The following is a 72,089-nucleotide window of genomic DNA, read 5'->3' as shown; positions in this document are numbered from 1 at the left end:
CATGTCGGCCTGCATTGCTGATAACCAAATAAATACTCCATCATATCAGTGTCAGTGTCGGTGCTAGTGAAGTGTCTATCGGTACACAACTGAACCAAAACATGAAGCCGAAATAAGATACCATGTTGCCATCAATGACAACATAGTGAAACCAAGAAATTGAGTGTAAATTGCCAACAAAAAGGACCATTGTGAGAAAACTTTTTAATGCATACCAAGCCATTGGTTCGAAATCACGCACTAAAGATGCTTATGTTACTCATTGTGTCCTCACATCAACCATAATGGGAAAGGAAATGAAAAAATCTCGTTTAATAAGAAAAACAAGCAAGTCATTAAGGATAAGTAAAACCACATTACACCATGCCTTAGATAGGCGAGAGAAAATTGAGGATCCTAACAATAATTCTCTTTGGGCATTCTTAGTTAGACTCCCACGCAAGGACAAGGTTGTTGTTGATGCACTAAGAACGCTAATTGAGAAATTTTGGGATTACAACACAAGGGTTTCACCCAACCAAAGAGATGTTGCTAGAAGGTGAATTAGAATTAGAAATTGTGAGCCACATCCAAAACACTATTTAGATATGACTCAAACACAATTTTATGAAAGGTTTCTTCAAAGCTTTCCATAGATTAAAATTAGTCAAAGATTTTTTGAGATGACAAAACCATTTTATGTTAAGATTAATCATGCAAGTACTACATGTTAATTTTTCATGCATTATGATATTTATCGCTATATGTAGCGTCATAAAATTGTGACCCTTGCAATTTTTTATGACATTTGGGTCTTCACATTGGCGATTGAATTCCCAAGCCTAATCGAAGACTCGAGACTCGCTCAATCCCCAAAAAACTGCACTTTCTACACTCTGCACTTCCTAAACCCTTCTTTTTGTCCTGGATAAGGGTAGGATAGGGGTGTAGTGCCCCTGTCCCTGCCCTATTTTGGGGCCCCCTCTATCCTATCTTTGCATTGAGCTTTGCAATTGAAGCAGGAAAACTTTCCCTATGTGAGCCTATGACAAAAAAATAGTCTATTAACCCTAAATGACGAATATATAATATGCATTCCTCTCTCCTATTTATATAAGATAAGTTCAATAAGAATACGTGACATGGAAATTGTGATCCTAAGAGAAATCAAGCATTCAAGCATTCCTTTTAAGCATTGAGCATTCTCAAGTCTCCTTTCAAGGCTAGGTGTTGCATTCAAGTCAAGGATTCAACCATTGAAGAGGAGATCTCTCTCGACATTCAATTCTACATATCCTTCAAAAAAATCCATCTACATTTCAATTGTACCCTCTCTAGAGGTGAATTTCATTTTAGTCATTTACTTTCATTACTTGTGTGAGATTTTGCCAAGATCAAGAGCTCAATGAAAAGTACAAAATAGAGAGACAAAATATAGGACAAGAATAAACTATATTCTCATCAATAGATAAATGATCAATAGTTGTTACATGCAATGAATATGAGCCTTCTTATATAGGCGAGGCTATATGGATATGTGAGAACACAAATATGACATGTGGCTCAATAAGAAACAAGGGTAGGTAGGAAATAGGTGTGGTAGGTAGGAGAAACAATATAATATTATACATGAGGTGGATCACCCACCGAAGGTGGAATGTAACAACAAGACCACAAAAGTTGGAAATTCTCCTACACACACTATCCCAATATGGCACAAATACCCAAGTGTCTTATACCCAAACTACTATGAAATGCATTATCCTAAGTAAACTTAAGTAAAGTGTAATTGTATCCATGATGAATAAATAATTACACCAACACACCCCCCCCCCCCCCCCCCCCCCCGCTTAAGTGCAACTTAGGGGAATGCACTTAAGTCTACAATGCAACTAAGAAAAGTAAGATGGGTCCCGGCTATGAGGCCATGTTAGGTACCCATGTACAAATGCATGCAAACCAATGCAATCTCTCATAAAGTGGGGAAAGAGAGAAAAAACCAATGGGAAAAAACCCTCCCCCAAAAAGAGAGATGAAAACTATATACAAAGAACTCTCATAGAAGTATATGAAGGACAAAACCCCATGTGAGGAAAAAGTCCCCCCCATATGAGAGAAGAAGAGAAGCTAGGTATCCCCCCCTCAATGTAGAATCTACACCAATGGTAGAAGCTCGAGAATGAATGAAGAAACTTCTCCATGAACGCTGAACAAAGTTCCTCCCCTTGGGAAGAAACAAAACCATAGGTGTATCCATGAATTCTCCCCAATCATGAAGGGAAGATGTAGGAGAAAAAGTCATGATGAATGAAGTCTCTAAAAACTGCTCAAGTGTCCCCATGTCAATGATGAAAGATACCCCCTCCAAAGGTGGTGAACTGCTCCACACTGCTGAAAAAGGCACTCCAAGATCTAGTGGAGATGAATGTAGAACAAGTCCCAAAGACTCACATGTCTCCTCTAGGGATAAAGATACCTCCTCCAACTGTTGTACATAAGAATCCACAATCATTTCAACCTCAAAAGAATGATCATGTAGAGAATGAACAAGAGGGTCAAAGTGTTCCCTCGCAACAATCAAAGAAGGATCATCTTCATCAAAGAGAAGATGAATATAATCAATGATGTCTCCCAAATCTATAATGTAGGACTCCAAAAACAAACCTACAATGTCTGTCAAGTAGGCATCCCAATGAACTGAAGCTGGAAGACAAGGAATTTTCTACTGCACTGAATCACAAGAAGGCAAAACTATCGCACTATCTGCATCATCAAGTGCAATAGGTGATGTGATATCAATAGGAGGAGATGAAATGCAAGGCTCAAGAATGGGGTCACATGTGAGAATCCCCAAGGTCAAGTACCCAAAGTTCTCCTCAAAATTTGAATCATCATATGTAGAATCACCATGTGAAGAATCATCATATGTGAAATCATCCTCATCAACAAAATCTAAAAAGGAGTATAAACGAGATGCATGATCAACCACCCCAGTCGCAATAATATCTTGAGTCTCCAAGTCTCTAATGAAAACTAACTCAGGTGTGAACTCCATAATTCTCTTTGTTGCCCCATGTGTGATTTGATAGATAGAAAGAAGATTGTTTGTCAAATGGGCTACACACAACACATCATTGAAGGAGTTATCCCCAATGGCAATAGATCCTTTCCCAATCACATCCATGTATGTATGATTTCCCATCAAAATATGTGGCATGTGGCAATGTTCAAATGAAGAGAACAAAGACTTTGAAGATGCCATATGATGAGAAGCTCCTAAATCTAGAAGCCATCTCCCTGAATCATGACTTGTAGTAACACAAAGAGATTTTCCTTCTCTTATCCCAAAAGAGTGAGTCTTCCCACTTGTTGAAGCCATGAATGCTTTCCCTTTCCCTTTTGAATATGAGGAAGTGGAAGTTGATGAATCCTCCTTCTTGTAGGAATTAGGCAAATCAATGTTGTGCTTTTTGAGGATGTGTGTGAACTCATCAATCTTCTTAGAATGGCAACAATGCTCCTCATGACCAACCTTTTTACAATAGGCACAAGTAGGTCTCTCCTTCTTTGGTGAATTGTCCTTAGGCTTTGATTTCCATTTCTTCTTGTTTGAGTTGTCCTTTCCTTGATTTCCTTTGTTCCCTTGATTTGCCACTAATGCTTGAGACTTAGAAGTCTTAAGAATGCCCATGCTTATCAACTTAGTTTGTTCCATCATCAACATTTTGGCGAAAGCATCAAATGTAGGCATTGTGTAGCTTGAACCCATTGTCATCCTATGGGTTTGGAAACTAGAAACAAATGTTGCATATTCTTGTGGAAGCTTGCCCATCAAATTAAAGATCAATTGAGTATCCTTCTTATCAATGCCACAATCTTTGAGTTGTGCCCTCAACTCTTTTGCCTTAGTGACATAATCTTGTATTGTATCAAATTTTTTGGGATCTAACATGTGAGATCACTATCAATCTGATATCCCCTAATTTCATCAACTTGACCATACAAGTCTTGAAACTTTTGCCAAGCATCCTTGATTAAGGTACATTTCTCAATATGAAAGATGAGATCCTTTAATACATACGTTCTTAAGGTACCAATTTCCATGATATTCTTAGTGAGCCAATCCAAGTGAGCAACAAGATCAGCCTTAGGATTAGTGGGAGCAACAATAGTTCCATCAATGTAATGAGTTAGTACTTTTTCCATAAGTTTACTCCATGCATCAATTTTCCAAGTAGCATAATTATGAGAAGTTAAGAGAAGAAACTTAGGAGAACCCATAGCAGCAAAAATGAAGAAACACAAGAGCACAAAAGAACAAGAGACATCCCCCAAATTCACTCAATCAAAGTACCCCCCCCCCCCCCCCCCCACAACAAAAAAAATGATGATTTTGGCACTTTATATGTAGTGCATGTACAATAGGCAACTTGAAAAAAATGGAAAGGTGGACTTTTGATTTTGTTTTACAACTGCCCCAATAGGCTGAGAACTATAATGCAAAAGACCAAAAAGATAGATCTATGCAATACAAGTGCCAAATTGGCCAAAAAAGACCATATGCTTAAAGTACAATTTCTACTCAAAATCATTGAAAAATGATAGTTGATTATGAAATTAGATGAAAAATTATGCACTTTCAAAAAAAATGGCACCTGAAAAGGAGTTCATATGAGCCCAAACGGAGTCCCATAAGTTGTAGAAATGGGGATTAGACAAGTACAGTCGCCAAAAACTAATATTTCTGAAAAACATGTCCATCAAAAGAAGAAAATAATGCCACCACGAGAAAGTACATGAAAATTTAGCCCATTTCAAAAAACATTGCACCAAAAAAGGAGAAAAAATGAGCAAGACATGGCCATTTGAAGTTGGACTGCAAAATCAAAGAGCTCAATAAGAGGGGGCTAATAAATTTTTGAAAACTGATGATGTTAGCAAAACATTGTCTTAAATTTGACGGCCTTCTAGCTGTCATGAAAACTTCGCCTCCCTGTCTGCTCAATGGTCATATTGTACAAACTGATGACGTGGACAAAACAAATGCTGCCACATGTCATACAGAAGATGATGTGTCAAACAGGGTGGTGTACAAAAAAGATGACATGGCGATGATATGTTTTGTACAGTCGGATACATGGGGCTGACATGGCATGCACAGTTGGTAGGATTACGGGTTTTGATGACTGTGTAAACTGTGGCAGAGAATTGTAAATCGTGGGCCAGTGGCTGCCTGCCACGTGGCAGACACAGTTACCGCCAAGGGAAATCGGTGGTGCCAAAGCGATAGTGGTAGATGTGGTTACCACCAAGAGAAACTGATGATGTAGAAGAAATGGGAGGCGACATCGGTGACAGGCAGGTCACACACAGATCGAAGAAAACATGTGCTCGGGCAGGTGAACGACCATCAGGAAACAGAGGTCCCCAGTGGAAGCGCACGATGAGAGGATGTCGCCGGATGGTGATGGTGACGGTGCAAATTGTGGGAGCTGACATTGAGGGGTTGCCAGGAAAAGCAATCAGGAAGTCGAGGAAGTAGCCAGGAGGGGCACCGACAAACGGAAGCAGTTCGGTGTTGGAAGTGGCACATGTCGCCGGAAACAGAGAGTGCACGGTGCCTGGGAGTTTGGCTGGCGGGAGTTGGGGTGGAGGGCAACGTGTGGCGTAGGGTATAGACCCTATGATAATACTATGAGTGCCCTGCAATTCCTACGTAGGCATGGAAAAGTACGATATGGGGTGGGGTACGAAACCCCCCCCCCCCCACAAATACTTTTTTTATTTATTTTTTAATAAAACATTTTTCAAATCAATAATAAAAATTGCAAAAAATAATAAATAAGAAATTTTTAAGGTCGCAGAAAAAATATTTTTTTTGAAAAATCCGTACCGTACTGCCCTAATAGTGCAATTTTTTTCCTCCAAGCCCCAAATTTGACTTTCACCCAATAGAGATGAATTTATAGTCAAAATTCATGGAAACGACCACTCAGACACAATGGTGAGGTCGGATCTGGTCTAGGATGAATCTAGAAGATGCTACTCCTTAGATCTACATCTTGACGTCCTTCAAAATCTCTCCAAAGACCAATCAATGACACTCTAATGGCTTTGAGACCATGTGAGATTTTGCCAAGATCAAGAGCTCAATGAAAAGTAAAAAATAGAGAGACAAATATAGGACAAGAATAAACTATATTCTCATCAATAGATAAATGATCAATAGTTGTTACATAGTTGTTACATACAATGAATATGAGCCTGCTTATATATGCAAGGCTATATGGATATGTGAGCACACAAACATGACATGTGGCTCAATAAGAAACAAGGGTAGGTAGGAAATAGGTGTGGTAGGTAGGAGAAACAATATAATATTCCACATGAGGTGGATCACCCACCGAAGGTGGAATGTAACAACAAGACCACAAAAGTTGGAAATTCTCCTACACACACTATCCCAATGTGGCACAAATACCCAAGTGTCCCATACCCAAACTACTATGAAATGCATTATCCTAAGTAAACTTAAGTAAAGTGTAATTGTATCCATGATGAATAAATAATTACACCTACAACTTGCAAGTACTTTTCATCATTTGGTTAATTCCAAAACTGGGGTTTGACCTGAAGGTAAACCCCCAATCCCAACAACATTTTCTCTCTTTTCCGTGTGTAGGTTGTAGGTGCACAACTATATTTGCAGATTTGGACTTCATTTTCATAGGTGGAAAAACCCTTTTCGTTGTGTAGATTTTTCGGAGGACCGTGTGCACTTTCAACATGGACCCGACAACTTTCGCCCAAATTTGCAGGGGAGCTTCATCTCAACATTTTACTACTAATTCCAGGTGCACAACTTCATCCCGCATTTCTATCTCAAGTTATTTTCATTTCTTTGTCATATTTACACTTGGTCTTAAATTGCATAATTCAACCTATTGCATTCTAAAGGAGGGTTACTTTTACTTTCCAAATCCATTGTCAATTCATTTAGTATTCAATCTCTGCCTATTGAGATTGGATCTAGTGAATTCCCCCCCTCCTTTAAATGTAATGTGCGTGAAAAGGTTAAGGAGGATCTTTTGTGAAACTTTCACTCCTCTTGAGGAGAGAAAAGCTTTCCTCTTGATTTCTTCATCACCCCTTTTCATCACCATTACATTTTGGTGAACCCAACGTCTTACATTCTTAACATTTCAAATCATAGCATATTTTTCACTGATAAGTTTAATTTTCTAACTTACAAAACTTAGTGGTTAATTCCAATCAAAACCCTAGTTTTCAAAAAGTTTGAATTGAACTTGTGTCTTGTAAAAATTTCATTGCTTGTCAAATTCAATTTCATCGTTGTCTTGTTCAATTTGCAAATTCAAATTTACAAAATTAAGTGGGTAGTTGTCAAAACCCTAATTTTCAAAAATCAACTTGAACTTGTGCAAAAATTGAATTCACATTTAATTTTCAGATTTAAGACTATTTTCAGATTTGTCTGCTTGTTTAAAATTCAAAATTTCAATTTCCCTCCCTTTTCCAAAATTCAAAATTTTAAAATTCAATGGTTAGGTCATAAAACCCTAATTTTCAAAATTAATTGGATTTTGTGCAAATTTAAATCAATTTCAATGAATTTCAATTTTCTAAACATTATTCAAGATGGCCTTATCCATTAGGTTTGACCTTTTTCAAAACCCTAATAGGGTCCTATTTTTACATTCAAACCTCAATTTCACCTATCTAAACTTCGTAAAATCAATCAATTTTTTGGGGTTAGCTTTAAAATCATCATAACTTTAATCCCTGAAAAATTTCCGAAAATGTTTGGAGGACTGTGTGCACTTTCAACACGGTCCCTGGCTTTTTTCTTGAAATTTTGGGAGACTGTTATGACTGTATTTAATTGCTTAAATCCAGAAAATTGGCTAATTTTCTTGAATTTTTCTCTCTCTAAAATAAAAAAATACTTCCCAATTTCAACATCACAATTTTAAAAGAAAAATTTAAAATTAAGTGGTTAATTATAATCTGCCCTGATTTTAAAAATTCAAATTTAACAAATTTAAATTAAGTGGTATTCAATTGGCCCTAATTTTAAATCTCAATTTCTTAAATTGTTTTGGAAATTGTGCTATTTTTCCTTTCAACAAATTTCAAATTGTGTAATCATAAATTCCTTGAATTTTGCATTATTCAATTTTGCAAACTTTGTTCTTAAAATTCAAATTTTCCCTCTAGTGCATGAGTTTTATTGCTATTAGTCATACCTACACTATACCCGTTAGATGAAGCATTAGAATTAAGGCTTCCCAAGGTTTAATTACCGAGGAGATGGAGCCTAATTTGGGTGACTTCTTTAATGAGGATAATGCTAATTCTTCCCATCCTAACAAAATCCCTATTTACTCAATTGATGATTCTAATGATGAAGAAGAAGCTTTGACTAGAGTATCTATAGATCAACTTTCAAAATTGGATAATCAATTTGGTAATTTTCAATAATGGATGTCCCAAGAATACTCTAATAGTGAATCTATTCCATTAATTGAAGGTCTAAAGTGCATGATTCAAAGTGATAAGAATGAAATTGATATATTGCATGGCATTGCTCATATTGTTGATTCTAATGTCATGCCTATAAAGAGTTGTGCTAAGAACTAAGGTTATTCACAACCTTCTACACAAATCAATCATTCTATTCCTTTGACTACACCAATGGCAAGTATTCCTACTTTCACCTCAAACATCATGGCTACATCAACTCAAAATGTCATACCTACAACCATTAGTCATGGGGGAAATCCCTCTTCTTCACTCAATCCTTCATCCTTACCTATGCCTTCAATAAGTATGCCCCTTGTCTCTCACCCAATAAATGTGATGCAAGGGGGTAATTCCTCTAGTCATTCTATTCCTCCTTTTACTATCCCATTTCCTACTCAATCATCTCCTATGCCTACTTACCATAGTGTTCCTCCACCTTATTCTCAATCAATGCCTTCTTTCAACAACATCACACCACCTTCTCAATCAAACATGTCTAACATAAATTATTCAACTGAAGCAACCATTAATAATCTTGCTCAAATTGTGTCATCATTGCAACAACAAATTGCTTCTATGAGTTAGTCTAAGTTTAGTGTGCTCACATTTTATGTTGCGAGCCCACTTTCTCTTGATATTGTTAGGGTCATCCCTCCTAAACATGTTGAATTGCCTCAATTAGAACTTTATAATGGAAAAGGTGATCCTTTAACACATGTCAAGACATTTCAAACTTTGTGTATTGACTTTGCTTATGATCAAAGATTGCTTGCAAAATTGTTTACTAGAACATTAAGAGATAAGGCTTTACAATAGTATTTCTCTTTTCCTTCTTATTCTATTACTTATTTTCAACAATTTCAAAACAACATAGGTCCTAAAATCACTTTGACTAATTTAATGCATTGTAAACAAGGTGTTAAAGAAGAGGTGACTGATTTCATTGGTAGATATAAGCATTTGTGTTCTCAAATTTCTTTTCAAGTGCCTCATAATGATATTCAAAGAATTTTCATTTCTAATTTGCAAAAAGATATTAGAGACAAACTTCTCCTTTTTGAGTTTAGTTCCTTTCTACAGTTGTGTGCAACACTTCACAATTATCAACTGACTGTGACTCAACTGGAGCAATCCACTCCTATGGCTCTGAGTGATAAGGGTGACAGTGCTCAACAACTGTTTACAAAGTTCAAACCAAGCAAAGGATTCATCAAATTCAATGACAACATCAACAACAATAATGTGAATGCTACAATAGGCGTGCCTCGTATTTCTAAATTTTTCAAAAGAGAAAGACAATTTACTCCTTTGAATGAATCTTTGCATAGCATTATGTCTCAGTTGTTACAAAGAAATGTTATCAAACTTCCTCCAATAAAACCAATTGACCCTTCTAAGGCAGCCTCACCTTACTTTGATAATAATTCTTTCTTTCAATTTCATCGTCAACCGGGTCATGATACTGAGAAATGTTTTGCATTAAAAAGTGAGATTTAGGATTTGATTGATAATAATACTATATTTGTGAAAGGTGTGAATGATAAAGGAAACAAATTAGTAGCTCCTCCTAATCAAAATCTTAAAATTTTTACTAATCATTTACCTTCTCATACCTCTAATGTGATTGAGACTGAACATACCTATTTCTTTCCTTCTGATGTGACTACTATAGTTCAAAATTTGGTGAATATGGTAGAGAAACAAAGAAAAACTAAGGACTTATGTATCATTTGACCCTAGTGAGGCCATTAGAGAACTTGATGGGCCTTTATACATAGTTGCAAAGATTCAGGATATGCCTTACCGTGGTGTGCTTATAGATCCCTCTTGCATGGTTAATATCATCACTGAGGAGTATCTTTTCACTTTACGTTTGCATAGACCAATTTATGATGATACTAATGTGGTCGTTAAGATATTCGATGGATTCTCTTGTCCTACCATTGGTTCTATCACACTTCCTATGGAGGTTCACACTAAAAATATGGATGTCAACTTTGTTATCATTCCTTCTTCCAATAAATTCCTTGTGAAGTTGGGCTATCCTTGGCTATCTTCCATGAAGGCTATTGCTTCTCCAATCCATAAGTGTTTGAAATTTCCCCATAATGGAGAAATAATAACTATTAACCATAGCTTATTTCGACTAGCTTAAAGAAGCCCTGGTGTTCCTATTGATTTCTTTTGGCCTAAACAATTTCAATATCTTCCATCAAGAAGTGATGCTCTCTTTCAATCTTATCAAAATTGGAAGAAAGATATGATCCTATCCTTGAGCCAACCTATAACTCCAACAATTGATATTCTCATCCTTCTTGAAGATGAGGTTCTTCCCTTGACATATAGAACTAATCTTCCTCCTAGGGAATATTCCCAACCTATTCCTATGGATGAAACTATGCCTTCTCCTAAGAAGAACAACAATATTTCTCCTAAGGTTAGACCCATACCTCCTCATCATGATGGACTTTGTCTCCTTCCTATACCAAACATTCCTCCTTTATATGGTGCAGTTCCACCTCCTTTCTCTTATAGAGAGAAGAGACCTACCTCTCCTCTTGTTCAACCTAAAAGACCTCAATCTAAACCTCCAACTACTAGAGATGAGAATATTCCTCCTTCAACAAATATTCCTCCTCCTTCTCAGTCTTCCACTAAGACTCAACAGAATCATTGTGTTAGAGAACGCCAATGAAAACGTCATGCTCGAGCTCGTGAAGTTGTTCCTCAAAATATTCAATCTCCAAAAACTCCAACAGTTGACATGATTCATTTTTCTCCTAAACAAGAAGTTGAAACTACATCTCCAAATCGTAAGTTGCAAAAAATATGTGATCTATTCGTGTTCGTACTCCTCTTTCTATAAATATTAATGAAGAAATAGGTGAAAATGTTATTCATGGTCGCAAAATAACTCCTAATGATTCTGATAGTGACTATGAATATGTTGATGTGAACAAACATTTATCTGTAATATTTTCAAAATCCTTAATCCTAGCTCCTAGAATCAAACAAAGTGACTTAGCACATGAGCATAGTCCTTGTTTGGATCTTGTGATAGCTCCATCTATTGTGCTCAATGTCGCTCCTCTGGCGTGTTTCCCACCTTACCAAAATAGTGATCAGCAAGATCGGGAGGTGGATGACGTGCTAGATTGGATTCATTAGCACTATAGATTCTCTACCTCTCTCTTTGTTTTCTTTCTCTTTATGATAATTCTTCTATGTTCCCTAGTAATGTCTACTTGAGGATGATGCAAAGCATTGAGATCTCTTTTGGTCTCTTTCATGTTGACTCAAAAGATACCTTCTATTCCCTTTCTTCCAAGGTAGTTTCCTTTCTTTAGGCAATGATGACTATTCTATGCACATATGCATATGATATACATGAGTTATCATACAACATACTAACCCCGAGGAAAGAAAAACTACCTCGTCTTTTGTGTTTTGTGTTCATTATCCTTGGGTTTATTCCTTGATTGGGGGGCTAAATCCTTGCAATAACATGCTCTCTCTTTCTATCCTAAGCGTATCCTACGTTAAAGAAATCTCTCCCGATAAGGCGTGCATGATCGCTTTAACATGAGGGATACACTCCGCTCATATTTTCGTTCTTGATACTCAAAGTTACTTAGTGAACTTGGCTTTACTTTATAATTTTTGGTATCCTTGTTGTTCATGACTCATAGTGAGAGGACATTTGCTACTTGCAGTCATGGTTCTCTCTCTTGATCTTCCCTTTTACTTTGTCAATCGATGTCGTAAGATCCTTAGTCCACTAGGGGCTCGGTGTATCTTGCCTCCTTGATGTGGTGAAAGTCTTTCAATCTTATTTCCTTGTACTTTACCGAAAGTATTGGCATACGCTTATACTCCCGCTAAAGTGGGGGCTAAATGCAGCATCATAAAATTGTGACCCTTGCAATTTTTAACCACATTTGGGTCTTCACATTGGCGATTGAATCCCCAAGCCTGATCAGAGACCCAAGACTTGCTCAATCCCAAAAAAACTACAGTTTCCACACTCTACACTGCTTAAACCCTGCTTTATGTCCTGGATAAGGGCAGGACAAGGGTGTGGTGCCCCTATCCCTGCCCTATTTTGGGCCCCCCTCTGTCCTATCTTTGCATTGAGCTTTGCAATTGAAGCGGGAAAACTTTCCATATGTCGGACTATGATGAAAAAATGGTTTATTAACCCTAATTGATGAATATATAATATGCATTCCTCTCTCTTATTTGTATAAGATAAGTTCAATAAGCATACATGATGTGGAAATTGTGATCCTAAGCGAAATCAAGCATTCAAGCATTGAGCATTCTAAAGTCTCCTTTCAAGGCTAGGTGTTGCATTCAAGTCAAGGATTCAACCATTGAAGAGGATATCTCTCTTGACATTCAATTTTACATATCCTTCAAACAAATTCATCTACATTTCAATTGTACCCTCTCTAGAGGTGAATTGCATTTCAGTCATTTACTTTCATTACTTGCAAGTACTTTTCATCATTTGGTTAATTCCAAAACTGGGGTTTGACCTAAAGGCAAACCCCCCATCCCAACAACATTTTCTCTCTTTTTTGTGTGTAGGTTGTAGGTGCGCAACTGTATTTGCAGATTTGGACTTCATTTTCATATTCAGAAAAACCCTTTTCGTCGCACGGATTTTTTGAAGGACCATGTGCACTTTCAACATGGTCCCAATAACTTTCACCCAAATTTGCAGGGGAGCTTCGTCTTGATATTTTACTACTAATTCCAGGTGCACAGCTTCATCCCGCATTTCTATCTCAAGTTATAGTCATTTCTTTGTCATATTTACACTTGGTCTTAAATTGCATAATTCAACCTATTGCATTCTAAAGGAGGGTTACTTTTACTTTCCAAATCCATTGTCAATTCATTTAGTATTCAATCTTTGCCTATTGAGATTAGATCTAGTGAATTCTCCCCCCTCCTTTAAATGTAATGTGCTTGAAAAGGTTAAGGATGATCTTTTGTGAAACTTTCACTCCTTCTCTTAAGGAGAGAAAAGCTTTCCTCTTGATTTCTTCATCACCCATTTTCATCACCATTACACTATATATGTTGTACTTTGCACACTAACGATGTTTTGCAGGAATGTGGTCTACAAGCACCTCCTAAGTCACCGACATAATTTATTTCAAGTGTACTATGTAGACACGATGACGGGTGCATTTACTATAATATTATGTGTTTGAGAGGTTTTTGTCCTACATGTGGTGGTTTGTAATAGTTGCATAAATGTCTACATATGGAGTTAAAGATGGAAAAAAATAAAAGAGGTGTGAGTTAGTGAAAAGGGATATATGCGTAGCTGATTTTATGAAGGTGTTTCAAGAGATACTAGTGTATGAGTACATAGGTCACACACATAGAGCTAGGTGGTTAGATGAGAAATTAAAGTTGTGTAAGGACACTAGCCCCCTCAGCACTATTGTCTCTTTTATTGATTTTGCTAAGATTCATACACTAAAGCCGCAAAATGAAGTACAATCTATGTATTACCTATCTACACAAGTTACAATTTTTGTACACATAGCATTGATGCATGCACATGATAGCACCAAGGCGGACAAAAAGGTTATAAGAGTATATCACTTCTATATTAGCGATGATTGTACTCATTCCTCAGAGTTTGTGCAAGGATTATTTACAGTCTTCTATGATAGTTTAAGGGAAAGAGATATAAGATACAACCAACACTTAATATGGTCAGACAATTGCACAACACAATTCAAGAATGCAAGGATGTTCTACTGGTTGACTAGGATGCATGTGACAAGTGGTGTGCAACATTTTTGGAATTTCACTGAGGTAGAGCATGGAAAGGGAGAGTATTATGATGTGGGAGCATGTGTGAAAAAATCTCTTACCGTAGAGGAATTGAAGTACGAAGGTGGTGCAATGTTAATAGATGTAGAAACAATTGTGCAATGGTGTAACTCTACACTGGGACTAGGTATTGTAGGTAAGTCTATGGTTGCTAGATATTTTTGGTTAATACATGAATCTAACATTGAAATCTATCTAGACTGTTGTACACTTACAGGATCAAGTGACATACATTCATTTAGAAGTTCAAATCCAACATCACTAGTTATTTATACTAGGCAAATTGCATGCTTTTGCTCTTCATCTATGCATTTTGTGTTAGATGAATGTGAATCAACAGAGTGGGTTGACGAATGGTCTTGTATGCATTTGCAAAGCCTAGATACATATCAACTTCCTAGAGCACTACAAATGAACCAGATTGAAGCATCAGTCGACTTTGACCATTTATCAGACATAGTTGAACCAGGTAAAGGGTTGCAATTTGTTGCTTGGGTAAAATCAATTTAAGCTCAATTTATTAGTATTAACTTATGTTGATTTTGGTATTAACTTATGTTGATTTTGGTATTAACTTATATCATTCTATTAAATACAAGTCATGTATATGTAGTTATTGCGGATGATAACAACAAAGAAGGAACAAATTACTTTTTGTGTCGTTGTATTGAGACCAAAAAGAAATTGAATTCTACAATGGTTGATGGAGAGAGTATTGAGTACCCAATATGATCCGTTGTTGTGACAGGGACATGGCTTAGAAGGTACCGTTGTTGTGTTGAGTTGTATTGAGACCTCTTAAACTCATTTATTTATCAGTCATTGTATTGATTTTGGCATTAACTTATCCTTCTATAAAATATAGGTACCCTATCAAAAATTCTAATGCCTGGTTGTTTGAGGACTTTGAGACACATAGAGATATTCTTCATTACTCAAACCTTCTTCTTGCAACAAATATTCATTTGATTAAATATCGTGGTAGACATCTTAACAAGGATTTGTAGAAAGTTCATGAATCTAATAGGCAATACTTGAGACACTAAGGGCTAGAGCTGATCTAGAAGGTTCACTTGATTGATTTTGGGCCATCTAGAAGAATAATTCTATAATATGGTAGGATTATTTTGACAATTTTGTATATATCTTTTGCGAAATGTTGTAACTTTGCTTTTTTGGATTTTCTCTACATGCATATGATCTATAATATGCATATGAGTTGTAATGTGCATATGTAGATGCCAAATTTTGTATATAAAAACATCAATGAGTTGTAATGTGCAAATCTAGATGCTAAATTTTGTATAAAAAAACAACAATGAGTTGTAATGTGCATATCTAGATGCTAAATTTTGTATAAAAAAATAAAAATGAGTTGTAATTTGCATATTTAGATGCAAAATTTTGTATATATAAAGAGTAATGAGCTTTATCATTTATATTAGATGCCAAATTTTATATATAAAAGTGCCCATGGGGAGCCCAAATTTGTACCATTTGATTATAAATACATTTGTAATAAATTTGTACCATTTGATTATAAATACATTTGTAATATTTGTCATGTTTAGTCTTCGGTTGCTCTTAATATCAAAATTGTAAAAAATTGTAAAAAGTTGTCAAAGTGTGCTTAAGGTGTCTAAGTGGTCTATTTTGATGTCAAATGTGATGTAATGTTATTTTACACCTATTTGGACCAATTTTGTTGGATTAAAGTTCATAAGGTTGTCTAAAGTGAAAATTGACATTGTTGCACAGCAATTGTCAACAAAAAGTTGTCAAAAGTTGCACAAAAGGTGATAAGGCTAGTTTTCATTTAAAGGTCTTATAAGGTCATATTAGACCATTTTTTATCCTTGGTTAAATTTGTAAGATTTTAGGCTAAGATTTACGTGACGTCAAAGTTTGACCATTTTTTCCACTTTGAGCACTCAAGGGAAAGCATTGCTACGAGGTGGCTCAAAACAATCGAACGACTTGGGGAGCAAAACAAGGGAACACCTAGCATAAAACAGGCCACCCGAACGCGCTCACACTGATGATTTTCTCCCATGACGAGCAGAATGAAATATGCACTATGTTGCCACCTTTCATTGACAGTTTTTTATGCGACAGAAAAAATATCACCATAAGAAAATGAAATCGAGAGAGAGGCTTTTTTAGGTAGTGACTATACGACCCCGTAGGTTTGAACAACTTGTCCATAAGTGCCACAGTCTCTGAGTTACCTAACATCAAAGTTTGACCATTTTTTACACTTTGAGTGCTCAAGGGAAAGCATCACTACGAGGTGGCTCAAAACGATCAGACGCCTTGGGGAGCAAGACAAGGGCACACCTAGCGTAAAATCGGCCACCCGGACACACTCGCACTGATGGTTCATTCCCACGATGATCAGAATGAAAGATGCACTATGTTGCCACCTTTCACTGACGGTTTTTGATGCGACAAAAAAATTCTCACCACAAGAAAATGGAATCAAGTTGTCTGAAACTAAGAGAGGCTTTTTTAAGCAGTGACTACACGACCCCTTAGGCTCAAATGACTCATCCATAAGTGCCACAATACCGTTGTCAATACTTGGGTACATGTACATGTGTATACACAATATGAGAAACCTATTTTAAAAGTATACATAATATGAGCATTACTGATGTCGGTACTTGGGTACGTGGGTGTACACAATATGAGCAACCTAGTTTAAAAGTATACGCCATATGAGTTACATTTAATAAACAAATTGGATCACATTTCAAGACATATACACAATGAACAAGTTTGATCACATTTCAATAGAAAATAACTAAGTTTCAGGAATATCAAGTTTCATATATATCAAAATGGATTGAATATCAACTTTCATATATCAATGAACAAATTGGATCGAATATCAAGTTTCATAGATATCAAAATGAACAATAATAGTATACATATAAAAAAAAGACATAGATTCCAAATCAATAATAGTTACAAAAATGTGGCATGTGCCATGTCTGTCAACGTTGATATATACCTATAAAAATGTCGAATATATAAAAAAATTGGTCCTTCAATGACCACAACTACAACTATATGTCTCTATCGATATCTATGACTATGGCGGATCATCAAAATCGAGCGTCTTCGAAGCAGTACATGGCTCTACATGTGGCTGCACAAGGACAATTCAGATATCAAATCAGATATATTTTCTCAATATAACATCAAAATAACTAAATACTGAACTCTAAATTGTTTGAAGTTGAAATGTTGATTACCTCATCTTTGTCTTCTGCAATTGGGTGAGGTGGAGGATCCGTGGGAATTCCTGAAGGGGGTTGTAACTGGTAAAATGACATTAATACAAGTTAATAACATATATGTCAAATAACACATACTAACTAAAAATGAATAGACCAAAAAACTAAATCATACTAGAGCCTCAAATGGATGTGCTATGATCATAGGAGGCAAAGTCATAGACGAATCAATTATGATCATTTCCTATATCCATGGTAAGTGATCCAAAATGAGTTAACAAGAGGGTCTCAACTCCGTTGTGCACTTAGTGAAAAGGAGTTGATCTAAGACAGACATACCTTTTCTCTTTCTCGTGTTGGATCCCATATTATACGTGTAGGACTTCTAATGAAATGGAATGGTAGAACATCAATAGGAAGTTTGGAAGGGGGTTGTAATAGGTTAAAGACAATTATACAAGTTAATAACCCAAAGTTGTTGAAAAACTAGATAGAACAAATATTTTTAACATATGTAGAACAAATGCACACTGAAGCCTTGTATAGTTCTCCTGTAACCTTAGGAGGCATAGTCAAATCTGATGCAACTAATACCATTTCCTGTATGAAAAATGATAACATATGATATAGACATAAAAGGATTTAGTTATTTCAAACAAGCAAGAATGCAATCCAAAGTGAATATGAAGATATCACCTCTCTCGGGCTTTGTTGAACCTTGTCGACATTAGGTGCATTCATTAATTCCGTAAACCCCATTTATTTATGTATATAGAACAAATAAATTAAGTGCATTTATCAATATCTACATATACACGTTTAATCATAATACATTTCAACAAATGAATTTAAATTGTACTGAATTACCTTTTGTCATTTGGGTGTCCGGGAGGATATATTTTTCTGCCTCGGAGTGCTAGAGGATGGCTTTCTGACACAAGATGTCCTCAAGGCAGGTGGGGTAAACTAACAAAAAAAAATTAACATAAGGAAAAAGAGCATGTATTTAATATATCACCTAAGTCAAAAATATATAAATCCAAATGGTACCACATAGCTATCTAGGCCAAAGTCAATGGCCGAAAGCATGATATCATCAAGTTGGGACATCTCAGCCCTGGATAAGCCCTATAAAACACCAAGTAATGATACATATATATTAACAAAAGATATTTTAAAACCAATGTATTATTATATTTTTAACAAATTTACAAATATTTACCTCTGGTGATGAAACTACTCGTGACTGTGGAGTCGACTGAAAAGTATGTGGTGTACTCCCACCACCTGCTACACCCTACAATGCATTTTATTTATATGTCACTTTAAATTGTTCTAAAAATAAAAAATTCATTTCTTTTTATAAGATTTAGTCACTTAAGTGATAACATGTCATAAACAAAATTAAACGCACCTGTGTTTGATAGCGAGGGAGCAACATACTCATCAGGTCATCGTTGAGGGCTACATCCTCTATAGTGGAAGCATGACATCTACTCCCGCAACATGTACACGAATGAGATGTCAAACCATCCTCATCTGCGTCAGTGTCTACACCAGAACATACACCCTGGCAGGTGGAGCACATATGTTGAATAGGCTGGCCCATGCCAAATGATGCATGAGGTGACACTGATGAAGGAGGTGCCACTAATGAATGAGGTTCCACAAGTGCTGGTACATCCTTTGCTCTGACTAATTGTGTGCCATGCTAAACAATGGCATCAGTCAATGATGTAGCTTCTTGAAGAGTCTATAACTCCATATAATCCTTCAAGGATATATAGGGATAGTGACATGAACCATGGGTTTAGGAGTTGTACTCCTCCTATGTTGTGGTTGTACCACCCTATGGGTCCCAGGTCCATCCTACATAGAGCCTCTCCCTCTACCTTTAAATTGTCGAATGTCAAAGTAATCCGACTTCTCGCTGAGGATAAACTCACAATACAACTTTCTCAAAAAATATAGAGGCACCTCCCAATTATTACAAGGTGGTTGGTCAAAGACCATATACCACCTATCCCAAAAATCTTCTTTCAGCCTAGCATGAACACACCAATGTATAGGAAATCAAGTCACATTTAGTTCTAGGTTGTTACTAGTAATAGGATTGGTGGAAAGAGCACAAATGTCAACTTTAAGCATGCCCTTTTTTTCACTTGATCATATGACAACCCCTGCATAAAATGTTCGACATCTATCCCTCCATGAACCCCATTTTGTAACCTCCCTAGATACCTCATTTGCACTATTGGCCATTTTTTCTAGCATTGTGGCGAGGGTTGAGTGGTGCTCAAGACTAGAGGACCTCAACCTATTCGCCAATATAGAAATTTGGGCACTATTTTGTGTAAGGCAATTGTTGAGATCCTCTTGTGTGGCATCTGCATGATCTAATGGAGGACATGGAGGGTTTAGGGGTGGTAGTGGTTGTTGAGGAGTAGCATTTTGAGGATTTTGTGGTTGTGGAGCAACGTCTTGAGGGTTTTCTTGTTTCTCATGTGCAATGTTTACAAGGTTTGCTTGTGTTTCTTATGCAGGAGGAGGTCTTTGTTGTCTATTTTGTTTTTAGGGATTGCTTGTAGAATCTGACATCAAATTAATAAAAATAAAACTTAAATCAATTAAAAAACCCTACTTCAATTAAAATGCAAACAAAAAAATCAAACCAATCAAATCTTACCTGTCCGATGGGGTGCCATTGTTGAAAATTTCTCTTAATGCCGAAAAAATCCAAAATGATACCAAACCCGTGCGGGTTTTGTGTTTTTTGGGCTCCCTTATGCTATTGTTCCACGGGTTTTGGCATTGAAAATGGCCAAAACCCACATTTTACAAAAAATATAATGTTCCTGAAAACCCATAAACCCCGTACGGGTTTTGAGGAACTTTTTGTTTTTTTAATCATTTTTGGCTAGGCTTGGTGTTACCAAGCCTAGCAAGTTTTTGAATTTTCAGAACACTCATGGGTTATGAATTTTTTTTTTGCATGTGGTCACTTTTTTGTCCACCATCTTGGTACACTTACCCTCCTCTCCCTTTCCCCTTCTCTCTCTATCACTCTCACTCTCCCTCACCCTCTCCCTATCCCTTTCCCCTTCTCTCTCTCTCACTCTCACTCTCCCTCGCCCTCTCCCTTTCTCCTTCTCCCTCTCCCTTTCCCTTTCTCTCTCTATCTCCCCCCCCTCTCTCTCTCTCCCCCCCCCTTCTCTCTCTCACTTTTCCTATATGGGAAGATATCGAATATCAGATATTTATCCGATATCTAATGCCTTTCAATTTGGGCACTAAGGTTCAAATGTTGGGTGCCAACAAAATTTTTGGTGCCCATATGAAAAGTATGTTTAGATATCGCATATCTGATTTAAATTAGATATCTGATACATGCACCACACAAAATAGGACTGTGGGTCATTTTGTGCATCTCAATGGCTCCTAGATTCTTTTTGTAGGCGACAAACATGGGTTTTCAGACATAAAATGACAAAATTATTCTTTTTTGAGATTCTTCTAGACAAATTTGTCATGTTGGCAATCATTTTAGATCATCTTTGTGGAGGTATAATGGGGAGCAATAGTCATTGAAAGCAAAAACATAAAAGAAAAATTTCAAATGAGAAAATTGAAGTATATAGACAAAGAGATAGAGAAGGTCATAGGAGGAGAAGACAGGGTATGTCAAATATTGATGAAGCCTCTACAAATTTTACTTCAAGTGAAGAGGGAATTGAATTTAAAAATGTTGAGCAAGTTATTAAAAATGAAAATGTAGATATTGATATTGGAAGTGTTGAACATGATATTAAAACTGGGAATGACAATGTTGAAATAGATATTGAAAATGTTCAACATGATATTGAATTTAGAAATGAAAATGTGAGAATTGAAAGTGAAAATGTGGGAATTGACATTAATGGCAAAAATTTGGGAATTGACATTGAAGGTCAAATTTTGGGAATTGACATTGGAGGTGAAAATTTGAGAAATTTTGACATTGAAGGTGGATTTGTTCAACCAAGTGAACATTATGTAACTCCGAATTACATGAGAAAAGAAGACCCTCTCATGGAAGAAATACAAATCCCAAATTCAAGACCTTAAAGAACCCCAAAATGGTTACTTGAAATTGATGAGAACATTATTGATCATCTTGAAGGCAAGAGGTCAACACGAACCGTTTGATTGGGGGCTATGTAAATTTTCAACTAATATTTTAGCAATAAGTCATTGATCGAGCAATGAAAACTTTTTGTTCAATTTCTAAAGATGCAAAAGATGAGACCCTTTCTAGCCAAATTGAAGATTCGTATGAACAAGAAGATGGAGAAAAATTTTACTATTGTCAAAAATATTTTTAATTCTCTCAATTCTATTGGAAAGAATGTTGGCATTTTTTATGTTTATGTTGTCATTGTCATTGATGGACACACACTTGCATTAAGATCCTCTTTATATGCATGAGTTAGAGCACAACCGGTATTTGTTTCAACTGGTATGTTGCAAGTATGTTGTATTATAGTCATTAGACTATTGATGTTTTGCAGAATGTGTTTACCGGTCTAAAGCGGCATGTTGACCTCAAGCGGTACGAGGGATTAAAGCGGCATAACACATTTTTACCAGTCTTCATTTTTGACAAACCGGCAACCGGTATTTTGTATGAACCGGTAATACTCTATGATGAGTTACCAACCAGCATTTTGTGATGAGTTATCAATCCACCGATTGTTTGATGGTTCTGACACACTGGCGGTGCTTCTTGTGTCGTGTTACTGAGTATGTCTAGATTCATTGAATCTAGGAAATCGAAATGTAATCCTATTGGACCGACATGAAATCAGATTCCTTTAAAAGGACATCATGTCTAGGGTTTTAGGTTGTTGCTAAAAGGGTTTAAGGTGGTTGAGGAGTTGAAAAGAATATGAATGTGTAGAAGACCGAAGTAATGCAGGAGTGCATTAAGAATGAGCTATCAAGGATCTAACTGAGCAGTCTGTGCTATTAGATAGATCAAACACTTTTTGATTACTCACATCTTTGACAAGTCTAAAGCCCTTAACCGGGTAGGCCCAAAAGCCTTTTGTAAAATCCTCTAACAAGGTGTTTCACCTTTGTGAATCTAAAATCCTCTAGCAAGGTAGTCCTTGATCAGGCTTATCTCCTAACAAAGATTGAGATTCCTAACAAGATCTGTTCTAGTGAAGAACATTATAAGACCTTAACCAGTCTAGTTTCTATTATGCAGATAGTGACTTGTGAGTTCCATCTCACCATGGTTTTTCCCATTTGGGTTTCCACGTCAAATATCTTGTGTTATGGTTGTATTGATTTTGTGGGTGAATGCTTTATTTGCATTTTAGTTTGCATATGTGATAACCAGTCTGTCTGTTAAACTGTTTTACTGGTTTATCTTTAGACTATTTAAGTGTTTAAGTGTAGTGTTTTTTGGTATACTAATTCACCCGCCCCTCTTAGTATTCATCAATTGGTATCAAAGCCTACCTTTCTATAAGTTTAACCACTTGGAAAGAGATATGGAGGAATACACCTTGAGGGAACTTACTCAACGGCTCACTCAGTCTGAGCAAGCCTATGATGATCTTATGGTCAATTACAAGGCATCTCAAGCAAAAAGGAGAGAACATGCAGAAAAGTTGATGGAGCTATCTGAAAATAGTTCTACAGATGAAGCAGACATGGAAGCCCTAATTGCAAAAGTAAATAAGTTGAATGAATCAAACTCCAACCTGAGAAAGGAGTTGGAAGGACTGACTATTCAGATGTCTCAAGAGCTTGAGAACCGGAGAAAAACTGAAGACCTAGTGAAAGAAAGAGATTTTGAGATCTCCAAGTTGAAACAAGAGATGAGTGCCCTAAATGCTCAACTCCATGCAAGCAAGGTGGAAAAGGAAGACATGCAAGGAGAACTGAACACTACCATCTCTGAGAATGAAAACCTATTGGAAACAAATGCTACTATTTCCAAAGAACTCTCTAAGTCAAAGGAAATACTTGCTAAGTTCAGCAAAAGTACTATCAAGCTAGAGCAAAAGCTTGAGTCGGCTAGACTGGTAAAGAATACCAATGGACTTGGTTTCTCTAGACATGAGGAAGGAGAATCCTCAGGAACAAATGTTGAAGCATCAAAGAAGCAACCGACATTCAAAGGAAAAGGTAAGCAAAAATTCAAACCTGTTTGCTTTAACTATCTTAAAGAAGGACACACTGCCAATGTATGTAGGAGCAAAGCCTACAATAATTTTCCTTACTTTATTAACAATATACCTAGATCCAATAAGTTCAATGGTCATTGTTATGCATGCAACAAGTATGGGAATAGAGCATTTGAATGCAAATTTTTCATGAATGACACTGGAAGATATCCTCAGAGGACCCAAGGAGTTGGTCCTGAACCTTTTGTGAACCAGAATCACAACCGGTTTAATGTCTTCAATCATCAACCAAGAAGCGGTGGCTATCAAGCAGCAACTGGATGGAGAGAAAATTATATGATCTGTCATGGTCATGGTCACATTGCTACAACATGCAAAAGGAAGAATGGAAACATGAACAATGGACCTTGGAGAGCACCTGGATTGGTTTGCTATCACTCCAACAAACTGGGTCACATTGCAAGATTCTGCAGAAGCAAAAAGAGTATATCTGATGATATACCAGTCACTTCGAAAGGAGGAATTGATGTTGAAACAGTTCAAGCAGACATGAACAAAACCTGGAAGAGGAAACCAGTAATGTTGGAAGAGGAACTGGTTTCTGCACCTAGTGTGGAAATATCGGAACCGGCAAACTAAGCTTCAAAAGGCTTAGGGGGAGAAAACAGCAAAATGTTTTCGAACCTCGGTTTATACCGGCAAAAGACCTTAACCGATATATGATACTTGTCACTTGGAAGAAGACCGGAAATGGTAAAAAGGAAAATTAGGGTTTATGCCCTAATGGAGGAGCATTAATGATAGTAGGTGAGGACTATGTTTAAAAGCATTTTTGAAATCATTTCTCACTATCAGTTTTCGATCGAAGAAAAGTTTTACAAAGAGCAGAGCGACGAAAAGGCGATTTGAGCAGAGATTTGGAGAAACTGAGAAACCACGAAGGAGATTCAAATTCAAATAGCAAATGGTCAAGTGGAGAACACAAAGTGGTGATTCAGCTATCGATGAAGTGAGGAGTGAAGGAGAATCGGAAAGCCCTAAATTTGCGTGTTTTAAAAGGTATTTCTTGAGTTCTTAAAATTTCTACAATGGCTTCCGCATCTCATACCAGTTCTAGTGCATCTATTGAGTCTGAAAGTTTTATTCAATGGAAGTCAAAGTATAATGCCCTATCACAAGTTTCAACTAGAGTGATAGTAGAAGAGGGAATTCTGACTACATAGATTGCAAGATTGAAGATCTAGGGTCTCTAGCCATCCACTCCCAACTAGGTCTGTTTTGTGGACAAGATAAGATGATCAAACCAGAGTATGGTATTCTGGAGAAGAAGAAACTCCACAATGTTGTTTACTTCCTGAAGGATTTCACAGAAATTCATATAAGGATTATTCTGAGCAGGGTCCATGGTGACAAAATGTACTTAGAGAGGACGCATGATATCACGCTGTAGGCAATTCATGCAGTCACTAGTTTCTGCAATACAGGGGAAGTACTAGCCCTAAGGACAATTAGCAAAACTGAGATATCCAAGCTCATCGGTTCAGTGAGTGACTCACAGGGCATGACTGTAAATTCAATCAAGGATGATTTGGTTAAGTATGCCTGCATGGTGATAGGCTACCGGACATTCTCAGCCAGCAGAATCAACTCTGTATCTGTTGCAGCAGTAAATGCTGCTTACCGAATGATAAAGGAGGATGCATCATTTGACCTATGCACCGGTATGCAGAGGCAACTCCTATTGAACCTGAAATCAATCAAACAAGATAATGCACTGAGGTTCAAGTTTGGACAACTATTGGTTGGGTTGTTCTTTTACTTTCAAGGATACTTCTTAGGAGTAGGAGACGTTCAGTGGTCTGGTGACCAATCGGTAACCAAGCAAATCAAGGAAAGCATTGAAGCACTTGGAACCTGTTACCCTGATATTCTAAACAAGTATTTTGATGAGTTTAGAAGGAAGATGAGCCAAAGAGTGAGGATATTAGGATACATTGTCAAGAAATATGAAGACGATATCTGCTTCACCATCCAAGTAGATAAATGTATAATGGAGGTTGTTGAGCCTAGAATGGAAGAAGTGGAGCCAATGGGCTATGAGGTGATGTACGACATGCTAGAAGGGTATGCCTCTACCCTTATTACCTCAATGCTTGATCCTAAGGAGAAGAGAACCGACACCTACCTAGAGAGGATAGCACCGGCTGAGGAACCACTAGCAGTGAAAGAGAGAGAACCGGCAGTGAAGAAGGCAAAGGCAGTGCCTGCAACATTAGCACCGGTTACTACTGCAACTCCAAAAGTGACCAAGCGGTCACCAGCTAAGAAGAAACCAGAAGCTGCACCGGCTAAAGTGTTCCAGAGAAAGAGGAAGACAAGAAGCAACTCTCCGGACTCAGAAGAAACTGTGTTTGAGGAGCAGCCCAAGAAGGCGAGACAGACAAGAAAGAAGACAAAGAATGAACCGACATCATCTGCACCAGTAAATATAGATATCTCCTCCTATAAACCTTTGACACATTGTCAAAGAACTATCAAAAACATTAGAAGAAAAGTATTGAATGATTTAATTGATTATTTTGATGACTTTAATGATGATGAAAAGGAGGTGGTAGAAAAATAAATAATTCAATATTTATGTATTAATGACTGGTCCCCTTCAAAAATTAGATCTGAAACACTGGATTCTTTGTATAAATCCTTAGACAATAAATGGCGCATTGCCATAGAATAGGAACAAGAAATAAGAGAAAAAGTTTTTGTTGAACACTTTCCTGATGTATCAAATTTGGAACTGTTCGATATAATGAACAAGTACAAAGGTCTTTTCTTCATGAGAAGAAGAAGACTCCTATTACTGGAAGGAAAAGGTAAGGAAGTGCTCAAGGATACACACACTCATGCCCTATATGCTCTGAAGATGCATCAATTGGCTGAAGCCAACCAGCAAGCTGAGAAAGAACTGGTTATATCCAAACCGGATGAAGCATTTGATGATGAAGAAAATTTGGTTGATGAACAAGTCGACACTATTGATGTCGATGCCCTGGACAGAGAAGATGTTACCCAGGAGATACCATCTAAGGCAACAGGTCAAGAGAAATAGGCTGAACAGGAGAAGAAAGCTAAGGGCAGTCAAGAAGTGGCAAAGAAAGAGGCCGAGTAGAGGAAAAAGGAAGAAGAAGAGAAGAGGAAGAAGGATGAAGAAGAGAAGCAGAAAAAGGAAGAAGAAGAGAAGAGGAAGAAGGATGAAGAGGAGAAAAAGAAGCTAGAAGATGAAAAGAAGAAGAAGGAAAAAGAAGATAAGGAACAGGAGAAGAAGAAGGAAGCAGAAAATAAAAAGGCTAAGGAGGACAAGGAAGCAGAGAAGAGGAGAGAAGTGGAGAAGAAGAAAGTGGAAGAGGCAGGAGAAGCGGCGAAGAGCACCCAAATGGAAACTCCGAAGGCAACCAAGAGTCAAGCCAAATCGGCTGACCTCTCTAGTCCTATAGATCTCCAGTCTACAAGTGAATCGGAGCTAATGCAGAGCATCAAGGTTGCTCAAGAGCGCCTTGAAATCATTCGAAGGAAGAAGGAGCAGGACATAATTCAAGCGGTTATGGACACACTTACCGGTTTGATACCCGGTACAAATCTTCCCAACACTGAATCATCACTAGCAAAACTCAAGCTTCTATGCACAGTAGTGGATGATCAGGTGTAGAGCCTGGAAGAAGCAGCTGAGGCAAATGTCAAGAAAGAGCATCAAAAAGCTCTTAACATTGCTCTGGTAAAGAAGTTGAATGAGCTCTGGTCTGAATCATAGAAAGACCAAAAAGATATAAGGGATGCTTTGGATGAGGGAAATCTACTACTTAGCAAAATTTGCCAACCCCATCTATTCTATGATGATGTGCTAGCTCAGGATCAAAAGCTTCAAATAGACTTACAGTCTTACTTGAGCACATTCAAGCCACCCTATGATTCCTTCACAACTTATGGGCAAACCATTTACCGGTTTCATATCCAGTCCGCCAAAATGGAGCAAGAGATAAGCACACGGTCTAGAGATTTGCAGGAGCTTCAACTGGTTTTACTTCCACATCTACAAATTCTTCAGAAGTGTTATCTGAACCTGGATGCATTGACAGTTGCACAGGAGATGAGCATAGTTGATGCCATGGAAGAACAGGTCTCCCAGATGCAAACAGAGAAAGAAGTGGCCACCTCCCTACTTGAGTCCTGGTCTCTATCAATGAAGCAATTCTCGCAGGACTATAAATCTATTTTTGACAAGTACTATTCCTTATTGTCATAAACTTTTATTATTTTTATATATCAAATGGAAACAGGGTTGTTTAGCGGTACTTTGTCATTGTTGGAAAAGGGGGAGAAGTATTCTATTTTGGAGAAGTATAGGGGAGAAGTATCTGGTATTTAAAATTTTGCTATATGCTTTGATATATGCTATATGCTCTGATATCTCATTGTTTATGCTCTGTATGCAAAATTGTTATACATTGTATTGCTTAAGGGATAGTGTATATGCTTAGGGGGAGCAATTTTGCTAATGGCGTGATTTTGTTGTAAAACACTTTTATGTCAAAATTTGATTTTCCTAAGTGTTGCCATCAATGCCAAAGGGGGAGATTGTTGGCATTTTTTATGTTTATGTTGTGATTGTCATTGATGGACACACACTTGCATTAAGATCCTCTTTATATGCATGAGTTAGAGCACAACCAATATTTGTTTCAACCGGTATGTTGCAAGTATGTTGTATTATAGTCATTAGACTATTGATGTTTTGCAGAATGTGTTTACCGGTCTAAAGTGACATGTTGACCTCAAGCAGTACGAGGGATTAAAGCGGCATAACACATTTTTACCAATCTTCATTTTTGACAAACCGGCAATTGGTATTTTGTATGAACCGGTAATACTCTATGATGAGTTACCAACCAGCATTTTGTGATGAGTTATCAATCCACTGATTGTTTGACGGTGCCGACACACTGGCGGTGCTTCTTGTGTCATGTTACTGAGTATGTCTAGATTCATTGAACCTAGGAAATTGAAATGTAATCCTATTGGACTGACATGAAATCAGATTCCGTTAAAAGGACATCATGTCTAGGGTTTTAGGTTGTTGCTGAAAGGGTTTATGTTGTGGCTAGGGTTTAAGGTGGTTGAGGAGTTGAAAAGAATATGAATGTGTAAAAGACTGAAGTAATGCAAGAGTGAATTAAGAACGAGCTATCAAGGATCTGACTGAGCAGTCCGTGCTATTAGATAGATCAAACACTTATTGATTACTCACATCTTTGACAAGTTTGTAGCCCTTAACCGGGTAGGCCCAAAAGCCTTTTGTAAAATCCTCTAACATGGTGGTTCACCTCTGTGAATCTAAAATCCTCTAGCAAGGTATTCCTTGATTGGACTTATCTCCTAATAGAGATTGAGATTCCTAACAGGATCTGTTCTGGTGAAGAACATTGTAAGACCTTAACCGGTCTGGTTTCTTTTCTGCAGATAGTGACTTGTGGGTTCCATCTCACCGTGGTTTTTCCCATTTGGGTTTCCACGTCAAATATATTGTGTTATGGTTGTATTGCTTTTGTGGGTGAATGCTTTATTTGCATTTTGGTTTGCATGTGTGATAACCGGTCTGTCTGTTAAACTATTTTACCTGTTTATCTTTAGACTGTTTAAGTGTAGTGTTTTTTGGTATACTAATTCAACGCCCCCCTCTCCCCCCCTCTTAGTATTCATCAAAGAATAGCAAGAAAAAAGATAAGAGAGCCACTCAAAGAGTGATTACAACCTCCTTAGTAATCCATCATTTGAGAAAGGCTCACTTTATGAGACAAAACTGTGTTGATTTGAACATAAATCGTAAAAATTTGGATAGAGCACTTTCAAGAAGATAAAGACTCGACGATCCTCTTCAAAATGATACATGGGCTTTTAGTGGGAGGCTTTCACATGTTGATAAGAATTTGATTGACAATTGAAGGAGGAAATTCAACAATTTTGGTACTCTAACTCTAGAGTATCACCCAATGTAAAGGATGTTTTAAAGTTAAAAATTGACAATCGAGACCACACAACACATTCTAAGCATTTCTTGGAATCAAGCCAAACAATGTTGTACAATTTTTTTTGTGAAACACATCCAACTTTGCAAATATTACAAAGGGCCTTTGAATATTTGAAGTCATTTTATTGTGTACCTCTTAAGATTTGTAATACTTGTTACATTATAAATACCATGTGGAGTTTTCAATCTACCATAAAATTTTATCTATATTTGTTCTACTTTGCATACTAATGAAATGTTACAAGAGTGCAGTGCAATGTAATTTTTCAGATCATCAAGAGACTTGCTAGATCTATTCTTATTTCCTAGAGATGATGGATGCTTTATCTATAAAAATAACTATTTAAATGAGAAGTGATCACAATTTGGTGGCTTGTCAAAGTTTGTTTCATGCTTTCATGAGAATAGGGAACATAAATTTGGAAAGAAAATTGCTGAAAAAAGGAGATATGAGATTGAAATATACTTTGAAGAGTGGAGGTGAAGGTTATAGATGGGAGTTGGTCTCTAGAGAGGTTAGTGTTGTTGATTTTATTTTAGATTTTCAAGAAAATATTTTCTATAAGTATGCAAGGCATACCCATAGGTCTCAGTGGTTGGATCAACAGTTCAGGATGCATAAGAACTCTTTCCTGATTGGCACTATTATATCAATGGTCGATTTTGCATAAAACTATACATTGCAACCACAAAATGAGGTATAGGCTCAATATTACAATTCAATTTAGATTGTTTTTTTGTTCACATAACATATAGACATGCCCCTGATAGTACAAAAGAAGTCAGGAAGATAATGAGGGAATCATTTTTATATGAGTGATGATAGATCTCACTCCTTCGAATATGTGCAACATTATTTCGAGAATTTTTTTAAGATCTTGCAAGAGAATGGTATTACCATAAACCAACATCTCATATGGTCAGATAACTGCACAAGTCAATTCAATAATTCTCCTATGTTTTATTGGTTGAGTAGAATGCATGTAGAGAGGGGTGTACCTCAAATTTGGATTTTTTTGAAGTTGGGCATGGGAAGGGAGAGCATGATGGAATGGGTACATGTTTGAAGAGAGTTCTAGTTAAGGATAAATTGAATATTTTAGGTGCTAAATTATTTGATACATGTTCTATTATTGATTGGTGTAGTTCAGCAATATCACAATGAGGGACACTTGATTCAGTAGTGCACAAATTATTTTGGTTGGTTGAGGGCACAATGGGAGACATATTGGATTGTCAAACAATTAAATATTCTTCAAAGATGAATTCATTTTGAACAACTCAGATGCCAATACATGGCCCATTTGGACACGAGATTTGGTTTATTTTGTTCATATTTGTGTTCAATGTGACGGGGATCAATGTGAGTCAAGTGAGTGGGTGGATACATGGGTTCCATAATATCTAGCTCCTTTATCTCAAACAATATCAATGTCAAATGATGATATGAAAATTTCAGTTGAGTCTAACCGTCTTTCAGATCTTCTACAACTAGGACATGTTTTTACAGTTGTTGCACCACAAGGGAATGAAGAGAGACCAGACTACTAGTTGGCATGATGTGTAGAGGGAAATCAGAAGCTAACACAACTGATGATAGGTGATGATGGGCTCATGTATCCTACAAGTTTATTTATTGCAAGAACATGGTTGCGAACATACGTGATTAGAAAGAATGACATACCTTCATTTGAAGACTATGAGAGACACAAAACCATTCTCATGTATTTTCATCTTGTTATAGCCACAAATGTCAAGTTGTTGAAGCATCATTGAAGACTAAAGAAAAAATAATTAGGGACAATTAGTAGTGTTGATCATGAAGCAATAGTGGATACTCTCAAGCAAAGAGATGACCCTCTAGGCACACTTGAGTAGCAGGTCTTTATTATCTCTTAATTTTTTATCATTTATTATCATAGATTTAATTTCAAATAATGATCATAAAACTTATGTTTACGTTGTTTATGTTTACATTAACAATTCTTAAAGAATGTAGGTCTTTTTTTACGAACAATACTACTGCTTCACCGTTTTGCTTCAACATTGTGGGTACATTCGATGTAATTTGTAAGGAGGTATCTTCATGGTATATAATCCTACCTATTAATTTAATATCATGGATTTAATTTCAAATAATGAACATAAAAATTTTATATTAACGTTCTGATTAATTTGAAAAATAGGTTTTAAGGACCCGAAACCTTTTACAAAAAGAACAAAAGATAGTTCAACAGAGAACAACTAGACCAGCATAATGACAACATACAAAAGACTAGCAAGAAGGCCAATAAACTGAACGGACAACAAAAGACTAGGAACAACAAAGCATAAAAAACTAGAAAATGGACCTTGTCAGCTAACAAAACCTACAAAGACTTAAGAAGATAAACAGCCTTGATGACCAATAGGTCATAATTTGCCAAACAAACTTTGAGCTCTTCTATTTCCTTGTTTGGCATTTTCTCCCTCTTCTTGCCTCTGGTCCTCGTTCTTGGTCCTTGCACATCTCCCATGCCTTCCATATCAGGTTTCTGCTCCAGGTTTCCCTTCTCATTCTCCAACTTACTGATCAATATTTTGGTGTTGTCAGTCAAGGCCTTCAAAATGTTATAACTTTGTTTAGCAATGCTTCTGAGACAGGTATCAATTTTGATGAGTCTATTTTCAGCATCCACCATTCTTTGGTCCCTAGCAGTGTCATTGTTTTGTATTTCCTCCAGGGGCTTCTCCACTTGCTCAAACCTTGGGTTGAAGGTGTCCCTAATCTCTTAAGCTCTAGCAATAGTCTTTCCCAAATCATCAACATACTTAGCCATGGATTTACCTTCACCGATGCTGATTGTCTCTAGAATTTCAACCCTATGACTCAAAATTTTTATGTTAACGTTGTTTATGTTTAGATTAACAATTTTTAAAGAACGCAGGTCTTTTTGATGGACAATACTATTGCATCACCATTTTGCTTCAACATCATGGTTTCATTCGATGTAATTCATAAGGAAGTATCTTCATGGTATATAATCCCACCTCTTCATTTATTATCATGCATTTCATTTCAAATAATAATCATATTATCATAGTGCTATGTTGTTCACGTTTCTTGTGTTGGTCTTCATTTATATGCAGGAATTGCTCTACACAAGCTTGGAGTACGACGTGAGGATATAAGATGCACATGAATTAAAATGTTGTATTTGTATATGAGTACATTGATGTAAATTAGTATTGATGATATATGATATATTTGTACATTAGTACATTAATGTAGTTGTATTAACTATATTTAATGTACTTATACATGAGTAAATTGGTATAGTTGTATTTATGTTATTCAATGTATTTATACATGAGTACATTGGTGTAGGTGTATTGATGATATTCAATGTATTTATACATGAGTGTGTATTGGTGTAGTTGTATTGATGATATACTTGATATATTTGTACATGAGTACATGGGTAATCAAAAGGACATATAGTTGTAATGGTGATTATGTGTTACAATGTATGCAAATAATGATGATTATGATGAAAAAGATGCATAGACTAGCAAATCTTATGTATATGACCCACTTATGTATCTTCATGGATGTCATATGTAAGTGTAATGGTAAATACGTATCTAGAATATATGCAAATATTGATGATCATGATCATTAGTGCTTCCTTAAATTCATTACGGTTCTCCTAAGTTCATTAAGACTTAATATAGGCTTGTTAGTTTATATTTTCCTTTTCATCCTCATAATCATTTTGTTACTGGCTACCCTACATTCATTAGGGTTGTCCAAGGTTCACTAGGGTGCCTGTAGGGTATGATCCTCAGCACTCGACCAAGTAGGGAGGCAAAAAAAGAGAATGCCTAGTGAAAAAACACTTTACTTGACATGTTGGAACCGAAGATTCACGCCCATGACAAATAGAATGTGAATTTGGCCCCGTTGCAACTTTTCATTGAATGTATTTGACGATTTTTGAGAATTGAAAAATTACTGCCCTAGAAAATTGCATTAGGACATGACCTAAGGCGTCATATGGTGTCATTAGGGGTCATATGGGGTCCTAAGGGCCCACGCATGTGTTAGAACACCATATGACCCCTTAAGACATTGTATGGACATCATATGGTCTTAAGGGGTCATATGGTGTCGTGAGGGGTCATATGGTGTCGTTAGAGGTCATATGGGGTCCTAAGGGGCCACACATGTATTAGAAAACCATATGACCCATTAGGACATCATATTGTCCTAAGGGGTCACATGGTGTAATAAGGGGCCATGACATGTAGTAGGATGTTAAAAGGGGTCATTTCGTGTCCTAAGGGGTCATATGTTGTCCTAAGGGGTCATATAGTGTTCTAAGGGGCCACACGTGTGTTAGAACATCATATGACCCCTTAGGACACCATATGACCCATTTTGAGATCATATTGTCCTAAGGAGTCATTTAGGTCAATGTTAGTAGATTTATTTTGATAAATCTCTAAGCCAGATTTGCCAGCATGTTTTGCCATTACCGCAAGTATTGCATTTGCAACCATGTCTACTGGGACCTGAAATTATAGTATTTGCGTTTATAAATATATGGGGAAAAATATTTATCTATTAATATTCATCGAAACAATTCAAGTAACACTGTTAAGACTGTGTGGTGATAATTACAATATCAAAAGCCACATTTGGATCAGCAATCAGGGCAGAGAGCTGGCCTTTGCATAATAGACAATTATCGGATCTACCATTTTGCATCAATAGGATTGTTGTATGATTTTTAATCTACAATTAGAAATCGATGGCGATGCAGGTGGTATCTACCAGTTTGGTGGTGGCTAGTGTTGAGGTGCCTCATCATTATTCTTCCTCAAGTTTGCATGGCTCTTCTTAGGGTCTACATGCACAAAAGCCAGTCTTTTTATATGGGTGAGGGCTCAAAAATGAAGAAAGTTAATGGATGCCTCCCTAGAAGCCAAGATCATCCAGTTTTGGTTATCTCTCCTGATTTAGTTGTAGATGATGTGTCGTATTGGATTCATCATGCTCTCATCTGCAAATTTCTTATCATCTGTATTCCTCTATCGGCTTTGGAGGCCTGGATCATACGAACATGGCAGGTTGACAGTCATATGGATATTATGATCACTGTGAATAGCTATTTGTGGTCTCTTTTTCTAATTTAGCTAATTGAAATCAGGTTTTTGCGAGAGGACCCTATTTCTATAATCATGTTGGGTTATTTATCAAACCCTGGCATATGGGTTTTAATTCTACTAAGGAATTGCCTTCTAGGGTTCCTGTTTGGATTCGCTTGCCACGTCTTCTGTTGGAGTTTTGAAGGGATGATATTCTACAGTGGATTGTTTCTATACTTGGGAAGTCTACTATGGTTGCTCAAAAAACCCTAGAATGTAAGGTAATTTCTTATGCTCGTATTTGTGTGGAAATGGATTTGAATAACCCCTTACCGGATTCTCTTGAAATCTATCTTGGCACCTCTTCATGGGTTCAGTCGCTTGATTATGAGTCCCCACCTTTTTATTGTTGGGTCTATCATGAATATGGACATCTTTAGTGGCATTGTCCTAAGGTTAATAAAAATTCTCATTTTAATGGTTTCTCTCCTTCTTCACCACCAAAGGAGGATGAAGTAGACACAGGGAAAACCCTAATGAGTGATATTAATTTGGGTATGGATAAGGAAGGTTTTGTTCTTGTTAAATCTTAGGCAAGGAATCATGGGCAGAAAAGAACTCTCAGAGATAGGCAAACTGATGAGGGCCTCAATTGGTCTGAGGTATTGAATTTGTTGGCCTTAGAGGAGGAAATTCCAGTGGATGTTGTTACAAATAAGGATTCAGGATTTGAGGCCCACAGTTCATGGGATATTGTTGTGATGAATGACCCTCTTGTTGTGCAAGATCAAGATGTGCCCGTGCATGAGCCTTTGCAAGATGGCATGGTTCTTGCAAATTTGGCTAAGACAATTTCTGGAAGGGGTAAGGGGTCTTCTCAGAGCTTCGGTGTGAAACAACGCCCTCTCAAGAATTGTCCCTTTGTACCTTCTTCTACTATTGGGCATAAGATGGATCTTGAAAAGATTAAACTTACTAGATATTTATTGGTGGAGTCTAGGTCTATTAAGAACATTGATGCTCACTTTTCTCCTCCTCCTCCATGATTTTTCTCTCTTGGAATGTAAGGGGGTTGAATAGCACCTCCCATCAAAAGGATATTCATGACTTGGTTGCAGTTCATTCTCCAAACATCTTCTGTGTTCAGGAGACTAATATTTCTATTGATGTCATGCTTCAGTATGCTTCTCGTATATGGTATTTTGGTCAGTGTCAATGCATTAGGTCTCAAGGTTATTTTGGAGACTTGGCTCTTTTTTGAGATCCTCATAAGATTGTTCCTCTCTGGTGGATTTCTAGTCATTCTTCTATTTCCATGGTTGCTTCCACTTTAGATTCTGATGAGATGATTCTAATTTCTAAATTTTTATGCTCCACTTGATATCCAAGGTAAAACTCAGCTTTGGGTCCATCTTAGGTTTGTTCACTCTTGTGCTCCTTATATTCCTTGGATCTTAGGAGGTGATTTTAATTTTGTGTTGAGTCTGATGGAGAAAAGAGGAGGGCTACCTTGATTGGGTCCATCTTTTGATCTTTTTCATGCTTAGGTGAATTTTCTTGCTTTAGTGGATGTTAAACCCTCTAATGGAATTTTTACTTGGAATAATAGATGGAGTGGAGAGGAAGCGACTTCTGAACGGTTGGATAGGTTTCTTGTCTCTTGTTTCTAGGTTGGTGGTGGCTTGGTTACTTCTTCTGAAATTCTTGACTAGAAAGCCTCTGATCACTGGCCTATTAAAAAAAATTCTTCTTCTTTTGCGGCCCCAAAGAATCCTCCTTTTAAGTTTCAGCTTATGTGGCTTCGGGACTTTTCATTGCATGACTTAGTGGCTCTGTGGTGGAGAGAGGGGAGTCTTGCTTTTGGCATAGCTATGTATTTCTTTGTTAAGAAGCTTTAGTATGTCAAGTATCACCTTAAGAGATGGAATGTGTCATGCTTTGGTAATCTTAAGTGCAAAAAGAAGAGTGCCTTGGAACGTCTTGTTGTGATTACTCGCTAGATCCGGGATAATGGTTTCTCTTGGAATAGTAGAATCTCATGCTTTGTGCAATGTGGAGGAATGGGAGCTTTGTGAGGAGATGTTTTGGAAATAGAAGGCTCGGGTTGATTGGCTTCAGGAAGGGAATATGAATACTTATTTTTTCTATGACTCTGTTCAGGCTCGACATAATAAGGGGTATATTTCCTCTCTGGTTTCCTCATAAGGGCTTCAGATTTCATCTCTACCGGCTATGTCTCATGAGCCTCATTGGTTCTACTCTGATCTTTTTACTGAAGATTCCCCCTACTATGGAGGAGGAGAATTTGATTCTTTCTTGTATTCCCTCTCTGGTGACCAATGTAATGAATGCTTCTCTCATTCTTCTGATTTCAATGCCCGAGTTAGAGGATGTTGTGTTTGGTATGAACAAAGGTAAAGTTCTAGGCCTGGATGGGTTTCCTGTTGAATTTTTTCAGGAGTTTGGGGATATTATTAATTTGGAATTATTGGAGGTTGTTCAGGAATCTCTTCATCATAAGAAGATGCTCCATGCTCTGAATTCTACTTTCTTGATTCTCATTCCGAGAAAGGAGGGTGCTGATAAGCTTGAATTTTATCTCCCTATTGTTCTCTGTAATGTGGTCTATAATATTATTACTAAGTTGATTGTAGGGAGGCTCAAAACTTATCTTCCTCTTCTGATTTCTAAGGAACAAGGGGGTTTTGTGGCTGACAAATAGATTTTGGATGGGGTGGTGGTGGCTTCTAAGGTTATTCACTCTATGGAGAATTCTAAGGAGCACGCTATGTTCATCAAATTGGATATGGACAAGGCTTATGACAGAGTTAAATGGATTTTTCTTCATAACATTCTTTTAGCCTTTGGATTTAGTACAGAGTGGGTGAGCTGGACTATGAGTTGTGTTACCTCTTCATTTTTCTTGGTGATTGTGAATGGTGAACCTTCAGTGCCTTTTGGTGCTTCCCATGGACTTCGACAAGGGGATCCTCTTTCACCTTACCTGATTATTATTATGGCTAAAGGTCCGGGCCATTTTCTTAAGTTTTGTACTTCTTAGGGCCTAATTCATGGTTGGCAATGGGGCAATGAGGTGCCTCAGATTTCACAGCTTGAGTTTGTAGATGATACTACTCTTATGGGTTTGGCTTGTATTAGGAAAGCTGAATCTTTTTGACAAGCCTTGGATATTTACCTTGCTGCTTCTGGTCAGAAAGTCAATGAGCATAAATATTCCATCTTCTTCTTTAATACTCCTCAAGCCATTCAGAGGCAGATTGCTTCTATTCTCCAGTTTTGGGTTGGGTCTCTTCCCTTTGTTTATTTGGGTATTCCTCTTACTATTGGTCGTCATCCCAAGTCTTCTTGGTAGCCTCTGCTTGATAAGTTGCATCAAAAGGTTAATCATTGGACTCACTGCTGGTTATCTACTACTACCAGACTGACTCTTTTAAAATCTGTTATTCAAGCTTTTCCTATCTATAGATGTTTTATTCAAGCTGCTCCTATGTATTTTATTAGGGAATTGGATGCCCTCTCTCGATAATTTCTTTGGAGTGGTACTTTGTTGACTGCTAAATGGAGCCTATTAAGTGGGAAACTATGTGTAAATCTAAGCATGAGGGTGGTCTTGGTTTACATTCTACTATTTTGAATGGGCAAGTTCTAGTTGCTAAGTTATATTGGCATTGGTGCACTTGTCAGAATCAGCTTTGTGCCCGTATTCTCACCCATAAGTATCTTCCAGATGTTACCGTGTTTGATGTTCCTTACTTTCCTATGGAGGGACGGGGTTCTATGATTTGGAATACCCTGAATCTAGGGGATTAGTTAGTTAAGAATGGGCCCTTTTGGATATGTCATTCAAGTTCTCAAGCTCTTTTTTGGCTAGATTTTTGGGATGGTCATCCTCCCATTCTTTCTACTCATCCTCACCTTTAGTCCCTTTCTAATATTTTAACCTCTATTGGTTGGGATATTGTTGACCATTATAAGACTGCTCATAATGGTCAGTTGGTAGCTCGTTTACACTAGAATTTTTTTTTTGAATGGCCACCTGGAGGTTCTATGGAAGATAGAAAAGAGCTGGCTCAAATTCTTGAGTCTTGTGAGTGCACTACCCTGCCTAGGAATGATGTTTTAGCTTGGTCTAGTAGTGATTTATCTGGATTTTTTTTTGTTTCTGCTAGCTATGCTAAGCTGATGCGGTAGACTTTTGGGGACATTCAGGTCCCTTAGTGGAAGTAGGTTTGGTATAAGTTCTCTTGGCTAAAGTGCAACTTTTTCATGTGGTTGGTGATTCATAACTGGTGTCTTACCTAGGATAATTTATGTAAGTTTGATTTTCAGGGCCCCTCGATGTATGTGTTGTGTTGTAATAGTGAAGAGAGTGTTTCTCATCTCTTCTTTCAGTGTTCCTTCACTAGGTATATTTGGCATTTATGGTGGGAGTTGTGGAACCAATCTTGTTGGCATGTCTCTTCTTTGGCTGAGTTTTTTATTAGATGGAGCAAGGCCCCTACCAAAACCTCTTTTCTTCAAGTTGATTGGACTCTTGGCCCTTATTTTATTCTTTGGCATATATGGTTGAAGAGGAACTGTCATATTTTTCAAGATGTGGTGCTAGGAACCCTCCCCTTGTGGTGGAAAATTCTCCACTCTTTGGGAGAAACTATTTCAAAAAAATATGACTTGTTTGAGCCTGCAGATTCAAGTGATGTTACATTCTATATTCGGATCCATTTTCCTCCTCCACAATGCCAACACATGAGAAATAGATGTACACACCCTTTTCAGAAGATAAATTGGGTGGGGAGGTGGTTTCCTCCTCCATAGGGTATTTTGAAAATCAACATGGATGTGTCTTCTTGGGGTAACCCTGGTCCTACTGGTATTGGTGGCATTGGTAGAGATACCTTGAGGACTATTCAGTTTCTCTTTTCTATTTATAAAGGTTGTTATACTAACAATTTGATGGATGCTCTTGACATTTTATTTGTTGTGGAGCATGCTTGTGCTCTTGGATGGAGCAGGCTCATTTGTGAATTAGATTCTTAGGTGGTGGTTGATGGACTTCAAAAGCACTAAGAGGGGGGGGGGGGGGGTGAATCAGTGACACCAAAAATAAAACTACTTCAAACACTAACCAGTAGATGAACTTAACAAAGCTTTTAAACACAATGTATGCAATCCAAAATGATAAAACAACATCCAAAAAAAGTAAAGCATCCACCATAACACAAGTGTTTGTACGTGGAAAACGCAAGTAGATAAAAACCACGGTGAGATGGAACTCACAAGTTAACTATCTACAGTAATAGATAACTGGCCGGTTAAGGTCTACAAAGTGCTCTGCTAGGAGAGAATCTTGTTAGAGATCCCAAAGCTTGATTAGAATCTTATACCTTGTTAATGGTAGCACCTTGTTAGGAGTAACCTCGGTGGAGGATTTCAGAATCCAAACTAATGGATCACCCTGTTAAAGGATTTATACATTGAAGCTTGTTAGAGCTTACCCGGTTAGGGGATTTGATTCTACTATAATGGTTAGAAAACAACAAGAATGGTTTGATCTATTCTTAGTAGCACAATACTTGCTTAATAAGATCCTTCTAAACATATTCAACACTACTCTTATTCATACTCTACAACTTAACTCTTTTTCCTTTCGCACATAGCATAACACTTTTCACTATATCAAATAATTCATTGCGATGTGAATATATAGACCATATGATTTCATGTCGGCCTTAAGAAATAATAACACAATTTCCTAGGTGCATTGTATCTGGACAAGTGATCATAACTTATCACAAAAATTACCGCCAAGCAATCGGTGTTGGTAACTCATCACAAAATTACCAAATACCGGTTGGAACAATCAAATACCAGTTTGAATAAAACATATGAACCATTGTCCTTAAATCTCTGCTTGATCTGTATCTTTATCTTCATCTTGATGTCGACTTAGTACAATCATAGACTGTCTCTTATGCACATACCGGTTGACACAACGTACCAGTTAGAGATAAACCTCTTGGTGTAACATCTAACATATCAGTTGACAAAGTAAACAATTGAATTTACACCGGTAGTCAATATAATCATATGTGTGTGTGAGAGTGTTTCATCAATGACAACAAATGATGAATACATTACAATCATCATCAAGCCAACAATCTCCCCCTTTAGCATTGATGGCAACACTTAGAAAATTTTATAGTAATACCACTAAGTGCACATACGCAACAAATTTACACATATAATCATGCTCCCCCTTAATGCATACATTCTATAAAATTTTCAAAAACACACATACATATTTCTACTCCCCCTTTGACAATAATACCAAATTGAAAAAGTAATATATATATATATATATATATATATATATATATATATATATATATATATATATATATATATATATATATATATATATATATATATAATTTGTATCAAAGTGTTTAGCATATACAACAATAACTTAAAAGTTCATGCATTAGCTAATCTCATAAAAATAACATTGTAGCTCTTCTTCATCTATGACAAAGCATTTTCCCATTATTCCAATATGTTCTCAATATACTCAAATGTAGACAGCAGCTGTGAATGAAAATCATCCATTGAGTCCAGTGTGCAGGTTTCAGGAGTTGCAAGAATAGCTTATGCATTGGAGTGGGCTCTCTGAAGTATGTCTACCTATGATGTGAGCTGACTTTTGAGTTCTTTAAGAGATCAGAGTCTCTTTTCCTTCTCATTATCATAAATGTGCAATCTGTTATGCAAATCATCGACAGATTTTCTAAAGGCATGTATGGATTCCTAGAGTGGGACATATGCATTGCATATCCTTTCCATTTCTTGCTCTATTTCAATTTGACTTTTTGAAATTTCAGAATAAAAGAAAGTAAAATTGGGGGTAGAAGCAAGATACTTTCATCTTGTTTCAATAGCTTTACTCAATAGACTTTTATTGTGTGATATAGCCATTTTGCCACTATAAATATCCTTTGCCAATTTTTGTCCATATTTCTTCTTGTGACTCTTTTCAGCATACAGTTGAGCATCATCTTCTAGTGACTTGATTTGATCAGATGCATCTGCAACTAACTGACCAAGTTTGCTAATGGGTGTAGATAGATGTGCTATAGATGTTTCTAGTAGCAGACCAGATAAAATATCTACTGCAGTCTAAATTGTTTCAGCTTCAACACTTTGCTCTTTCAATCTCTTCTTATGCGCTCTAGATTGCATGACATTTGCAATCTTCATCATTTCTGATGCGCTCAAGTTGTTCATATCGATAGGTCCTGAGATACTTAGAGAATCATCATCATCTTCTTGAATTTGTTAATGTTTTGTTGATTCATGGGATACAACCTTAATGATTGCTTTCTCTGTATTCTTCTTTGTTTCCTTTTCAGAGCACTGTGTGACAACATTTTTAGTAGGCTCCTTCTAAATAGCTTGAATGACTGGTGGAGATTGGGGTTTCTCCAGTTGTTGTGTTGCTGATGGATTGTCCACTTTTAGTTGAGTTGCTGGTTGATCAACTAAGGTAACCTATACATCAACATTTGCAGGAGGCTCCATATTTGGTGCAGTGTTATCTCTAGATAGGTCAATTGTGTCCTGTACATCATCAACAACATGAATAATGGAGTCATCCTTTTTCTCGAGAGGATAGACCTCATCAGGTTGAATAATCTCCTCTTCATCCATTTCTGATCTATTAACATCATCAACAATATTATCCTCATTCATAGAGGATTGGATGAGTTCTTTCATCCTTTTGATTTCATAAGCTATTTGATGGGTCTTAGTTTCAACAATTGTCTTATTTCCACTGAGTAACTTCAGTCTTCTTGCTTTGAATGTAAACTAAGATTTGTATCAAGCAACTAAGGCACTAATATCATCTTTAGAAAATTTAGAGAAATATTGTACAAATACCTCATCAATGATTTCTTTTTCTAATTTAATAGCTTCCTCCCATTTATTCAAAAGAATAGTGTACAAAGAATTTGAGATATCCTTTTCTAGTTCATGTGGATATCTATTGTAATGACACAGATGAGTGATTACATGTTGAATCACTTGTTCTTTCTCATTCTCAATGAAGGAATCAAAATTCTCTTTTACATTGTCAAACCTATTCCTCCTTAGTGTCTTCATTGTTCTTTCAAAATGTGTTTCTGGTTTGAAGGATGTTATATCAATAGGCGCAGTTGCCTTTGGCACTTCCTTAGCCTTCTTGGATGTTCTGTTGATTGCTTTTGCCTTCTTTGGTTCTTCATCAGAATCCGTTTCCTCAGACTCTAGTTGCAAAATTAATTTCCTACCTCTCTTCTTTGTCTCCTTCTTAGTATATACTTTGGGTTTCGATTCCTTTTTGGTTAGGACACTCCGAGTAACCCTAGTACTCTTTTTTTTCTGGAGATGCTTCATTAGATTTTATATTCTTTCCTTTTGCACTTTTAACAGGTGCAGTACTAGTTTGTGTAGGATCATCTTGGACTACCACAGTATCCAATTTTGCCTTCTTTTTGTCTTTAGGTGATGCTAATAGAGTATTAGCATAACCAACTAGTAGCTCATAGTTTACCTCATAGCTCATGTCTTCCATTTCTTCCTCTCTTGGCTCAATTGCTTGCATCAGGCAAAAATTAGTGGTAACGGTGAAGATTATATCATTTTCAAAGTTCTTTACCACTTCTTCTGGTAGTCTCATTCTCATACTCATTTTCTTTTGGAACTCGTTAAAATATTTGTTCATGGCAGCAAAGAAAGTATTCTTTATAGCCTTGATGTTGTTCTTAATTTGTGTTGAGACTAGTGAGTCCTTTGACCACTCAATGTCTCCAATTCCTAGTAGAAAGTTCTGAAAATAGAAGAATAATCCGACCAATAGCTGACCATACTTGAATTTCTAGCTGTTATCCTTTTTAACTGATTACAAGTTTTGAAATAATTGCCTTCTGATGGCTTCACAGATATCATAATTTGCATTATCAACAATCATTCTGTGAGAAGTATGAATTGCTGCAGATGGAACACTATTAAGTCTACTAGAGTAAAATACTCGGTAGCCTATTACCATTGCTGCTAGTTTCATTGCAAGGTCTCTAATATTGTTGTTAGAAAAGGCATGCTTATCAGAAGTAGAACCAGTTAAAGAGAATACCGTGTCTTTTGAAATTCTTCTAAGAACAAGTACTTCACCGGTTGAGAAATAACCAGTTACAGCCTGAATGGCTTCCTTAGTTATTGTGTGAGTTCTCTCTAAATACATATTCTCTCCATGAACTTGACTCAAAATGATTCTGATATGTTCATCCTCGAAATCTTCAAGAAAGTAAGTGGCATTATGAAAACCCTTTTCAAAAACCCTACCATACTTTGTTTCAATCTTTCCGTTCTTATCACAAAGTGATTTCAACTATGTATAAATGTATAGAGATCCTAAATCTTCTATTTTGCAGTGTATGTAACTAGAAAAATCACCTTTGATCACAACTTCACTCGGAACTTGTGACAATGCATTATGACACAATTTGTTATGCCTCTATAGCTTCCATAGGCTCATAAGTAATCATTAAGCTCTCTATAGACTTTGAAGTTGATGTCATTCCAGATGAACAAGATTCGAAGTAGTATGTTCAAAGAAATACCTTGTTTCGTGCATGTTGCCACGTTTACCGATTGAAATGCTCAAGTGTACACTAGTTTGACCTTCTGCAACCTTCAATTTAGCTTAATTTCACAAATCACAAAATAATGCGGCAATTTATAGAAAAATAATCTTTCTCAGCTCTGCAAGTGCTTCAAATTTCTTTCTCGAATGTGTTAGGGTAAAAATGACAAAGTAAAACTCACTTTTATCCTTTTTACCTATTGCATTAAATGCTCACTCGTTTAGGGTTACAAACCCTAATTTCACCGCTCAAGGGGAAAACCGGTTGATAACATAATGGAAAAAAGTTATCAAAATTTCATGTTTCAAAACTCTTTTCCCGCTCATTTTTCTCAAGGGGTCCGGAGGTATTTTAACCATTAAGTTCCCCTTAGCCATATTAAAAAGGCTTAAGTTACCAATGAAGGGTTCTCTTCACTAGGTGAAGGAACAGTTTCTTCTCCAGGTGAGTCATCAGATTCATTTCCTCTCTAGTTTCTTCAACATTAACTTTCTTCTTTCCTTTCTGATTCTTAGAAGAATTGACCGGTTTTCTTTTTCTCGGTCTACAAAATTTTGCTAAGTGCCCCGGTTTGTTACAGTGATAATAGACCATACCAGATGATCTCCAAGGTTCTCAATTTCCTCTTCTTGTTCTTCTTATATAGTTCATAGCCACATGACCAAAGCTATTATAGATGGTGCAAATAACATTTGTTACCTTTTCCATCTCATATGGACTAAATCGGTTGTCGTAGGGTCTTTGCTAGTTCAAGTTTACCCAATTGTCAAAATTCCTCATCCGGTCACCATTTGGTCTTGGATGCATGTGTGGTATAGGATTGTTTGCTCCATATCTGCACTCAATAGATCTATGTCCATACATTCCACATGTGAAGCAATGACCTTCAAATTTCTTGGACACTTACCTAGCATTAGTATTGTAACTTGCATTCTTATTAGGTTTGTCTCTATAAACATTTGTAGTGTGACCAGGTTTATGGCAAACAAAATAAATAGGTTTAAAGACTTTCTTACCAATAGGCTTGTTGATCTTAGGAGCAGATTTATTCTTAGGATTGTTGCTCTTTGTACTGGAGGATTCACCTTTTTCAGTTGTGTGAAAACCAAGTCCAGAGATATCACCCTTCATTCTTTGTGATTGAATTTGTTCTTCCAGCATGGTAGAACTTCTGTTGAACTTCTCCAATTTCTCATTGGCTTCAGTAAGTTGTCTGATGATATCTTCATTATGCTTTGACAGGTTCTCTCTCGGAGATGATGTCAGTTCAAGATCTAGTTGTAGGTTCTCCTTTTCTTCTCATTCAGCAATCAAATGCTCATGCATAGTGACACTTTCCCATTTGATCTTTTTGATCTCTTGATCTCTTTAATTGATAAGATCTTCAATAGCTCTTCTGGCTTCCAATTCCTGACTCGTGCAGATAGTGAGACCTTCTATCTCTCTCCTCAGATTCAGTTTCTCACCGTTTAACTTTTCAACTTCCTCTACTAAACCATCTGATGCTCTGTGAAATGGGGCAAAGATTAGACAAAAATCATGTGGTCGTATAACACACAAAAACACAAAAAATTGTTAGTGTTAATCAACCAAAAACTAATCTAAGAAGGCATATCAAAAGAGACACTAAAAACATGATAAAGGATTTAACTATGGAAGTAAATACCACAAGACATCTCCAAATACCTTTTAACATGCTCTTAGCTCCTTCTCCTTTGTTCCTCTCCTCTCCAAGTTCCAAATTAGTGTAGCTCTCAGCAGCTTTTTGCACTATGGATGCTTATGGAGGTTCCAGATTGTAGATGATTATTCTAAATGCTATGCAAGTATGAATAAGCTAGAAATGGGATTATTATCTAATCTAGTGTTGATTTTAATCCAAAAGAGTGAATATGAGTAAGATATGCTAAATGCTCTCTAAATTTGACTATAGATTAAATGCATACAAGTTTTCAAGATCTGGATTATGAAGAAATGAGATCTATTTATAGGAAAAATGAAGCAATGGATAGCTGAGATTGAGTAATCTCAACAAGGGTCAGGATTGAATGATATCAAATCCATGTGAGGCCTTTCAACCCAATCCTAGGATGACAAGTGTCAATATGAGAGGGGTTGAGAGGAGAGGGAATAAGCATTAAATGCTTGACATGACCTAAGAGTTAACTTGGGAGTTAAGCTCAAGGTTGGGTTGAATGAATAAATTCTTTATTCAAAGAATAAAGCTTTTATCCAATGGATAAACTCTTGTGCAAAGGTAAAAGGGATAACTAGGGTCAAAGCAATAAATGCTTGAGGAGACAGATGGGTGCAAGTTGAATTAACCATAAATGATTATGTAAGAGTCATTAATGGTCATGTAAGAGCCATTAGTGGTTTGGGAGACTTTAGAGGTTAGTTTGTTGAACACACAAAGCATTAAATGTTTTTTAAAGACTTTTGAAGTCTTTGAGAAGTGACTCCAAGTTGCTTAAGAATGTGACAATAATTAGGGGATGGATTAGGTTAATTAGGAAGGGTTTAGAAGAATCTAGAAGGGGGTTAGGATTGCAAGTGGGTTTGGTGGGTGAGGGAAAATAGGATTTTTATTAAAATAGAATTCATTTATTTCAATAAATGTGTGCAAGTTGCATTTGTAAGAAAATGCTAGTGTGGGGGGATAAATGATTTAAATAAATGTTTTATTTAATTTATTTAAAAGAAGAAAGGGGATTAAATTGAATAAATAGTGTATATGGTGAAAATGGATAACAATAATAACGATATTGAAAGGCTAAATGAATTCAACCACAAAAACCCTAGCCTAACAACAACAAAGATCCACCATAACATATGAAGATTACCTAAGACAATGCAAATCAAACGAAATCACAAAGATTATACCATCACATGTCCAATAGGGTTTTGATCTCCATTCTTCCTATTTCCATTGACCTTGCTTGATACATTTGCTCTCAGATTTTATGTGCACAAGAGCTCAACAAAGAACGGAATGTGGTTGCAAGTAGGATCATAGTGTAGCCAATTGATCAAGTAGTTAGAATGATTGATTAGCTAGGTTTTATTAGGGTTTGATAATGAAGGAAGCATCTCCTTATATAGAAGACACTATATGAAATGGAGGGATAAGATTGAGAGGTGTAAAAGGAGGTCGGCTAGGATTAGAGGGTAGGTAAAGGAAATAATAAAATAATGAAAGGGGTAGGTAGTGTAGGAATTAAGAGATGAATGATATGTGTCATGGGTAGAAAAGGTTAATGACTTAATTAAATAAATAAAAATTTATTTAATTAATAGAAGAAGTGGGATAATTAAATAAATAAAATATTTATTTAATTTTAGGAAAAGGATAATTTAAATAAATAAATGTATTTATTTAAATGAGAAATAAGGCTAGAAGAGGATAAATGAATTAATTAAATAAATAAAAATTTATTTAATTAATAGAAGAATTAGGCTTAGATAATTAAATAAATAAAATATTTATTTAATTAGACATGACAATTTTAGGTGTCTACATTTTGCCCCTCTTTGAGACAATGCGGCTTGTCACGTTGTTTCAAAGAAGATAAGATGAACTAATACAGAATTGCCCCAAGATGGGAATGATATGCCCCCTCGAGAGATTGGATGAAAATGTCTGAAAAGATGGCAGACAATCTCTCGATAAGAAAGAGAGGATAGAATGGGTTGACCGGATAAAGTGACAGAGTCATGGGATAAAGAAGACTGACTCGAGAAACGAGGGTTAGGACTAGGGGAGGCTATAAGATAGACCACGGGCAAAGGACATCCTCATTGTCATCCACACATTCATGAGAGCATAGTGCAAAGCGAGAAAAGAGCAGTAGCAATCAGCAGCAATGGCTTTCATTCACAGATTCGACCGCGTTCGCCGATTCTAGAGGCCAACAAAGGCAGGAGAGCCGGTAAGTACCACAAAACTGCCTCGTACTTCGATGCATTTATTGTTGTCATTAATGCATGGTAGATAGAGAAATAAATGCGCTCTAGGTTAGGGTACAAAAATGTCAAAAAATGTTGAGGCGCGTCTGCGTTGGTGCCAGGCACGTCAATGCTCGTGAGGGGCGTCTGTGTTTGTGCCATGCGCGTCTGCGTCGAATGCGGCCGCGTCTGTGCAGTGTAGGGGTGTCTATGCCAAGAAGGCACGTCTGTGTCTTTCAGGTGCGTCTGTGCAGAGCATAGGCACATCTGTATCTTTCAGGCGCGTCTATGTTGCCCAGGCACGTTTATGCAGTCTTTAAGCGCGTTTATGTCAGAAAAGCGCGTTTATGTCCAAAAAATGTGAATTTTCATCTTCGAGGTCAAATCGGCAATTCTGTGATGAACATATGTTGTCGATTGGATAAGCTGCTGAGAGGATACACTCAAGTAGGTCCTCTAGGGAGGACTAGAATAGATCAAGGCACTTTGTGATAAACAGGGAGTACCAAGATAGAGTACTTTGTGATGAACAGGGAGTACTAAAATATGAGCAACACTTTGTGATAAACAGTGAGTGCAAATGTGGGGATCACTTTGTGATAAACAAGGAGTGCAAAACACATAGTACTTTGTGATGAACAGGGAGTACCACTAGGATAGAAGCAACACTTTGTGATGAACAGTAAGTATCACTTGGATAGATAGCAACACTATGTGATGAACAATGAGTGTCACTAGGATAGAATGCCATATGCATTTATATAAAAAGTAACATTTTGTGATAAACAATGAATGCCACTATGACTGACATGATTATTTGCTTGACTGCAGGAGTATTTGTTGATGCTAGAGTCTTGGGAGAGATTCCCGTTGACACAGAGATTGCGACCTGAGTTGACACTTGAGGACTGAGCAACGATTGAGGCTATGGGATTGAGACATGTTCTGTATGTGCATGAGTTTCGGGCGAACATGGGTTTGCTGACTGTACTGGCAGAGATGTGGCACTCCTAGACATGTACGTTTCATTTGTCAATGGGTGAGATGAGAGTCACCCTAGAGGATGTATACAGGATTCTCAGGATACCGATCGACGGGGGGCTGATTCCGTATGATCGAGATGGAGACAAGGAGGCCTTGAGACGAGTGTTCCAGGACCCAGGACTGGAGATGAGGGCTGGACGTGTGGCTTGGGATACTATGACTGCTATAGGATTGGTGCTACCAGTAGTGATAGGAGGAGCAATCAGTGGGTTCCTGTGTCCTAATAGAGTGACACAGAGGTTGGCTGTGGGCTGGGGAGGAGCATTGGAGACACTGGTGACACAGCACACTAGATATGCTTGGGGACCATGTGTGCTAGCACACCTGTACTATGAGCTACATTAGTTTGTATACCATGGATCAGTGGGATTGGGCTACAGGGTGACATTGTTGCAGGTGTGGGCTTATGAGCATCTACCAATTACGAGACCGATCCATTTCAGGGGCAGAGGTCACGGGTGCAGTTTTGTACATTTGTATGATATGATCACGTCGCAGCCATGGATTGGCAGGTTAGAGCACTAGCGGCGAGTGATAGATGATATTGATGTGGTCATTTGGAGGCCATATCTAGGATGTAAGGAGTGGGAGGACGATGCAGTAGAGCTTCCCTACACCTTTCGGAGCAAGTACCTGATTGGGCGGATGCCCTATGTACTAGAGAGACAGCTTGTGGATAGGGTTGGCAGGCAGTTTGGCAGGATCCAGAGGATGCCACGGGGCTCAGGGATGTACGCGCGGATAGTCAGGGATCAGGCACAGTTTGGACCCTTGCTATTATATGATCAGGTTGTGATGTAGCTAGCAAAGATGATGCCCCTACCCTGAGACATGTGGCCGGAGATCGAGGATGTCGGCATGGATGCCGAGTATACAGCTTACTGGGCCGAGCATCCATTCCCATGCCTGACGGATCCAGGAGAGTTATTTGAGGGAGATGGTGGTGGGGACGATGATGATGATGATGGAGCCAATGGGGGTAGAGGTCAACGGAGGAGGAGGGGGGCAGTTGGAAAGAGGAGGGTTGCACCGCAGAGGGAGGGTGGAGAGGAGAGGTAGGCTCAGGTGGTTAGAGGTTGTGGTGGATTGCCGGTATAGGTGCCAGTAGCACAAGGTCCCAGATAGGTGCAGGTACAGGGACAGGGATAGGTATAGGTACAGGCACAGGGGTAGGCACCTATACAGGGAGAGCCACAGGCAGAGCCACAGGGGGCCGAGGCAGAGGAGGATGAGCTGATTGAGTTGAGGGAGATCTGCCAAGGACAAGTAGACGAGATCTAGAACCTGGAGAGGGAGAGGGATAGGCTCAGGAGGTGGCTCAGAGATACTAAGCGGGAGCGGGATCAGGCCATTCAGCACTATATAGAGGTTGAGACCGTACTGAGGGCTGGGAGGCAGGCATCGGAGGATATAGGGGCCGGATATGCCTATGTCCTGTGGGCAGGGGAGGAGATTCCCTACTGGCGGGATCTCTATTATGGTGCAGTGCTAGCTGATCAGCGGGCGAGGAGCTTCCATAGACCATCGCGGACAGCGACAGCTACGGGAGGGAGCTGAAGGAGACAGGCATCTAGTGGTGGGGTTATGGGTCCTCCACCACCACCAGATAGAGGGGACAGGAGGGATGATCCTGGGGCGGGTCCTTCAGGGGCTCAGATTCTGTCGAGGCTAGGCAGCTCCTAGGGAGGGAGTTCATCATAGCCTTAGAGGGCTCCCTATGTATCAGTATTGTACCTTTTTTGTATGATGATGTAGACACCTTCGGGTGATTGTAGCCATATGATTTTTGACATCATTGTATCATGACACTTTATATATATATATGAGATGATTCATCTTTGCGGCAGCTATATGCATGTGCACCTATGTAATGTGATGTTCTTATGTGATGCTTATGATATGGATGCAAATATGTACATAATGAAATGCAATGTTTTTGTTCTTTTATGTTTTAAATGTGTATGCATGATGCAAATGTAAATGTATGTAATGCAAATGAATATGATAATGCAAATGATTATTTACATGATGAGAATATAAAATGTGCTAGCATGTGTTGTGTGTAGGATGTGATGCAGTTGTGATATCTATATGTATGTATGAAATGCCTATATGTGGTAATGCAGGTACAACTATATGAAATGCTAATGTTTTTTGGTGTGTCATTATACTCAATCATGTGATAGTAGGCTAAGCGGACTCGAGAAGGATGATGGAAGTCAATCAAGAAAGGGGGATGAAAGACAGAAGATATGAAAGTGAAAGAGCTTCTTGTGTGTTATCATCATTGAGCTTTATTATGGCAAGTAGGTTATGACAATCGAGGCACATGTTCAACCCAGAAAGTCATTATACCCATTTGCATGGAGATAAGACAGTCACAAACAAAGAATGCCCCAGTTCATACTAGACACTCAGTGTCCTCATATCCTTGGACAAGTCATAGCATTACTAAGAGACAATCCACGGACAGCAAATGCAAATAGGTGATGATACCCCATCCTCGCCTTTCTAGTCAAAGACATCCTAGAGATAGAATCTCTAGTCAAAGACATCCCAGAAAAGCTAAAAGACATGTCACCAAAAGATAAAAGCAAAAGAAAATCAAGACTCAACACCAACATCCACTGTAGTCCTCAAATTTAGTGTCTCTTGTCACTTGTATAAGTCTTATTTGATTGTGGTCACAATGTTTACTTTCACAAAAAGGATAGATAGCACTGAACCATATGTTGTCTAAGTATGTTGAAAGATTTGATTTGTTGAAGCCCATTTATGCTATTGTGTCTCATCTGAAATTGACTGTATCCATGAAACTGATACTTTATTGTGGAGAAGATGAAACTTTATTGCTAATTTGTGATGCAGATGTTTCTTTATTGCGGATTGTGCGTGGATAGACTAAAGAAAGCTAGAAGAAACTGTACTCCTCAAAACATGTGATGTTCTCAGTTCCACACCCATCACTAGATGTAGGATTTGCCTTAGCCACAGATAGGATCTGATTTATTATGGATGGAAAGGGAGGTGAAAAGGGATGTTTATTATGAATGGCGAACCAATCTTGGGTAGATCAATAACAAGCCATGATGGGAATGGGTAAGTTTATTATGAACGAATAGGTTGTGAGTGTGCGCAAAGTGAAAGGATGAAAGAGAATCCTGAAGGAGGGAGGAGCAATGTCTCTACGCATGGCGCTGGTGACCCAGTTTTCACCATGGTACTTGCCCAGGGCACCACCGAAGTGGTTTTCACCATTGGATGAAATTATTTCTCTTTACTTTTTTCAATTTTTTTATGTTTTTGTGTCACAAGGCGCCTGTTTACCAAGTTTTCACCAAGTAACAAGTTTTTTGTTTTATGATTTTTTTTTGTATTTTTGAATTTTTTATTTTTTTGTATTTTTGAATTTTTTTATTTTTTCGTATTTTTTGAATTAGGATACTTTGAAGAGCTATGTGTAAAACCTGCGAAGGTGCATGCTATTGATAGGATCCTCTAAAGGTTCACCTTCTGTAGTTGAGAGCTGATATGCCCCAGATCCATATGCTGTTGTAATGATGTAAGGACCCAGCCAATTTGGTTCGAACTTGCCCTTCTTCTCTCTGTCTTGCTGATTCTTGGGGTTTTATCTGAGAACCAAGTCACCTACCTCAAACGTGCGAGGCTTGACTTTGTGATTGTAGCTGCGACTCATTCGTTGTTGGTAAGCTTTGAGATGATTGAAAGCAGTTTGTCTTCATTCATCCAGTAGTTCAAGCTCTTGTAAGCGAGAGACCCTATAGTCTTCATCACTGATGATGTTTTGCAAAGAGACCCGTAAAGAAGGTAACTCGACCTCAATAAGCAAGATGGATTCAATGCCATAGACAAGTGAATAGGGTGTAGCTCCTGTAGGTGTGTGGACACTTGTGCGGTAGGCCCAAAGTGCAGGATTAAGTTGGATATGCCAATTACGGCCAGCATCGTCGACTGTCTTTTTTAGGATTTTAAGAATTGTTTTATTAGATGCCTCAGCTTGGCCATTACCTTGGGGATAATATGGTGTGGAGAAATGATGGGAAATATGGAAGCGGTCATAGAGTTCACGAACATCCTGATTTTTGAAGGGACACCCGTTATCAGTGATAATGGAAATAGGAATACCGTATCGGCATATGATATAGTTGAGAATGAAGGTAGCAATCTATTTTCCAGTGACTTGTGTAAGAGGCACGGCTTCAATCCATTTTGTGAAATACTCTGTGGCAATAATAATGAATTTATGACCATTGGAAGAAGGAGGGTGAATCTTGCCTGTGAGATCGAGTCCCCACTGACAAAAGGGCCAAGGAGATGCAAGTGGTTGTAGTTCTTGTGCTGGTGCATGTATGACATCTCCATGAATTTGACATTGCTTACATTTCTTGACAAATTGATATGAGTCCTTTTCCATATTGGGCCAGTAATATCCAGTCCTGATGAGTTTCTTGGCCAAGGTAGGACCACTAGCATGTGGACCACATATCCCTTCATGTACTTCACGTAACACAATCTAAGCTTATTCACTTTCTAAACATCTAAGGAGAGTGCCATCTAGACCTCGCCAGTATAGGATATCAGCTAAAATGACATATCGAGAGGATTGGCGAATGAAAGTGCGACGTTGGTTATTTGAAAGATCAGGAGGTAGGGTATTGTCATGAAGGTATGTGAAAATGGAACCATATAACTGGGACTCAGGACCGACAACACGTATCATCTCAGTAGGAGTGATCTCATATGAAGGAACCAAAAGGTTATCCACCAAGAACTCATAGCAGGTCTCATTTGGAGAGAGATTGATCAATGAAGCAATTGTAGCCATGGCATCTGCAACACGATTCTGCTCTCTTGGTATCTACTCAAAATCTATTTTTGTGAAGTGTTGTTTCAGGTCATCCACCATTTGTTTGTAAGGCATTAATTTTTCATCTTTTGTTTGGTAATTATCAGTTGCTTGATGGATGACAAGTTGAGAGTCCCCAAAAACATGAAGTTCCTAGATCTTTCACTGAACTGCAATCCGTAATCCAGTTGTTAATGCCTCATATTCTGCTATATTGTTAGTGCAAGGAAATGATAAGCGGTATGATTTTGGTATAGAATCCCCTTGAGGAGTTATAAAGAGGATGCCAGCTCCTACCCCATGTTGTGTGTATGAGCCATCGAAGTACAGTTGCCATGGCTTCGCATGTGACATTGTTAAAATGGATTCATCTAGAAATTCTGAACTTAGAGGAACATCATCAATCATGGGGGCATCTGCTAATTGATCTATGATGGCTTGTCCTTTTATTGCTTTTCTGTCCACATACTCGATGTCGAATTCACTCAGGATCATTACCCATTTGGCTAGTCGCCCAGTAAGTGTTGCTTTATTGAGAAGGTATTTCAACGGATCTATCCTTGCAATCAACTTAGTCTTATGAATGAGCATGTAATGTCATAATTTCTGTGAAGCAAAGACCACGGCGAGACATGCACGCTTGATTGGTGTGTAGTTCAGCTCATATCCCACCAATGTGCGACTGATATAGTATACTTCTTTTTCCTTGCCCTCAGCCATTTGTTGTGCTAAGAGTGCCCCCAGTGCTGTTGGAGTAGCTGATATGTATAGTAATAGAGGCTGATCTAGAACTGGTGGCATCAGAACTGGCGGATTCAGAAGATAATCTTTGAGTGTTTGGAAAGCCTGTTGACAGTTATCATCCCATTTGAATTTGATGTTTTTATGTAGCAAGTGCTGAAAAGGATTACACTTATCTGCAAGTTGCGCTACAAATCTTCATATGGACTGGAGTCTTCCTTGTAAGGATCGGAGTTGACTAATATTTCTTGGTGGTGGCATTTCCAAGATGGCCTTGACTTTTGCTGGATCAGCTTTGATTCCTCTTTTGGATACAATGAATCCTAGGAGCTTCCCAGAGGTTACTCCAAAGACACATTTCTTGGGGTTTAATCTTACTTTGTATTTTTCCAACCGATCAAAGACGACTGAAAGTATGTCCAAATGTGTATTTTTGTCTATTGATTTGCCCAAGAGGTTGTTGACATAATCTTCCATGGTTACATGCATGAGATCATGAAAGATAGTAGTCATGGCTCTTTGATATGTAGCACCTGCATTTTTTAGCCCAAAGGGCATGACATTCTAGCAGAAAGTTCCCCAAGGACAAGTGAATGATGTTTTGTGTTGATCCTCAGGCGCGATCCTTATTTGATTATAACCAGAGAATCCATCCATCAATTATAACATTTCATGACCTGCTGTGAGATCAACAATCAAGTCAATATTTGGTAATGGGAAGTCATCCTTTGGACAAGCTTTGTTGATGTCTCTAAAATCTGTACATATTTTGATACTGCGATCGGGTTTACTGACAGGCACTAAATTAGAGATCCATTCAGGATAATCAATTGGGCATATGAATCGGACATCTAATAATTTCTCAAATTTTGCTTTAACTAGTAATGCCACTTGTGGATGCATCTTTCTTAATTTCTGTTTCATCGGTTTTGCTCCCAGTTTGACTGTCAAATGATGCATTACCAAATCCAAATCTAATCCAGGCATATCAGCGTATGACCATGCAAAGTTGATTTGTCATTCTTTGAAGAAGCTTATGAATTTTGACCTTTCTGACTCTGTCAACGATTGTGCCAAGAATATGTTGTGTGGAACCTCTTCTGTACCAATGTTTGTTTTTATAGTCTCCTCTACCAACATGGATGACTTTTCCTCATATGATGTTGGGAGAATGTCGAGCCTTCCATCTTTGGGTGCCTCAGAGAGGTTTTCGCCCTCAGATAAGTCCTTTCTTTTTACTTTTTTGGGGTCAGATAGCGCCACAGTGTGGTTTTCGCCATAAGACCCTTGGTTTGTTCTTATTTTCACATTTTTGCGACTGGAAGGTCCAACACCCTCACCAAAATATGCCATGTTGTTGATTTCTATAGTGTATCCTGCTTTATGGTCCCCAGCAGGAAGATCATCTCATATGCCAAGATAGTCAATAATAGCTTCATCATTTTGGAATGTGTCAAACTGTGTTGGTCCTTCATGATCCCAGTCAATGAGTTGGTGGTAAACAAGGGGAAGGCCTTTAATGTCTTTGAAGTTAGCAGGGCTAAGAGTGAAGATACAGTTATACTCAGGTATGTCAAGGTAATTGTCAAGGTCATTGATGGCACTCTCCTCATCAGTCTCGATCATGAGAGAATCCAAACTATCATCACTAGTAGCGCATTCTGGGACAGGTGTTCTCATCCTATGTGATTTCAACCTAGAACCTTGAGACAAGGACTGTGTGGAATTTTCGTGGGTTGTGTCCTAGCCAACTTTGAACTTTTTATAAAATTCCTCTTCTTTTGTGGGTTCATCTGGCTCTCTGAATGTCTCGGTGAGCTCGTAGTCACTGGAGGATTTATCTGAACCCCATTCCCATTCGTTGGAGTCCGTGGAATAGCAATCCTCTTGTTGTATTTTGGCAGCTATGGTTTGTAAGGCTCCTTCTGTCCTTTTAGTGTGGACCTTGGAAGTTAGGAAACCAAGTCCCTTCATGCGTTCCTTTTTGAAAGTCAATTCAGGTTGTAAAGGTTCAATAATGCCTTCCTTTCATAACCCAAGAGGGCTTTTTCCATCATACCCGAATTTTTGTAGAATCTTGAAGCCTTTGCCATATTTCTCACATGGTAGACTAATGTGATCTTGTATGTCATCTTCAATGTCTTTGTAGAGCATTTTGTATAGATCTTCCTCTTCCAATTCACCCCATCTTTGAAAGGTAGTAGGGTCCCATTTGAGTATCATGATGGATACTTGCTTGTTTGGATGTGGTCATCCATATTCTTTTGGGGAACTCATGACTTGTCATAAGTACATGGTCTGATTTAAAGTGTATTCTCCCATGCCTTTGTCCTGAAATTTGCCTTTAAGCTCACCTTGCTTTGATGTCAAAGGTTTTAATGACTCAGGATCGGTGTATGCCGAAGAAGGAGTAGCTTCACGATTACTGGGAATGATGGTCTCAGTTTGTGATCTCAGGTTATTGCAATATACAAACGGATTAGGATCACCGTTAACTATTACCTCGACTCCATTGTGAGGAAACTTAATGCATTGGTGATATGTCGATGGAAATTCCCTCATTTCATGAATCCAAGGACGTCCTAGCAATATATTATAAGTGAGATCTAGATCCAGGACTTGACAAACCACATCCTTTGTAACTAGCCCAACTCTGAGAGGTAAGGTGACTGTGCCCTTGGACGAACGTTCTTCATCATCATATGCCTTAATGGTGATTTGATTTGTTCAATTCACATCTTTATCAAAATATCCCAATTGTTTAATTGTGCTCAATGTACAAATGTTTAGACCAGCTTCTCCATCTATCGGGACTCACTTTATTCGATGTTTGTGTATGAAGGCTTCAACATGTAGTGGTGCATTATGTGGCTGACTTATGGAGGCATCATCAACTTCTGTGAAGGTAAGGGAATGTGGAATGGAAAGGTATCCCACCATGGCTTGAAACTGGTCCACGTTCAGATTAGTAGGAACGGCGGTGTCTCTCAAGATTTTGTTGAGAATAGCTTTATGAGCGGGGGATATGCGTAAGAGCTCAAGGATGGAGATGAGCGCGGGTGTCTTCCCTAATTGTTATACAAGGTCATACTTAGGTTTGGTTGATGAGGAAGTGGTGTTTTTATTTGAAGCATCTGGCAAAGGGATTTTACCTCGACGAGTTGTAACATGACATTTAGAGGTAGGTTCGGAAGAAGATCCAACACCTTTTAGGACAATCTTGGGTCTCTGAGTAGGATTCTCAGGGTTTTTATCCTTGATGATAATAGTAGAGACATAATTGTCCATCGAGATGTGATTGATGGTTGAATCATAGTTGTAGGATGCTCTGGTATAGTTGGTTTGGTCATCTGTGGCTTTGGCTTTTCCCTTGTCATGCTTTGGGAATGGTTCCTTAAACATCTCATGTTCTTGGTTGGATGTGTGTCCCTCTATCTCAATGTCACCTCTATCAATGAGATCTTGTACGATGTTCTTCAGTCGATGACACTTTCCTATCTTATGACCCTTGCTCTTATGAAATTCACAATACTCATCATCATTCCACCAATTTGGTTTAACCTTTGGTTCATATGGAGGAAAATCTGGAACTGTGATTACCTTGTTTGCCACTAGCTTTTTGAAGACTGACTCAAGTGGTTCTCCCAATGGGGTGTACTTCCTTCATGATCTGGAAGTTGTTTGAGTATTCACTTGATTGTTTGTAGAACTTGATCCTAAAAAGATGAATTTGGGTCACACTGTATTGGCATCAACAACACCATCATTAACTGTGTTCTTGTTTTTATTCCAAAATCTTGGCTTGTCTTTTCCTTTAAAGTCATATTTGTTTTCCTTGAATATCTTAATGACTCCTTGCTCAATTAGGACCTTTTCTATTGCTAAGCCTTTTTCAATGACGTCCTTGAAGGTAGACAAACAAGCTTTCCTTAGATCATAGCCAATGTCTTTGTTAACATTTTGTGTGAACATCTCTACCATTTGTTTTTGTGGAATTTCACAAGAGCATCTGCTGGCTAGATTTCTCCATCTTTGTAAAAATGATGCAAAAGACTCTCCCTCTTTTTGCTTGGTGTTGCACAAAGTAGTGACTGATATGTCTGTCTCTATATTGTAGAAAAAATGTTGAATAAATGCCTCTGCTAAGTCACCCCATGACTTAATACCAGGTGGGAGTTCAGAGAACCATTCCATAGCTTGATCACCTAAGCTTTGTGGGAATAATCTCATCAAATATGTCTCTTCCGAAGCTACTTCAATGCAAGTTGTGAAAAACTGTCTTATGTGTGCCTTAGGATCCCCTTTTCCTCTATACTTATCAAATTTAGGCGTCACAAAGTGTGTAGGAAATGGAGGCATTGGAATGCTTTTGTCAAATGGATAAGGACATATGTCTCTCATTGTGTATGTTGGCTTTGGTGTATTTATGTCCTCCATTTTCTTTTGTAAGTCCCTGATTTGTTGCTACAAATTGCTCTTAGGTGGAGATCGACTTCCTGAAGCATACCCCATGTTTGAGGCACCAATTGGAGGAGGAGCATATTGCATATATGGAGGATATTGATCATACACATGTTCATATGGAGGAGGTCTATAGTGATGCTGCGTATATGGACCACTTGGTATAGATTCATGTTGAGGAACACCATATCTATTTTGTGCATGTATACCATAATCTATAAGCATGTCATGTTCTACTATGTTGCCCCCAAATTGACACGAGGTTTCCTTGTGTCCAAATTTTGAGCATGCCTTTGAATATCCAATTGCTTTGGTGGTTGATCCTTAGCATTGGTATGTGATTGAGCATATCTTTCTGCATAAGACTTCCATAATGGTCTATGAAGGTGAGTATCATATGCTTGACCATGTGTGTGGGGGATCTCTGGTTTTTGAAACAAAGATGATGGTGATTCAGGTACCATATGTGGCCCTCTATTTCCTCCACTATTAGGTCTTCTTTGATCCATGTTGGAGTGAGGTTGTTGCAAAGGTCGATTTTCCATTATTTGAGACATGTCAAAATCATGAGGTATCTTGGCTCCACTTTGTGCCATCATTTGTAAGAAGTATTGTCTATCCCTCCTCATTATTTCCTCAACCAATCGATTGAAATGGGGATTCATAATGGATTCTTCCACATTTGCTGAATGTACGGAAAAGTTGTCCATATTGTCATTGTGGGTATCATTGTTGTTTGTAGTGTCCATGTTCTCAACATTTGGAATGTTTCTATAGACATCCATGTCAGGTAATGTGTTATGATCAATATTGAAAAAGACATCATTGTCATACTCATAAACACTCATGTTTGCGGACTCTTGAGCCTCTTTAGTTTCTCTCCTAGATTTTTGAAGATGGGTTTCAACCATGAACTAGGTATTAATTAAGATGTATGAGACTAGATGAAAATGGAAAAAGTATGGAAGACCAAGAGTTGGATGGAATGTAAATGAATCTGAGGTGTACTTGCAATGTCCAAAGTGTAAGACCAAGTATGTGTGTAGTAGAGTAGGTGTGACTTCCAAAGAGAGGATAGTTTCTCTTGATGAGGTAAGTTGACCTTTACTCTAAGTAAGACCAAATGAGACCCAAAGGTAAGAAACCTTGATGAGGGACCACTTAGCAAAATGTTGTTGTATGTAGTGTGTTGACAAAGTATAATGAGGACAAGCAAGTGACCTTTTGACTCAAGTGTAGATAATTGTGAATGTAAAGTGAGATATGAAGCAATGATGGACTATGTGAGACCCAAGGACAGGTTGAATGCTAGATGAAACCTAGAGAAACAACCTAGGAAGCTCAAGAACTCTGAAACTGGATGTGTTTGTTTGCTGGATTGTAAAAATTTTTGCAATTCTGAACACAGACGTGCCTATATACTTCATAGACGCGGTTTCCTGACACAGACGTGTCTTTGTTCAACATAGACGTGCTTCTAAGTTTTTTTTTGCAAAATGCACTGTTGATTCTAGGGAACACAGACGTGTTTCTGCCCTTCACAAATGCAGTTAGACAACACAGACGCGATTATGACAGACACAGACGCGTTTCTGTAAAATTTGTGCAATTCTTTTTCAATCCTGTGAAGTCATTTTGTTGTGACCAAATCTGATTGTTTGACTATTTTTCGTGACAAGAGGACACAGTGTTGATGAAGACCCAATGTTTGTAAGTGTCTAGACTCCAAAATGACTCCAATAAAAAGTGTGTTGTTTGATGTAAAAATTGTTTTGCATACACTTGAAGACACAAAAGACACAATGTTTTGTTGTTTGGTCTTGAATGTTTGAATGTTTAAAATAAGTCAAGCACAATTCTTATGACTGGCCAAGACAATAGTTGTTGATCCCACATGGGGTTTTACCCCTGAGGCTACGCTATTCAGAGCGGATACTTAGATGCTTGACCTCACTGGCTCCACCCTCGGCACTCACTTCTCAGGTCAGCCAAGCGTCAGTCCCCACAAAAACTTCCCGTGGCAAACTTTGTATCTCTACTAAGAATCGTATGTGTGTGGGCCGCTACCAGAGGTCCGACCTCCTGCCCCAACAACTAGAAGGATTTGGGCTTCTAAAACAAAAAGGTGCTAGTAAGGGCATCCGCTCATGTGGCCATACATGCAGCACTTTCAACTCTGTAAATACAAAAGGCTCCCAGTCGGTAGGGGTTACGCCCTACAACTAATCAAATAAATTTGATCAAACGGGTTTATGGGGAGACATAGTGTCGATATGAACTAATCAGTACACGTTATCCATAGTTTTCACCATGAATATAGTTGTTTATAGTGGTTTGGAAGAGGTGGGTTTTCCTCGCTACCACTTGGGTCGTTCTCTTCTCACTAGTAGTCCTAATGACCACATGGGAAGATAGGCCCTCTAAAAATTAAACAAAAAGAGCCTATTGCTCAAGACACAAAAGACAATGATTCAATTTTAGTGCACCAATTGAAGTGTTTGCTAGTCTATGAAAACAAGGCACACAATAAAAATCCAAAAACCCTTGCCAAGGACCTGCAACAAAGAGTTGTTAGTAGTTTTGGATTGTTTTAAATAATCACCCCTTCCTGCAAGCACACAAGTTAGGTAAATTTTAAACCCAAAAGACTTTGTGAAAATAGGGGCCTTCAACAAAATGATTTTGCTTTCAAGACAAGCTGCACCAATTTCGTTAGCTAGATTTGAAAATGTTAGCTCAAAATACCAGATCTGAAACCCTAAATGCAAAACTCAAAACTGAATCAATAAACTTCAAAATTTGAAATCAGTAAACACAGACGCGATTACCCTCAACACAGACATGACTTTGTGACACAGACGCGGTTCTGTGCGACACAGACACAGCTCCAGCACGTAGACGCGATTCCTAGACACAGACGCGACTAAAAGCACCACAGACGCGACTTTAGAACACAGACATGGTTTTTGGAACCTGCAAAATAAAATATTGTTTATAGCACAGACATGATTATAGATGTCACAGACGCGATTAGGGAACCCAGACGCGGTCTGAAAGTATGCAAACACGAAAATATCAAAATGCCACCAAAAATGTCAGATCTGCAACTTCAAAACACAATATCTACAACAAAGATGTTAAATGCAAAAGGGATAAGAGTCCCATCGGGCATGCCAAAATGTATATGGTGAAAATGGATAACAATAATAATGATATTGAAAGGCTAAATGAATTCAACCACAAAAACCCTAGCCTAACAACAACAAAGATCCACCATAACATATGAAGATTACCTAAGACAATGCAAATCAAACGAAATCACAAAGATTATACCATCACATGTCCAATAGGGTTTTGATCTCCATTCTTCCTATCTCCATTGATCTTGCTTGATACATTTGGTCTCAGATTTTATGTGCACAAGAGCTCAACAAAGAACGGAATGTGGTTGCAAGTAGGATTGTAGTGTAGCCAATTGATCAAGTAGTTAGAATGATTGATTAGCTAGGTTTTATTAGGGTTTGATAATGAAGGAAGCATCTCCTTATATAGAAGACACTATATGAAATGGAGGGATAAGATTGAGAGGTGTAAAAGGAGGTCGGTTAGGATTAGAGGGTAGGTAAAGAAAATAATAAAATAATGAAAGGGGTACGTAGTGTAGGAATTAAGAGATGAATGATATGTGTCATGGGTAGAAAAGGTTAATGACTTAATTAAATAAATAAAAATTTATTTAATTAATAGAAGAAGTGGGATAATTAAATAAATAAAATATTTATTTAATTTTAGGAAAAGGATAATTTAAATAAATAAATGTATTTATTTAAATGAGAAATAAGGCTAGAAGAGGATAAATGAATTAATTAAATAAATAAAGATTTATTTAATTAATAGAAGAATTAGGCTTAGATAATTAAATAAATAAAATATTTATTTAATTAGACATGACAATTTTAGGTGTCTACAAATAGGATTTATTCATTTAATTGATTGTGAGTTTGGTTTAATGAATTAATTAAAATAAATTGAATAATTTACTTAATTAATAGGAGAATGTTTGAAGATGAATTAATTAAATATTAATTTAATTAACTGATGGCTAGTGGGTTTTTTAATCAAATAAATAGGAAATATTCATTTAATTAAAATGGACAGATTTATGTGACTACATTTGCCCCTCTTTGAGACGGTGCGGTTTATCGGGTCGTTTCAAAGAAAGAAAAATAGGTGTGAATAAATATGCCCCATAAAATGTTAATTTAATGGGTGGTATGCCCCCTCGAGAGATGGGCCAAAATTTTTGAAAAATCAATCAATCTCTCGAAAAAGAATGAAAATTGGCGATGAGGTAGAATAGAAGAAATTAGCAATAATGGGGAAAGAATGGGAGAAAATGGAGTGAATACGAAGAAACAACAAGCCAGCGAGTACCCTTAGGTCATGCAAGAGATATAGAGCAGATGTAGTGTGTGGTTTGGATTGATGCTATATAATTGATAAAATTTGGCTGGACAATCTGGTGCAATCAGTTTAATTGCCCCGATCGAGTCAAAGCATGACAGTTGATGTCAGTTGGTCGTTTGGACAGGGTAAAGTCTGAGTAAGTGAATCAAAATGACTTGATGTGACTTAGACAATTGATGTAATTGCCCGATGAAGTCAAGGTATATGAAGCAAAATACTTGTTGAGACGTAGACAATTGATGTGATTGTCTATTGGATTGTGTTTGATTGGTTGATCAATTGATAGTGTGGGCATGGGATGGATGGTTTTGGAGAATCATAGCAGCCCTATTGAGACTAGGTCATAATGATAAATGCCTGATGTAGTCTAGGATTACCATGATTGATTACCTGTTCAGACCCGGAGATACTTGATCAGAGTATCTATTGATAGTCTAGGTGTGTGTGAGTTGATGTACCTGTGTAGACAGAGTAACTTGCTTGGCTTATAGGATGACTTAGGATAGGAAACGCAACCCCTCCTATTAGAGATGGATGGTGATGGACGTGGCTTGATTGATTTGATGGGACACAATGAAGGGATTAGGATGATGATTATCGAGATGGGGAGGGTGGGGGGTTCGATGTTAGATAGAAGAAATGGAGGACCTGTGACTCATTCCTATGGAAGAAGAGGAAATAGAGTATGCATTGTTATGACTATGTATGCATGACATGCAGCTAGTATGAATGTATGGATGGTTGGAATGCAACGAAATGCAATATAAACAGATGAGATGGAATAACGATCCATAGTGCTTTATTTTTCATCATTGAGCTTTAAAATGTTGTAAGAAAATACAAGCAACTTGACATAATGATTCAATATGACCTCTGTATTCCTTACATGGATTTTAATATAGAAAGTTAATACAAGCAACTTTATATAATGGATCAAGTTGACCTGAGTATTGCTTGCAGAACAGACAAGGATTATCTCCTTTCATGCATGACTTGGAACGTCCTCCTTGATCTTTTTCTGATCATATCTTGAGACAAGTTCATACCGTAATCATAGATAAACCATCATCGAGTTTGGATGAGGCAGTAGGAACCAAAGATGGACCATTGTACCTGTAAGCAAACAACAAATATAAAGAATAAAGAGTATGGACCGTCCATAATGGTTCATGCTCATATGGTCGAGGTATATGCTGTAGTCAGCAAGCCGTAGTGATCTATGAGTGTATTTTGCCTATGATCACGTAGCTTAGTGAACTTCCCACGTAGACACCATTAGGACATGCCCCAGTACTTCATCAGAATAATTTGCAAAAGATACACAAACAATGTTGTAGGAACCTGATATGAATAAATAACTCACAAATAAACCAAGTATTTGATAGTTTAAACAGAATTTTCTTGTCAAAGAAAAATGTCATCTTGTCTTTGTTTCTTGGTAAGGAAGGATGCATCCTTGTTAAGACAGTTTGCGTATTTGATGTTGATTGTTTAGTTGATCGGATAAGTGGTCATCATTGGAGTATTTCACAATGTTTGTTTGGTATCTACTTGGATCAGTATTTACAAGGTGTTGCCATGTTTTTGTTTGATGTTCAATGTTTTCTGATGTTTTTGGATTTTGTAAGATAGTTTTCCAGTGTTTTTGGTATTTTGATGATTGTTTTGAATATTTTTGGTATTTTGTATTTGTTTTGAATGTTTTTGGATTTTGTGAGATAGTTTTGAAGAACCCAACAAATTACAAGTGATGTAGAATCCACTTCCATCAATAGGTTCAGGGCATTGCCCCCAGTTTTAGACATGACTATGGAAAAGCGGGATGCAAGACACATGAAGTATTATCCCCAATTGCAGATCAAATAACAAGCCATGGTTTGGGCGGATGGATGTATGTATGTAATGAATGTGATCACAACAAGCCTGAAAGACAATGGAGCCATAGCCTTTTCGAGTGGTTCCTGTTTGCCAGGTTTTCACCATCGCACTTACCCAAGGTACCACCAGAGTGGTTGTTCACCGTTTGGATGTATGATTTTTCTTTACTATTTTGATGGTTTTTGTATTTTCTTTAGGATATTTTCTGAATGTTTTTGGTGTTTTTCTGTTATGTATGGGAGCCTGATGCTCTGCACAACTTATGTATAAAAGCATTTGAGGTGTTTGTTGTTGATCGGATCCACTAGCGGTTCTCCTTCTGAAGTAGCCAACTGATATGCCTCGGACCCAAATACAACAGTAATAACATATGGACCCAGCTAGTTTCATTCAAACTTTCCTTGATGTTCTTGGTTGGGTTGGTTATGAGGATTTTCTCGAAGAATAAGATCACCTGCCTTGAATGTACGAGGTCTAACCCGATGATTATAGCTTCTGCTCATACGCTACTGATAGGCCTTCAGGTGATTGTATCCAGCTTGTTGCTTCTCATCAAGTAGTTCTAAGTCCTGAAGATGGGATACTCTGTATGCTTCATCATCTATGAGATTGTATAAGGAAACCCATAGAGATGGTATCTCGACCTTAATAGGAAGGATAGCTTCTGCACCATAGACCAGTGAGTAGGGAGTTGTGCCTGTAGGGGTTCGAATGCTAGTTCGATACGCCCATAGTGTTGGATTTAATTGAACATGCCAATCATGGCCGACATCATTGACTATTTTCTTAAGGATTCTTAATATGTTCTTGTTTGATGCTTCGGCCTGACCATTGTCTTGTGGGTAATAGGGAGTGGGAAAGCGGTGTTGTATGTGAAATTTCTCACAAAGCTCATAAACATCTTGATTTTTGAAAGCAAGTCTATTATCTGTGATGATGGACATGGGTACACCATACTGGTAGATGATGTAATTAAGGATAAATGAGGCAATCTACTTGTCAGTGACTTGGGTAAGTGGAACAACTTCGACCCACTTTGTGAAGTATTCAGTGGTTGTAATAACAAATTTGTGGTCGTTGGAAGAAGATGGATGGATTTTACCCACAAGGTCAAGGCCCCATTGACAAAAAGGCCATGGTGTTGTGATTGGTTGTAATTCCTGTGCTGGTGCATGTATCTGATCTCCATGAACTTGGCATTTCTTGCAGTTTCTGACAAAGTAGTAGGAGTCTTTTTCCATGGATGGCCAATAGTATCCAGTGCGCAGGAGTTTCTTGGCTAGTGAGGGACCATTTGCATGAGTTCCACAAATTCCTTCATGTATCTCTTCTAAGGCCTTTGTTATCTCATCCTATTCCAGACATCGAAGGAGAGTACCATCAAGATTGCGTCGATATAGGGTTTCAACAATAATGGTGTATCGAGTGGTTTGGCGAATGAAAGTTTTATGTTGGTTATTCGATTGGTTAGGAGGAAGTGTGTGATCGTGTAGGTAGGTGTAGAACTCATCGTACCATGGGGATTCAGAACTGATAAGGTGACATATCATCTCAGATTCGAGGAAATCATAAGCATGAATCCAAAGTTGTTCGACCAAGAACTCGTAGCGTGTTGAATTCTGTGGAAGATCTAGGAGAGATGCAATAGTAGCCATAGCGTCAGCAACTTGATTCTGATCTCTTGGTATCTGCTCAAAGGTGATAGTAGTAAATGATTCTTTTAGATTGTCCACCATTTGTTTGTATGGCATGAGTTTATCATCCTTGGTCTGATATTCATTGGTTGCTTGTCGAATGACTAGTTGGGAGTCTTCATATACTTGCAGTTCTTGTAACTTCCATTGTATGGCTAGCCTGAGTCCTGTGATCAAGGCCTCATACTCTGCTATGTTGTTTGTGCATGGAAATGTGAGCCTATAAGACTTCGGGATGCTGTCACCTTGAGGTGTGATAAACAGAATGCCTGGTCCCGAGCCATGCCTAGTGTATGAACCATCAAAGTATAGTTTCCATGGTTGTGATGTTGTGATCATAAATATCTCTTCATCTAGAAAATTGGAAATGAGAGGATGATCACCTATGAGTGCTGCATCAGCCAACTGATCTGCAATAACTTGTCCTTTGATGGCCTAAGGGTCCACACACTCGATGTCAAATTCACTGAGAATCATCACCCATTGGCCAAACGGCCTGTCAATGTTGCTTTGTTGAGTAAGTACTTGAGTGGATCGATCTTTGCAATGAGTTATACCTTGTGTGTTAACAGATAGTGCCTTAGTTTAGTGGCCACCAAGATTACTGCTAAGCAAGCTCGCTCAATAGGGGTGTAATTGAGTTCATAGCCAACCAGTGTGCGAGAAATGTAGTAAACAACGCACTCTTTCCCTTCTGCATTGTGTTGTACCAATAGTACTCCCAAAGCTATATTAGTTGCTGAAATATAGAGCAATAGAGGCCTATTTGGATCTTGTGGGATCAACAATGGCGTAGTCATGAGATAGTCTTTAAGCATCTGGAATGCTTGTTAGCATCTGGTATCCCATTGAAAGTGGATGTTCTTGTGTAACAGGTGTGTAAATGGGTGGCACTTATCTACCAGTTGTGCAATGAATCTTCAGATGGATTGAAGCCACCCTTGTAGTGTCCTTAGCTGACTGATGTTCTTTGGTGGTGGCATGTCCATGATTTCTTTGACCTTTGCAAGGTCAACCTCAATGCCTTTGCTTGAGACAATGTAGCTTAGAAGCTTCCCTAAAGTTACTCCAAAGACACATTTCTTTGGGTTGAGTTGAACATGATATTGTTCCAGTCTATCAAAGATTTTCTCTAATATTTCTAGATGACCTTCTCTTGTGAGTGATTTTTCTAGTAATTCATCAACATAATCTTCCATTATGGTATGCATCATATCATGGAAGATAGTGGTCATTGCTCGTTGATAGGTCGCTCCTACATTCTTCAGACCGAAAGGCATTACATTCCAGTAGTATGTGCCCCATTGACATGTGAAGGTTGTCTTATGTTGATCCTCTGGTGCGATCTTTATCTGATTGTACACTGAAAAGCCATCCATGAGTGAAAGCATGGCATGTCCTGCTGTTAGGTCTACTATGATGTTGATATTTGGTAGGGGGAAGTCATCTTTAGGACATGCTTTGTTCAGATCTCTGAAGTCAGTACAGATACGGATGCCCCCATTTGGTTTTCCAACAGGCACAATATTGGATATCCAATCTGCATAATCAATTGGTCTAATGAAACCAACATCCAGAAGTTTCTTAAGTTTTTCTTTGACTAGCACTACAATCTGGGGATGCATCTTGCAAAGCTTCTGCTTGACAAGATTGGCTCCTTCTGCTACTATGAGGTGATGCATGACTAAATCCAGATCAAGACCAAGCATGTCTGCATATGACCATGCAAAGTTAATCTGGTGTTGCTGGAAGAATTCAACAAACTTAGGTTGTTCCTCTGGATTCAAAAGAGATGTCAGGTGTATGTGGTGAGGAGTTTCAGGAGTCCCCACATTGTATTCTTTTGTTTCCTCGATGAGAATCATTGATCGTTCCTACTGTGTACTAGAGGGGAGGATGTTAAACCTTTCATCCTCAGGCACCTCAGAGAGGTTTTCACCATTGGATATGCTCTTTCCTTTTACTTTTGTGGGATCAAACAGTGCCATAGTGTGGTTTTCACTAGAAGATCCATGTTTTAGTGTTATATTTTTGCAGCTAAAAGGTTTGACATCCACCCCAAAGTATGTTACGCTATTAAGTTCTATGGAAAATCCAACTTTGTCATCCCCGCTTGGTATGTTATCCTGTAATTCCAAGAAGTCGATGATCGCCTCATCGATTTGGAAATGGTCAAGACATGGGGGATTAGGTTGATTCCATTCGATGAGTTTAGGATGGATAATGGGCATTACCTCATCGATTAGGTTGAGTGTGTTAGATGTGTCAATGAGGGTTAAGACATTGAGGTGAGGGTTGTTGATGGTACTCTCCCTGTCAGAATCGGGCATAGGATGTGACATAGGGTCTGTGGAAGATGTTTCCAATTCAGGAACCCAAGAGGTTTTAATATGTGCTTCTCCATAAACATGGATGTCTTTGTGAGGTGGAGGTAGTGATGTCTCTTCCTCATCTGAAGTGTTAAGCTGTATAGAATCAAATTCCCCCTCATGCGATTCAGTCTCCGAGTCACTTTCCAGTAACCGATTACTATACCATACTCGGATATCCTTTGAGTTAAATACTGCAGGTGTGATCGGTCGATGAACTTTTGTAGATGATATGATTGGTGTTGCGGGAATAATGATGGGGATCAATGAAACTGATACGGGGAGTATCGGTAGTGTTGACTCTGCTGCTTATGCTAGAATTATCGGTGTGGTTGATACTGCTGTGGGTTCTGATACAGTTGCTGCTGCTGAGGGTGCTATTGATGTTATTGTCGCTACTGATGGTGGTGTTGGTTCAATTGATGGGATGATTAGTGTTGTGGATGGTTTTGCTAGGATTTTTAGCCTCGATGGGGCAGTTGCCATGGTGTTTGATGCTGCTTTTATAATCAAAGGCGACCTCTTTATACTAGGCTGATATAGAGGTTGGTTGGGTTTTCCTTTGAATCTGAGCTTAGGAAGGATCTCCTTTTGAAATCCTAAGCCTATATTATCCTTGGGCTTCAATTCTGGCTGAAGCGGCTCATGTCGCCCTTGCTTGTAAGGTCCTAGAGCACTCTAACCATCAGAACCCATTCTTTGCATAATAAGAAGACCTTTTCCATACTGATCTATAGGAATCTTAGCTTGCGGAATATCGGTGGTGATGGAATCTTTATAGATCCATTCTCCCAAGTCCTCATCTCGGGTTTCTTCTTCTTGACTCTTTCCCAAGATGAATGATGTCAAAGTACATGTTGGTTTATCCAATGGCATTTGAAGTAACTATTGAGGTTTACCACGCGTCTTAGGAGAAGTAGGCATTTGTCCCACACAAAAGAGTTGGCTCAAATTGTACTCCCCAAGACCTTCCTCTGCTATTTTCATTTTGAGCTTCTCTTGCTTGGGTATAGTGGTGTTTGAACTGGAAAGAGAGGTTGGACTTACGTATGATGTGGATGAGATGGCTTCTCTATTTGTGGGCATAGTGATCTTTGGTTGATGACTTATATTATGACAATATGCAAAGGGGTTTGCATCGCTCAGGATTGTGATTTCTACACCATTATGTGGGAACTTGATACACTAATAGTAGGTGGATGGAACGGCTTGTATGGTGTGTATCCAAGGTCTTCCTAATAATAAATTGTATGGCAGAGGAAGGTCCAGAACTTGACAAATGGTGTGTTTTACCATAGGGCTCACTCGGATTGGTAGTACAACAGCTCCTTTGGATGAATGTTTCGCATCATCATAAGCTTTAATTGTGATCTTCTTGCGGGGATCAACTGATTCAATTGCATATCCCAAAGTTGTGACTAATTGCTTGATCCTATGTTGGTTGATAAACCCTTCAATGTGGAGTGAGGCATTATGAGGTTGCTGGAAGGATGTGTTGTCACTTTCAGAGAAAGTGAGACAAGGTGATGACCTTAGATTTTTTACCATGGCTTGGAACTGATCTTTGTTCAAATTTGCAAGGACTGACGCCTCTTGGAGAGCTTGATCCAAGATTGTTTTATGAGATGGAGATAGGTGTAATAACTCTAAGATAGATATCAGTGCGGGCATTTTATCTAATTGGTCCACAAGGTTATACTACTTTGGGATAGATGTGGTGCCTTGTGGAGCTACTTTTATGGTAATCTTGTTTCGACGTGTAACAACATTGCAAATGGAGCTAGGATTTTTAATGGTAATTGTAAAGCGGAAAAATCGAACCCTAGTTGTTCTCCCCCCCCTAACTCCAAGGAGAGAGAAGGGAGGTCACTAGGGTTGATGGTTTTCACTTAGGAGAGACTTTACATTCAAAAGAGGGGTTG

Source organism: Cryptomeria japonica, chromosome 2 (assembly GCF_030272615.1).
Source record: "Cryptomeria japonica chromosome 2, Sugi_1.0, whole genome shotgun sequence".
NCBI classification, from domain to species: domain Eukaryota; kingdom Viridiplantae; phylum Streptophyta; class Pinopsida; order Cupressales; family Cupressaceae; genus Cryptomeria; species Cryptomeria japonica.
Note: the sequence above shows the minus strand (reverse complement) of the source record.